Raw genomic sequence first — 64,379 nt, forward strand, 5'->3', positions numbered from 1 at the left:
AAAAAAAAACTCGAAGTAGGGAAGACAGACAACGCAGCTGCGCCTGTTGATGAACAATTTAACAATCTTTTGGTTACTTTCCAGTCTTTGTTGCTGCGCAGTTTGGGAATCTGAAAAAAAACAAAATAAAAAGCTTGCCAGCTGGCTTGGGCCTTCGCATTTGATGAGCTTTGTGAGTGAGCGGAACTAATTTCCATTGTATCGAAAGACGAGGGAAATGGATCGCACCATTCCCTTCTTTTCTAAATATCTCACAGCACTCCCTTCCATTTGGCCTATCTGAAAAAACTATCTTAATCTCAGCATAAACACTGATACATAATCATCAAGGCATAAACTTCAATTCGAGTTCGCTGCCTAAGTCTTTCGATTGGGAGCTCTCAGCATAAATTATGTTTATTTTGGGAGTCCAAAACGAAAAAATAAAAACGGAGGATTACACACGCTTTTAAAGACTCCCACAAGCAGGAGAATACTGTTGGCTACCATTTGCCACTTGGCATAAAATTAACTGTTCATTCAAATAAAAAATTAAACTATTAAATGCGATTGGAGAGCGGAGAAATGAGCTTCGGAGGGCATAAACGATTAACATACACAAGGGGCACACACAACAACAAGTAACACACACGACGGCCCCAACAGAAAAAAAAAACCAAAGCGTTTCAATATATGTATAAAGCTGATCAATAAAATATAACAATCATGCGATCAAAAATCTTTCACAAAATACTCGGGACCGAACCCCCATTCACCTGTAAAAGTGTGGGAAACCATAGAAAATAAGAGAGCGCGCCAAAAGCCAAAGAAAAAAAAAAAAAAGAAAACGTTGAAAATTCAAATTAGCCCGAGCCTCGTAAATAAAAGATATTATAGCCAATCGGGCAATAAAACCAGTTAATCTCTAAATGTGCCGAGCTCTGTCTCTTTTCTCGACTCTATCTCATGGGCAGTTTCGATCTGAGGAAGCCACTCCATCCGAGCTCATCAAAGTGGTTCGGCCTACATCTGGGACTCTTGGGGTCCGAGGTTTAACGATCTGCAACCTGCCTGGCCATGGGCAAAATCGGTTAGACTTCGAGGCGGGTGTAGGATACCCCCTTCAGCTCCTCCAGCTCCTCCAGCCCCTCTAACCCCAACCCCTACAAGATTCTTCAGCTCCTGCTCTTCTGCCTGATCATCTTCTTGGCAATCAAATCAATTTTATGCCGCTGTTGCATTTTTTATGGCATTTCTAACACAAAAACCACACGATAGCCCCATTCACTCATTCATTCACTCGCTCACTCACTCACTCACTCATCCATTGATGACCAGAGGACCGCAGACCGGAAGCGAGTTACTACCCCAAGGGGGAGGGGGTGATGTCCAGAAGAAGCTGGGGGGAGCTGAGGGGGAGGGGGCCAGCGATTACCAACAACTTAAAGCTCGGCCACAAAATGTTGCATTCGGATTGGGTTATTAAGCCATTTAAGCGACGTGAGAAAATGCTGACAACGATTGAAAAATCGTATTCGAAGTACACTTGGATTTGTAATTTTCACCGCAGCTACATCTCAATTTGTACATTTATAGGTAGTGAAGGAATTTTTTAAATTACCAAGAAATACTTTGGAAATTATAAGCTAAGTTTATATATAAAGGAAAAGCACAATACAATGTAAGCGCATTTGATTACCATTATTAAATAAATTATACTCCGCATTGTTATTAAATCATTTATTTTAGTTTGTTTCCTACATTACTTTTATTAAAATAAGTAAATATATACTTTTAATCGTTTTTTTGGACAGTCTTAAGGTTTCTAGGAGTCTAATATGGATTAAAGTTATAAGCCCAAGTCGAATTATAAAAAATCCCTTACTTATTTAATTTTCTTAAAGGAAAACAGTTTTTGTTGCCGTAGAACAATAAGTTCTCAGGCTACTCTGAAAAATGTATAATGAAATGAAAACATACTCATTTCAACAAAGGGGTTACAAACCAATTTCAAATTTCAAAAAAAAATTTGAAAAATTATTGATGGCCTGCTAGATATTAACCCTTAACAAAATTGATTATAAATATATGTTAATGCGCTGAATATTAAATTCTTCTATTTTTAGTGAGAAAACTGAGTTCTTGGCCAAAATAAGAAAAAAAATATTAGGAATTTTTTTATCACACATTAATTTTCCCTGTGTGTAACTGTGGGCTTCTAGAAGAGAAATGAAGCAACACTGGTAAAATCACTTGGATTTAATGACTACACTTAACATTTATCGGTGCCAGCCTAACTAACAACAAAATCAATTAAACAAACGCATACAAGGGAGCTCGAGGGCTGCGTATGTTTAAAGAACACAAAATTGGCTTCTGTCTACGCCTTCCAGCCAAGTCGTTAAACTTTGTTTAAACTTTTTTTGTTTTAGGAGGAATCCCAGGCGACCTTCCCACTTCCACAGCAACTCAAGAGATTTTCATTAAGACAAAACTTTTGTGAATGAAATGGAGTCGCACCCGCAAGCCGCCAACTTCCCTCACCTCATCAGTAAAGTAAAGGTTAGCTCATCTCAGCGCTGTAGGTAAATCATTCGAAATTTGTCTTCCAGCGAGATCTTGGCCAAGATTTCGGGGCGTGCGCGTGATTTAAGCTCATGTTGGTAGCAAAAGACAAAAAACAGAAAAACATCCAAAACAACTCGTGTGTTGGAGGAAGTGCAAAGTGTCGTGATAAAATCTCCAAGTTGTGCCAAAAAAAAATCTTTAGAAAAATGAGCAGCCAGAAAGGCTTAATTGCTTAAAAAAGCCGAACAGACGGGACAGGTTATGATAGATCTCAAAACATGCTTATACAGAGGGGCAGCTTCTGAGGAAGTTGGAGAAAAATTTATATGCTCTAGAGCATATATTTTTGGATAAAAATCAAAGCTGCTTTTTTATTGATTTTTTCGAGGGTTAATGATGCCTCAGTAAATAGTAAATCATCCATTGAATCCATAATCGTTTGATTGAGTTTAATTTGCCATCATCAGTGGCATCATCAATCAAACCATGTGGGGCAAAGCCAACTTTCCCAGTAAGCTTATTATTTCGAGTAAAACAATAACTTTAAATGTATATATTTGTCTTAAGCAGATTTATTCCACTTTTAAGTGGGGAAAAGTAACAGAATTCTGGGAACTATTTGAAGACTGGAAATGATAAGATTCCATAAAAGAGCATACAAAACCCGGTATGCAAATACATTAAATTAACTTACATTTTTTTTCGAACGTAAATGTTTTGTATCTATTGTGTTGTGATATTTATTATATTTTATTAATTATTTTTAAGACGAGCTTACATTTTCCGTTTCTCTTAACCGTTTTGTTCCGTTTTTCGGTAGAGTTATTACACATTTTGCTGATTAAAATCCAAACAGCTGTTCGGCCTAAATCATGTTGTCCACCAAAAGAGATTTTCCTGAAAGCGCTTATCCGTGGGAATCTCAGAGGCGAGAAACCGCGGATTCGCATGCAAATTAGATTTTTTAATTGGCGCATAAGCGGCGACATCTCCGCCTGACCCCCAGAATAACGCCCAGCGAGAATATCTGGCCCGATCTGGGCTTTTTCCTTTGGATTTGGGATCTCCTCTGATCTCCTGCCGTTGGCGTCACCTCAAGGTGCTGAAATGTCATTCGCTTTTATGGTTATTGCGCCGGCAGTTGCTGCAGTTGTGTTGCTGTTGTTGTTGCTGTTGCTGCTGCTGTTGCCACTATGATGTTGCTGCTGTCGCACTGCGAGTGGCTGCTGCAAATGCAAATTGCGACTGGCATTGGTCGCTCTGCTTGGGATGTTGGCGTTTTTGCGTGCTTAATTGAAAATTGTGTTTCGGCGCTTCTAATGAATGGGAAAGTCAACGACGACAACGCACTGGCTGTTGCACAGGGAAAAATAAATCTAATCAAAATTGTCACAGAAATATCATAGGTTGATGTTGGGTTAAAATTTGTATGTACATAATATGTTCATTTCACACGAATTTAAACCGAGGAGATTTCTATGTTACCACTGTTTACGGAGGTAATTTTAGACATTACACTCTCAATAATTTGCAAATTTATAAAATATTTATAAATCATACGTGAATGCTTAAGAAAGCTGTGTATTAATATTTATAAGAACACTGAACAGGCTTGATTTAATGAGTTCCATTTAAAATTGAAAAGAAATAGTCAATGTGAATGAATATGAATCCCATTTATAAATATGCATAAAGAGCACAAATAGGTTTACAAAGAATAAATAATCATCATGTCTGATAAGTGTTTTTTAGTGCAAATTTACTGTCATTTTTGAGAAACCTATTTTTTTAGGATTGCATTTACATAAATTTGGAACTACTGTTTTCGCTCTGTGTGCCCTCCCATCGCGATCTGCGACTCATTAATGCCGATTAAAAGGCTGAGTCTCGGGGGAGGGGCGCGGTGGGCGTGGCAGGATCTGCCAAAGAGCAAAAAGGAGCAGCAGGAGTCCAAAGAAAACTTTCGCCCCGAGGGATGGTTCGAGTTCCTTGGATGGATAGGGACTCGAGTCCTGTATTTTCTATGCCGCAGGCCACAAAAAACACAAAATCTCGCCGAGATCTTGGCTGGGTTGCCTTTTGTGCGCGAAGACGTTCGTCGGAGATTTCCCGCCAAAAAGTTACGGGGGTTGCACAACGGGATTTGAGATCCCGGATGGTCGGCGGTGGTGGTGGGTTGCGATCGGGTGGGTTGGTGGTGGGTCGGTGGTGGCGGCGGTGCTGCTGGGGTGGCGCAAGGACAACAATAAGGAGTCTGAGAGGGCGAAAATAACGACGATGACTGGGCCAAACCGTGGGAAGATTTCTAGTACAAAAGCGAAGGAATCTTGCTGCGAAATTCCCTTGCAGCTGCACTCAAATCGCATTGAAATCACAACACATCTGAGGCGACAACTTTTACCATGATTGCCAATTCGAGGGGTTTTTATTTATTTTATTTCATTTTCAGGCGTAGGCATCGGCGACACTGAAATGTACTTAGCTTACCTATATTTGCTGTACAGCCAAAAACTCTTATTAATGTTTTAGAGAAGTGTGTTCGACTTTTGGATACCAGTTAGAGGCATTTTTTTGAAATCAAATGATATTAAAATATTTATTTTTTGCAATATGTACATTTTTAGGAACATCAACAGTTTAGCTGAGCTTTATATATAATTTAAGAAAGCTTAAGCTTATTTAAAAGCAAATAATTTATATAGTAAGTCTTGTTTTAATTATTGACTTTTATAAAAATATTTATTTATTTTGTGAAGTAATTTGGCTTAGCAATTTTAGAGGATAAAACCGCACTTTAGTTTAGTTTTACAAACGTTCGTATAATTCCACTTATAAGATTTTTAAAATTCAAGATTATTATAAGCTTTATTAATTTACTTTACTCTGCAGGATTTCCTTTATTTTTTCCTGCCAAATATTATGTTCAATTTATAGTTCAACTATTTTATTTGAATATAAAAAAGGTTATTCAACAATTAACTGACGTTTAAAATATTCATATATTGACATATATACGGATTTATGTGTTTATAAATAGCTAACTTAAGCACAATAGTTTTATGAGATCAATTTGTTAATATAAGCGTAAAATCTTTCCCCAAGCAAAGGCTTACATCAGCTTGAAAAATAATACGCCCTGTTGGCCCTCTTAATACCGGGGGTATAAAAAAGTCGCCAACTCGATGGACGACTTAATCAACAAATCAGCGGAGACAATCTTCGGATTGTGTTGGCTGCTGACTTCCCATATCCCCCCTTCCAGTCCACTCCCCCCTGACAACACCTTTGCCATCGCTATGGATATATCTGTCTGATCGCCGATCTCCGTGATTTCCGATCACTTGGCCTACACCATTTTGGTTTCGTTTCTTTTGTCGCTGCCTCATTTCAATAACTCATTGTTGTTGCTGCTGCCCCACACAGACACATCTGCACATGGCATATGTATATATGATATAGCATATGGCATATAACTTATAGCCGAACACCTACGTTCGGTGGCTTTTGGCTCTTTGCAGTGCTTCTCTTTCAAAAGACCCACGAATTTTGTACGAATCGCGTAAACGCGTTTATTTTCCCTGCCCACAATCACACACACAGATACACACAGACGCGGAGTTCCTGGTGTGGGTTGGCTATCTGTGTGTGTGTGTGAGTGCGCCACTATTCGTTCATTCACAAATTGTGTTGTTGCTGCCTTGGCATGCTTTTGCCGTTTTTTTTTCTCAATTCGGATTTGTTTTGTAAACACACACGCACACACCTGGACAGCGGCCGCACACAGATACACTTACACCTCGGCAGCTGCGTCGCAATCTCACCCACACACACCCATATATGCTGAGCACAGAGAGAGCGTTCTCTCTCGCGGTAACTGCATCGGCATTTCAAGTTCATATCTGTGAAGTTGTTTTGCCGGCATTTCTCACGAGAGCGAAGAGGGAGTTTCAATAAGAGAGAAAGAAATTGTATCTGTGTGCGTGGTAAGAGAGTTTATCCGTCGATTTTATCCGGAACTTTGCTGCGGCTTAAAATCTGTCGACTGAGATTTTCTTATAATGCAATTTGATTTAAAAGTATCCTTCAATATGAATCATATTAGGAAAATTAGTGTATCTTTAAAATACAACATGTTCTAAAAAAATTTCAAGGTCGAAACTCATCGATACATTTGCACCCTTTAAATTCTCTTCTAACTGCCTAATATTTTGGCAAAATTATAACGTAACTACTTAAATATTTAATAATAACAATTAAGCAATAAATACAATTTATGGAATACCTGATATCAAATTAAATTTTATACTATACCCTTTTAAAGATTCCTTAACTTCAATAATATACTTTTGGATACTCTAACGAAGATATTATATGATGCTGAAAATGAAATACAAAATAATAAAATACCCCAACTTATAAAATTGTCATTGAAAGGTTTTTGTAAGCCGTATTGTGCATTTAAGGAAACCAATAGTTGTTTGCTTAGATTGGTAAAAAACTATGCATTATTAAAAGAATAAGATATAAATAAATTTATATTTATTTATATCTTATTCTTTTAAGCAAATGATAAGAAACCATGCTTAACATATTAAACTAAATTATACTCTAAAATTTGACCCAAATATTTACCTAAAAATAAAAGATTCTTAGTTGTTGAATCAAATTTGAGGTATCTTTTATATTTGGCTGGAATCTTAAAGGCCACCTCATGGCGAATGTTTGTATTTCAAGATTGTGACCTGAAAGGCAGCCAAGAAAACAGGCCAACTCCCCTTATTATTTAACCCGTGACTTTCATTTACTTTTGCCTGCATCAAACGGGGCAAAAGACACCCGCTTGGATTTCCGCTGGCTTATCTCCGCTCGGCGGCATTATATAACGCCAGTCGGTGGAAGTGGGAGGCGCCTATTCGGAGCTCAACTCGCAACTGGCGACCCAAAAGCGCCAAATGCAGCCGAGTGCCCCCATTGGCATAGAGTTTTGAGCAATTAGAAGCCCACGCAGCCATAAACAACAACTACCAAGGGGGCGGGGGAGTGGGCGGCGGTGGGGGGAGAGGCTTTGGGAGCAGCTCTGACGGAGAGAAAAAAGAAAAACTCGAGAAATCTCCAATGCACGTGCTGCTCTTTCTCGCTCTCCCTCGACTTTATCCGGCGAATGAGAGGCCAACACATTCGGCACGCACACTTATGAGCCCTACGTATGTGTGGGTGTCTCCCCGGTGAGATGGTGTGTGTGTGTTGGGTCTCACTGGCGAACGAGTGGCGATACGATTCTACTCAGAAGTCAGTTTCTTGCTGGGCAGTGTCGGTTCAGGTTCATCGACGCTCCGCTCCGCACGCGCTGCCTCGAATTCTTCAGTGCTGAAAAGCAAGACGCGTCTTTTTCGGCCCAAAATCGAATTGAATCCTCGCAGTGCGTTCGCAGACTCCCCCTCCTCGCACTCTCGCACTCTCTCTCTCACCTCTCCTCTCCTCGCCCCACTCTCTCTCTCTCCCCGAAGAGAGTTTCAGTGGTTGGTCTTCGATTTGGTGGCTCGGTTCGCTGCTGCCGAAGCTCTGCCGACGCTGACGACGACGCCACGTCGGGAAAACCAACCTCTTGCAGTGAAAATCTTTTCGTACGTTTTCGTTATTTGTTATTCGCACGTTGACGCGACGAGACCGCGAAACACGACAAACTGCAACAGCAATTGCAATTGCAACTGTATCGGCAACAACACCAGCAACAGCAATAATGATCGCGCGTGCAACAGCAACACATTAAGTGGCAAGCTATTCAAATTCTTCAAGTATATATACAACCCAAAAATCCAAAACTAATCTTGCCAAAATCAGTTTAAGCCCAAGTGAAAAGTGTGTGTCTTACAACCCATTAAGTAATATAAATCAATTAAAGCCGAGCAAAACAACACACAATAAGCCAAACACGCGAACGCAGCATAAGCACAAATAATACATAGAAAAAAAAGTGTGATATTTTGATATTAGCAATTAGAGTTTACACAACGCAGCCTAAAAAATATTTGTTAAATGTGTGTTTGCCCCCCGCAAGGCAAAAGCTAAAAATTGGATAATGCTTGGATAATTCCCCTCCTACGGAAAACCATAAACAAAAAAAAAAGGTGAGTTTGCGAGATCGCTCAATTTGCCGACGGCTTAGTCATGCGACCAGCTAAAAAAAAATATATATGCTTATACATATAGAAGAAAGCTAGCTCAGCTGTTTGACCAAAATGTGTCAAATGTATAGCTCCAGTTACAAATAGATCGGTTTACCATTATCGCCTCAGCGTAATATCAGATCGGGCTATATGTGCAATCGATTGCAGCCATGAATGATGGACTGACTGCCCGATGATTTCATATCAGCAGCAGCACAGGCCCCCACCAGAGGCATCATCTCATCTCATTCCCACTCCTATTACCATTCGGAATCCGAATCTGAATCCGATTCCCTATCTATATTGACGTCAATCGCCGCAGCGACTTGACATCGACGATCTGCAGATCGTGTGCCTGTGGCAAATTGACGCACATGAAAGCCAGTGATAGAGCCCGCCAGATAGAATAGACCCTTAGCCCCAGTTCCAGTTTCAGCACCAGCACCAGCTTCAGCTCCAGTTTTAGCCGATCGGGAATTTTAATTGCCCATCCTGACCAAAGACCCACTCTCTCTCTCTCTCTTTCTATGTGAACTATGCCAATTGTCGTCTACACCTGAGCCGCAGAACTGGCCGGCTAGCTGACAAATTTGTATGCACGCGCTTCAAAAGTGCAATATTAATTAATTCCAGCAACTCGAGACACGGCAGCAACATCAACTGATCTGTATGCAGCAGAAGTTGCTAGTTGCTAGTTACTGGTTGCTGGTTGCAACGTAGTTGCTACTTAGTTGAGGCAATTAAATCGTATGTCATTCATTGGTAATTTATACCATTTAAAGGCATGTCAGTGGTGAGGATGGGCGAAGAAGGATCGTTTTTAGCCGATATTTGCAAGATGTTTTACACTCATTGGCCATTAGCATAGGCTGGTCATTCTAATAGTCTCACATTATTGAAATCGAAAATTCGTTATTTTGCTTTTCGACCTGTCTCCGAAAACGAAAAACGAAAAATGAAAAACGCCAAACGCACTTGATCGATCGGTCTAAACCGATTCCGATTCCGATCCGATCGGCGATAAATGCAACTTGCCATGAAAAGTGCTGCCTTAAATGGGCATTAGGCTATTGCACATTTCTCAATATGTCGAGTGATTTTTTCTCTGCTCCTCCAACGCGGCTGACTTATACGCACCGCACCTTATATGACGAACGGCGACGTCTGCCGCTGTCCCACTGCATTTGGCATATAAAACAGTGGTTCCATCGGTGGTTCACTGCTGCTCAAGGTGGGTAAAGGTGGGTGAAGGTGGGTGAAGGTGGGTGAAGGTGGCGAAGGTCTCTCAGGTGGTTAGCTGGCTCCAGTCTCACCCGCACGACGCCATTTTCAGACCCCAAAGTCAACTGCAATTTGCATTTTCCACACAAAAGCACACTTGGAGCCTTGCTCCCTAGTGAAAAACCTCCCCACACCTCCGCCCCCACTCTTTTTTCTTTCGATTTTAAGGTCCCTGGTTCAGTGGTTAATTTATTTCTGACACAGCCTTAAATTAACAATTTTAATACAAGCAACAAAAGAGCGCGCATTGAAATTGAGACGTTGAGCGAAATACAAAAAAACAAAAAAAAAAAAAAATGCACACAATACAGAAAACAAAAAGCTAAAAAGGAAAAAACATAAAATAAATTTACAGCAAAACAAAAGCGTGTAACAGAACAAAGGAAACGGGCTGAGGAGCAGTGAAAGAGGAATGTGTAAAGTGAAATAAAATTCTGGCGCGTTAATTAACTTTAAACGATTGAAAACGAATTGATTTGGAGAAGCCATTTGATTTGGATTAGTCGTGCCCGGTTCAGAAAAAACGACCAAAAAAAAAAGAGGGGGGAAAAAAACCTGGAGGTTGTGGAGGTGGAGCCACGGCTCAAAGGGTTAAGGCTTTTGGCCCAGAGTTGCCAAGCCGGGCCAAAATTAAAATTCAATCATCACGTGTGCGTTAAAAGAGACACACAATCAGACAGATCATTGAAGATGTTAATTGGAATGCGTTAAACAATAAAACAAAGACTGCGATGTCCGCCGCAGTTGCCAACAGACTTAACACCTTTTGGATCTGCGGTTTAAGCCGAAAGCCGAAAGCCAAAAGCCAAGAGCCGTCATCTTCGACATCTGATAGGGCCCACAACATCGGCCCTGGACATGCGTCGTTATCATGCATTTGATAAACGTTTTGTTTTTCATTAGAGCTTTGGGGCGGAGGAGCAGAAATACATATACATCAGATATCAAAGCAATCGCAGGCGGATCACGCCCCTTCAATTAGCAGGAAATTAATCTCAAATTCCTTGGAATTTTCAATGGCCATTTTGTTCTACATTGAATTTGTGTTAAAAAGAGGTCTCGAACTTTTTTTATCGATATGTTAAATGTAAAATTCCATTAATACTTGAAATTTATTTCCATTCATAAATTTATTTTGAGATGATGCGACTCCACAAATAAATTTTGATAAAATGTAGAATTACTTTAAATAAAAAAAAAGGACTTTAGTTTAAACTGAGAGCATTAGTAAATTAATATTTATTTCCAATTTTTTTTTGCTGCCCTACATCAACAAATTTTCTTTAAATACAAATTTGAAAATATTTAAAAGTCAAATTAAAAATGTAGCTTGTTTTGGCAACAGTAAACGTAAATATGCATACAACCCAATCATCTTAGCTAAAATATTATTAAAATAAAAGTGTAGCTCGGAAACTGTGAGTACGATAAAAAGAAATTCTTCGAATTTCCAAAACATCCAACATCCTACAATTTAAGTTCATGGAAATTCCCTAAAAGCGAGTCAAACTTAAAATTAAAATCAAATTGTTATCTTCCATGCCTTTAAATACTCCTAGACTAACCCCAAATTTTATCTGTCGATTTTGCAGTCTGGGGTTTGCTTTAGATAGTCGAGTTCCCACCGCGGGCATTGTTTTATTTTATATAAATAATATGGTTTTTTTTTTGGCATATCAGGCAACCACACGCAGTTCTCAATGAAGTGAATTATTTTTCGGTGGGGCCACCGCCGCAGCACGTACTTGAAAACAACTTTTAATCTCGAGTAGTTTCAATTAACGTCATTGGACTACATAGATCGCTGATTACGGATTGAATGAGCATTAAAAGTATATGCGAATAAGTGCGGAGGGTGTTGGGCATGAGTATTGAAAATAGAAAATATAAACGAAAACAAAGTTAAAATCGTGAGCGGAGATTGCTCGATTGCTCGAATGCGATTGCGGCCACCCACCGCTCACACGGTCGGTCGGCTGTTTGTTATCGCCTATATACGCACATATAGCCCCCCGATCCGGTGGGCTATCTGTCCTTCGATTTACGTCACAGCTCGAGTCACAATTCATGGTTTTCTCGCCTCCAAATAAAAAACAATAAAACAATAACAAAGCACAATTCTATTTACCGGACGCCCACTTTTGAGTGGGTGGCTGGTTGGGTTAGCTGATAAGAATGGGTTGATAAGCAATTGGAGTGGTCAGTGGGTGTGTGGATCGAGTTAGGCAATTTACGGCCGGGCATTGCATAAAGCCACCTGATTATTTGTGACTCAGCCAAAGAAACTCACATCGTGCAGATCTTTTGATTGTTGTCGCAGCGCTTTTGATTAGGCCAACTCATAAATGGGGAAAACCTGTTGCTGTTGCCGTTGCTCGCCAAACAGGCTAGTTTTCCACATGAAAATTTGCAACTCGCTTCGGTCCAGTCCACCAGTCCAATATTTTCGCTGAGTTTATAAGCTCAAATGCCTGTCGCATAAAACTTAATTGTAATGTTTGTTTACGAGCTCCACTTGCCGGATTTGTATTTATCCAGACCAAAAGCGAAACAGAAACAGAAACCGAAACCGAAACCACCACCCCCAAACTAATGGCGGCCATAAATCCACCGAGTATCTCAAATATGAATTGCACTTTAATTTCGGAACTCGGCGAGTGCCTAATTTATGTAATACCCCCTGCTGTTTGTCATTTCACTTGGCCGGAGAGGAAAGTTCCTTCAAATTGTTTTAAGTAAGCGACAGCGAAAAAACCGAATAATAATAATAAAGAAATATCTTCATGCCAACAAATCCATTACAGTCAAGTGCGCGACAACAGCAACAGCAAATAAATAAAAATATACGAGTGTGGAGTATGGACAGACAGACAGACAGACAGAGAGACAGACAGACGGACGGACACACCGCCGAGTGTGTGTGCGTGTCGAGTTAAAAAAATTAACCGAAATTTTATTAGTATTTGCGCAAGCGCAAGCCAAAGTCAACCTCAAATATTTGACGACCAGAGTTGACCAAAAGAGCCCGACTTTTCAGGGGCAGGGATGGGGGTGGTAGAGATGGTAGGGGGTAAGGCATCTGCATTCTCCCAGCTCCGCAGACTCTCTTCTGGCGGGAAGAAATGGACCTGGTCCAGAGAACCCAAACGCACAAGCCAAGCAAAAGGCAATTAGAGTTGACACTTTTGGATTTTCGGCTTATTTCTTTTCTTCTTTCTTATACCTGGGGATTAAGGGTATATTTTAATGATAAAAACATATGGAAAACTTTATTTAGAAATAAAATTATGATAACATTAGTGTTATAATTTAAATCTAAAAGTTGCAAACCAAAACCATAACTTCATCTGCAAGATGGCTTGCGTACTTTTGTGAGACTGATGTATAAACCAGTTTGCTTTTTATAAGTTCTTCTTACTCCCCCACAAGCTAAATTTGTTTTGAAATAAAGATTTCGTATTTGGCATTCACACTTATAAACACAAATATTTATCGACTTGTCAGAACTTAAAACAATAGAATAATCGTTATTGACTTCTTAAAGAAATTTAGATTTATGGATGTGTTTTTTATATTCTTAATAATCACCAGTTAGAATCAATTAAGCGCCATTTTGAAGTGAATAACTTTTAGCAAAAACATATATATATATCTTTAAAGGCTGTTTGCTTTACTTGATTAACTATAAATTAAGTAATATAAACTAAAAATGTACTGCAAAAAGTTTTAAAAATTTTGAATGTACTCTCATAATTCACACTAAAGGGTACCAAATTGTTGTTACTTCTTTAAAATTGGTTTTTTTCAACCCTTCCCCTTTTCTCCACCTTTGTTTTAGCGGCTTCTCGTGATCCCTGGATCCAAGGGTCTAAAGAAGATGTCCGCTGGTGCAGCTCATCTCTGTCCATGTCATCGCCGGTCAGTTTTTGGACGGGGCTTAGTTGGGATGATGGCGTTGACGTGCCCAGGGGACAGTTTAATTTTCACTAGACATTGCCCACTTAAAAACCATTTTCACTTGAGACGTGACCGCTCGGCCAGATCTTCCACTTGTTTTCGGCCGTCTAACGTTCGAGTTTGAGTTGGAGTTGGTTTTAGTTTTGGTTTTTCGGTCTTGCGTACCGCAGTTTAAAGCCTTGGTCCGGGGGATCTGTTATTTATGGATCAATATTGACGCAGCAGCCGGGCGGGGAGGGAAATATCTGTAAAATAGCCAGGCAACATTGTAAACAAAGTGTAAGCCGCTTTGTTGTTGTCTCTGGCAACGACGACACCTCCCAAAACCCCCTTTCCCCCCATCAACAATCGCTGGAGGAGAGAAAAAACAAAGTGTCACTAAGGCATTTTTCAAATCCGATTTTTCTCCCTCAGAAACAATGGCAACCGATCGATGACAATCACAATGGAGCAGGTGGAAAAAATGCAGGGGGAGTGTCATGGGTATAACACTCATTTAATCATAAATTTGTGCCGCGATTCTTTTTACAGTTTTCGCCTTTCTACAAATATTAAGTATCTGGCGAATGATTCCAATAAGTTTAGGTCTCAATGGCTGACTTATGGTTTTAGGCTTCAATCCGATGTTGGATGAATATGTAAATGACTTGTTATTATTATGTTTATGCATATTTCCAGCGGCTTTCGTCTAACAAATGTGTTTCTTGTTTGTTTATTTGTTTTCTATTTGACTATCGGTGTTTGTTTTTGTTTTTTATTTTGTTTTTTTTTTTTTGCTGGCACGTGTGTGCTTAAGTTGAACTAGTATATTCCCCCTTCTTGAATTTTTAAGTGACTTTAGTTGACCACAGGAAAAGGGAAGCCCATGTAGTTCTTTGAGCTGATTTCCGCTTGCAATTTATTCGACAGTCCAGAAAAAAAACAGAGCCAAACACCGAAGAACGCAAAAGGGCTGAAGTTTCGAAATTCCAAGACGTTTTACCTTCAACTTGTTCGGTTTTTTTTTTCGCTGAATTCACTTGGAGAATTTGTGGCAGCAGCAACAAGAGAAATGCATTGCCACAGAAACCACAAGGAGTCGGAGGGCAGATTGTTTCTCACGCTCGCCCAAAAGAACGAGAAAGGATCTTACAGAGAAACGACACCCACGACAGGCGACAGGAGGAGATTCAGATTCAGATTCAGATGGAGATGGAGATGGTGAATCGCCAGCGACATCCCATACCCATTGCCATTGCCATTGCCATTCCCATTCCACTTGACTGAAAGAAATTCCTGAAAGCCGCTTTTCGACCAATAAAGTCTTATTATATACTCATCAATTCAGCAGCAGATAAAAGTCAAAAACTTTGAGATACGCTCACGCTGGATGTCGTCGATGCCGACTAAGGCACAAGTCAGATAAATTATAATTAAAGCAGACGAAGAAAAGGAGAAGACACACGGGATGGTTGTGCTGGGGCTCTGATGTCAGAGCGTATTTAAAATACGAGTAGAACCGCTTGCATTCAAAACGCCGACGCCGACGCCGCCACACGACCCGAAAGCCAGCCAAAAGCTAAAGAAAAAAAACGAAAACCAAAACCAAAACGATAACTCCAGGCCGCAGTCAAAACCGAAAGCCAGGCCAAAACCGACGGTTAAACAAAACAAATAAACACACAGCCAAAGAGGCGCAGACGTCGCATAGAATCGGGCTTCAGTCAGCGGCAAGAAAACACCTGTCAAACTGGTCCAAAAAGAATAAACTGCGAGTGCGAGTGCGAGGGGCGAGGTCGAAAGACAAAAACCAAGGAAGACTTGGGATAATGACTTGGCAAAGGATGGATCCCGAGCCCTATATGATGACAATGATGATGATCGTGATCGTGATTTCAACCCAAAACGGATATGCAGCATGAAAGGAGGCCCCCGAATCGAAAATGACTGAACTGATTAGCCAGTTATTGAATTAATTGAAGGCAGAACAGCACAAAACACAAAACGGAAGTTATTACGCAAGCTGCAAGCAGTTCCCTTTGATTAGATTAGATGATGCTGCAGATTTTCCCTTTCTTCCAGTCGACTAATTGCACCCGAAGCGCTTTTCCCAGGCCCTGGGAAAACTAAGCAGGAAATGAGCGGATAAGTCAGTTTGGGGGAGCTACTACAGCTAAGTATTTCCCACAAATCCTTTCAATTAGCAGGCACGCAAAGGCAAGTCGAGTGCAAGGACAAAGTTTAACAACTTAACTGGCATTCCAAAGATACAGATACAGATACACACTGGCGCAATCAAATTACCAAACTAATCGCATGCTAAGCGAACAAGTTAAATGTGTCTATGTGGGGATTACTTTTGTGGGAGTTTCAGTGGCGTTTCAGCGGTGGCAAAGTGAAATGGAAACTGGCGGGGAAAACTTGGCGCAGTTAAAGGCGTTATGCAAAACAACTGCAATGCGTGCGTGTGGCAAAAAGTTTTTGCAAAAGTGGGGGAGCTAACTGACTGACATGGGCTCCATATGTAGCTGAAAAGGCAAAGGATGTGAAGGGAACTTGGGTCGACAGGCGACAGGAAGTGCGCAAAATGCCACAACTTACGACCGCATTGTGCTGCCAATGTGCTAAGCAGTTCAGTTCAGACCTCTTAAGCTATCTCTTTTACTCTTTTGATTTCGATTTCCTTGGCCAGGCACTATTAAAGTTGTTGCATGTTTGGAGCTTGTAAACAAGCCTGTCGCTTCGGCCTATAAAGTAACAAAATATTATTAAATTAAAACCGAAAGAAGGGGAGTGTGTGTAACTCCACCCACCAGAAACACCATTGCAGCTCTCTTTGTTTTGGTATATATATATTTATATATATGTATATATACAAATATGTATATGTACGGGCGTAATTATGGATTGGCCAGAGTATGGCGACTGGTCATTAAGTGCCTGATGAGCCAAGAAAAAAGGGGCTGGGGCGTGCCACAGTAGCCAATGCCAGTCTTCTTCTCTAGGCAACCAGCAAGCTGCCCCCGGGCCGCATAAATAATTATTAGCAATTGTCTGCAGGTGCAACAGCAGCAGCAACTTGCAGTAGCAACCTGCTTGGGCCACTCGAATTGCACACACTGCAATTTGAGTATTTTTCGCATTTCCCCGCTGCGGCCGCCAAAAACAAAAGACTCAAGCAACGAACTCGACAGGATATCCCAGTCTCTCTTTCGATCTCTTTCTCTCTCTCTCTCTCTATCTCGTTTTTCGTTACTGTGTTAATGCCCCAAATAAGGTCAAGGGGTCGGGGGTGGTGGGCCACCCACGGACACCAACTTCACTCCACCAGGTAGCCAAGAAAAACATCAGAAAACCCTTTCGAATGCCGTAAACCACTCAAAAAAAAAACTAAAGAGGAACTCGGGGGGTGGGGGGTTTTGAGGTAGGTAGAAATTATTAACTGACATTTTAATGATGATAATGATGAGGCCCCGTTGACGTTGCCCCTGCAACTGCGTCGGTGGCTAGACATAAAACCCCTCCACATCCCCCACATCTCCGATCTCCTCAAAAAAATGTAAACAGGTAAGGCCGGGAGAAAATCTTGTCCAGGTTTGTTGATGCTCCATCGGCGTGATTTTTATCAGCTCAACTCGACTGGCGCCAGCTTCATTTTCAGCCAGCTGCTGTCCCTTCTTTTTGGGCAGAAGCAACTTCGCCCCCCGCCCACCAAACAAAAAGAAAAAAAAGAATAAATAAATAACAGAATTCGGAATGGACGAGTGCATAAAAGCTATGAATTTTAATTGATTTTTTTTCGCTCTAAACAAAGCCCGGGAATGCCGTAGAAGTTGTAATTCATTTCAGCTTTCGTTGCGCTTGTAAAGATTCCTTTTTTTGCTTTTAACTTATTTTGCCTCTCCCCATCAACTAAAGCAGATGAAGCATGAAAATAAGTTTCGAGATGCAGGGAGAGAAAATTGTGGGGGTTTTCGAGTTTTACTAAACAGGGATTTTATTTGTTTTAAATAAATGATATTTTTCGTATCTAAGCATTTAACGAAAATGAAGTTTTAAAGCGGTTCCTGGTTTTTAAAACCTAATTTAAGGCATGAAAATTATAATGGTAATATTTAAAAAATACGTACTAGTTTTTTGTAATCAATATTTTAAATTAATAAAGTTTTAATTCACTAAATCATATAAAATCATATCAAGTTACATAATTTTTGGTTAAGTTAAATCAAATCAAATTAAATCTCAATTGGCTTTTATGTTGGGACTTTTAAAACATTTTTACATTTTTTTTTTCAAGTGTATTTTTCCTTCTTTGTGGCTAATTTCCGAGGCACCCACAATTCGCTGCAGCAGGACTCATTGTCAGTTTGGCGAGGCAGCGTCTGTTTGCAACATGCTTAATGTCATGCAACAACAGCAGACGCAGCAGCAACATCAGCAGCAGCCGCAACAGCAGCAACATCAGCCGCAACAGCAACAACAACGCACTGTCACTGTCATGCATCATCATCTTGGTGGCGGAGAGTTACTCGGAGTCTGCTGTTTGAAAATTATTGCATGTCTCCGGGGCCCGCAACTGCAGAGCGAACCGCCTGCAACCTGCCAGAGGAGCTGGCTGCAAAGGAGACGACTCCCAGTGAGTGATGCGATTATCTGCAAGATTCGCTTATCTACGGTGATCCATCAGTCGCAGTCTGCCTTCTGCCTTCTGCGTCTGCAATCCCGTCCAGCCTCTTGGCTTTCGTGCAGAAATGCAGATCCACTGGAAAGCAGAGCCAAAGAAATGCGTAGTCTGCGCGGGCGTCCGCCTTATAAATTAGAATGTGAGCTGCGTATGCTCAGGTATCTCGGTATCCGAGTAACTGAGTATCTGAGGGATACCACTCAGTATTACTACATGTGTGTGTTTTTAATTTACTCTTTATGGCCAGGCTCCCACGGTTGGGCGGAGAGCAGAACTTGACCACCTGAGATGGCTTTGACCAGCAACAGTACCAGCACCAGCACCCGCTAGCCAGAAGTTGTTTTTTGCGGTTACTGCCAGGAAGCTGACTTGGGCTTGGTTAAAGTAAACCACAGTGGGTTGCCTTCTCCTTTTTTTAATTTCTTTTTTTTTTTTGTTGACTTTTGATTGAAAGTTGACACAGCCAAGCGTTGAAAACCACATCCGTGGAGGGGCCTACGCAGCAGCAACAGCAACTCTTGCATCTCTATGCAAATGCAATTAGTTTTTGATTAAGTTGTAGGCTGCCGAAAAAAATGTAAAAAAAAGAAGCATCAGATTCGTCAGAGACACTGCACCCGAAGTACACTTAAGTGCTGAGCCAAGCGACAGACCGTTAAATTGTTGCAATTACCATTGCTAGTTGCTGCTGTGCCGCCGCCATATTGCTGGTAAAACAATATGCAAACTCGCCGTGTTAGAGTGGGTGTGTGTTGTTGTTGTTGTTGTTGTTGTGTGTGGCAGCTACTGTTGCTTGAGGCAATTGTTTAGCACGCGCTGCTAATTTTGTGCCGCTGCTGTGTTGCTGTGTTGCCGTGTTGCTGCTGTAGCTGTAGCTGTAGCTGATGTTGCTGCTAGGCAGCAATTTCTACGTTGCATGCACGCCTCGTTGATTGTAGTAGGTGGTCACCCTCACATCGCAATCATTTTAATAGCAGCTCTTTCGGTGGTCAGTCCGAGGTTCTATGTAATTTATGCCCACAGCTAATTGCATTTGAAAGTTTAACTGCAAAAGTCAAACGGTTTTTCAGATATGTGCATGCCATAACCCAAAAAGCTAGGTAGCAAACGGTTTGGGCTAAAATACAAAATAAATTCCCACCACAGCTCTTAAGAAAAATATTTAGAAAAAAAAACTGAAATAGATTTTCCCTGTTGCGTGGCTCATTTGAAATTCGAATTTCAATAACGCACACAAAACGATGTTTATCTGTGGGGTTCGGTTCGGTTCGGTTTGGTTTGGCTTGGTTTTGTTTTTTGAGTAGGCGTTGTCGAATAGTTTCGAGTGCCTTGGTCCAGTTCACGCACAAAGATTCAGATTTAAGATTGAAGAGGCCAGGGTTCGTGAGATAAGAGTGGCTTCTGGCTGTTGTTGTGGGTGCGATAAGCCGGAGCCAGAGTTTATCAGCGGCCCCAAGTTGCGCAGCTGTGTGCCACAGATACAAATACAGCTACAGATACAGCCACAGATACAGATACAGATACAGATACTCACCAACAAGTTTTGGTTTTGGTTTTTGGGGCGCATATTTGTTAAGGTCGCACAGCTGGTGGAAGCTAGAAACTGGTCACATTGCTGCTGGTCATATGCCACATGCAACCGCAACATGCCATGTTGCATGCCTAATTGCAACAGGTGGCAATCGATTCGTAGCTGCACCCGCCAGCAACATGTCGCAGCTACGCCAGCAACATGCCAATTAGCGGCCAAAACAATGCACCCGCACTATTTTTCGAAAGCCCCCCTCGACCCCTCCCCTCCCCTTCCCATTTAATGCAAATCATGTTGACAATTCTTGTTATAAATTGCTTAAATAATTAGCAAATAAAAGCCGCAATTGTCAGGTCCAAAAAAGGCAACAGCCGCAATTGCAGTCTGACATTTGTTTGTTTTTATCGCCGTTGTTGCGGCTACTGTATTAATGAGCAAAAAAAAAAGTATAATTTATTGAAGGCAATTCTAAACGCTTCCCCCATCAATCAGCTGCCGTGGATATTGCCTTCGATTGCCAATCAGACGGCGGCTTTTACCTTATTCTTTTTTGATATCTCTTTTTTTTCGGTGGCCGACACGCCCACTTAATTTGACCAGTTTTGTGGGTGGTAACCGCTCTTTTTCGGGGGTCTAATTTTGTAACTAATATAAAAACACTTCAATCAATCAATGTCTTTTGGGCGGGATGGCGAGAAGGGGGGGAAACCCCCACTAAAAGTTGGCTAAAATTTTCATTAAATCGCCAAGCAGTCTGAGAACCAAGCGATCGTTATTTGCCTAGACCATTAAATATTTATGAGCTCTCGGCCCGAGAGTTTTGTCCAACCTGCCAACTATTTCCAGCTTGATTAATGATCTGCAAGCTCGGCTGTGTTCTGCTTTAATTACCGCAGCAATTAGCAGCTGAAAAATCCGCTCCGCCAGTGAGCTGCCACAATTTGTCATAGCACATCGCACATCGCACATAGCACATAGCGCATAGCGCATAGCAGCATCATCGCCAAAATCTTCAATCTCTAACCGCTTTCCTCACCGCTCTTTTCCTCGTTTTTTTTTTATTGCAGACTATGCCAGATCTGCAGCGATTGGACTTGGCCACCATCTAAATCAAAGAGGTAAGTTTAACGCACCAGCTGCGGCTTGAGCCTCATTTTGCTTTTTGGCTCCGAATGACAACCCTGGCCTGGCTGGCGGCTTTATTTCGCGATCGCAGCTCCACCTGGCCAAGGCAACCTTCACAAAAAGCTGAAACGCATTTTGAATTTAATGCGTGCGACGAGGACAGCTCATGGGCGGGGGTGTGCAAGGGGGTGGGAGAGGGGTTTCGGGGGGTTGGATCCCCTTCGGATCGATCATGTGCGTCTGGTGGCTGTCCAACATTGCCACAAGCCAGTGTCGTCTCTTGTCCAACTTGCATTTCGCCCAAATCAGAGGTGCGTTGGGAAAAGGCTATCCGATATTTTAAATAAATTATTTAACCATAAAATTCCGATTTTTAAATGCAAAATGCCGAAATAAACTAAATAAAAATATTAGATTAATTCAAGCAATTTAAAAAGGCTGAAATAATTGTTTAGAAATAAATATTACAAAGAAGATAAAGATAAAGATAAAAGCCAAAGATTCATGTTTTAAAAAATTTAACTTTCCTAAATATTTTTTCTATTATTTAAACAACATTTATATTATATCTCTGCAAAGAAATCAAAGCAAATAAAATACAATACATAGAGTGAAGTTTAATATGTTCTTTCATTTATAATATTATATATTTTATCTGCAAAGCCTCACAAATAAAATATAAGCGTTGGCTAAACTTTGTAATATTTTTTAGCTTGGTATTAACTTGCTTTACTTTTAAAATTTTTTTTTAATATTATATGATTAACGGGGCCTTATCTTTGGCATCGAATGTCCGCTAAACTATCGACTCCTTCGTGAGTTTGGCAGGTGCACCTCTGGCGGGGGCGTCGTTTTAGCGACCTTCCCGCCAAAGGAGTCGCCGATCGCCATTGAAGGCGACTGAAGCTGAGCACTCTAGACAGATTGCCAAGTCTCGTCTCGTATGCGAGTTCGACTAAAACAAAAAACCTAAAAATTAAATAAAGCGATTCGAGCCAGTGCAGCTGGACCTGACCACTTTTGAAGATTAATTGCTCGCGACAGTCGCAAGTCGCAAGTCGCAAGTCGCGAGTTTGCGAGGCTGCCCCCTGAAGCTGCTGCTGCTGCCGATTTTGATGCTGCCTCCAAAAAGCTGGCAACCTGACCATATAAATCGGCATTTGTTGGCAACACACAGAAAAAATTAACATGACGTCAACGACAAGCGCACAACAACAGCATACAACAAACAGCAAACAGCTCAATTGGCCGAACGCGACCTTTGCGATTTGGCCTGGCCAGTGGCGATTAAGGCCAGAAAAGCGTTCCACATGTCCGAATGTTCCGATGTCTCGATGCTGGCTAAGAAATCCATCGAGCAGCCAGAGATTTCTTTCGACACGCCCTGCGTTTTGCTGGATTTTTGAGTGTCATCACATTCGCTTTACGCTTCTTTTTTTTTCGTATATGCGTTCAACTTTTTCCACATTTTTTGCTGGCTTTTCTCAATTTTTTTTGGCGCGTTTTCGGTTTTGATTTTTAAGTCTCGTCGGTGGTGGCGCTTTATTCATAAATCCGTCAGCTGTATGAAATACAGCTTAATTAACAAAAAGCCGAGAGAAAAGCCGCAGCAGCACGCAGCGGAGGCGCAGTTCCATTCATCCAAGCGCCCATTGAACAACGCCGGAGTTTTTGGTTTTTGGTTTTTGGTCTTATTTGTGCGCCCGAAATTTGTCACCACAATATCTCCATAATTGAGTTGAGATTTGGATTCGAATTCAGTGCTGCGCTTTCGAGAAAACGGTACGCAAACGGTAAATACGCGGTGCCATAAACAAACGAGTCAAATTACAAGCGAACGAAATCAATTAACACCTGCCGGTGATGAGTTCCACCATCGATCAATCGATATATCTTTCACACGAGCTGCATAAATTAGCTGTCCCCACAGCATAATTGTGTGTTCTTTCAAGCGATCCAACGAAATTAACATATCAAACACAGCATAATTGCGCTTTAATCGCGCCACGTTCCCCTCCCCAAAATAATAAAACCAGTAAGGAAATCAAAGCCCGAAACTGTGATCGGACACACACAATTAATGGCTTTCAAGGGCTCCCCGTGGAGATGGCTAAAAAGAAAAATACTCAAGGAAGCTTAAGGTCATTGCTTGTCGCTGCCCAGAGTTTTCTTCAGTTCGAAATTTTCTGTGACAACAAAGATTATTTTAAATGGTATTCGAAAGCCTGCACATTTTAAGGGAACTATTTCTTTGGAGTATAAGAATCATTTTAAAGGCTTTTTTGTTAGATTTTTAATATAATAATGATATGACAAAGTGCCTGTAAAATGTGATTTGCCAAAGTTTGTTTAGAATCAAATGTCTAGAACCTGTTTTTGTATATAATCCGATTTCTAGTTTTAAAGATGTTTCTCTAATTGTTTAGTCTTATAATGTTTTACAAAGATTTTATTTAAATTTTCAATTCTTTATCAAAACGTAAAAATTATTTATATTACACCAATGCCAATGTTGACATTTGTAATCCAATAGATTTCTTTAATTTTGTTCTTAACCATTTCTTTAATTTGAAATATTTAAATGTGTTTCGCAAGGGTCTTGCGCGCAAAAGGGCTTGCAACCCTCAAGCCCCCTCAAACCCCCTTGAGACCCCTTGAGACCTCCGGAAAACCCCCCGAAACCTTCAATTAAAAACCTCCTTTCTGGACTCTTGGACTCGTATAATGCAAAGTGACAGCAACGGCTTGTAGGCAATCAAAATGCGAACCAAAACACGCGCAAGTTTGCAATTGTGGATGGTTGTTGTTGTTGCTGGTTGTTGTTATTGTTGCTGGTTGTTGTTGTTGCCGTTCCTTGTAGTGTTGTTATTATTATTTAAGTTGTTGTTGCCGACTCCACCTGGCAACGCAAATTGAAAGAACTTGTTGCAGTCAACGGGGCAAAAATTGAATGCTTTGCACTTGGCTTTGCGGTCACAAAACAGCACTCAGAAAAGTCAGAAAACTCCGATATTGGTGGTGGTGCTGCTCGTGGCGGTGTTGGTGGTGGTGGTGGTGCACTTTTGGTGGTTACAACTATTGATTACATGCTAAGGAACGGCTCACATTACCAGAGCAGCGGACCCCAGATGCGGGTGTTGCTGGCGTGCCAGCAACATGGCGATATGTTGCTCCCGTGCCCGCCGCCGCCGAACTGCAATGTCCCAGTGTCCCAGTGTCCCAGCAGCAACATCGAACGGAGTCTGTAATTAATGCGGGAGCCTGCGCTGACATTTTGAGAAATTTATTGCTCCAAGTGGATTTATAGTCTGCGACATTTTATAGTTTTGGCCCCAGAGTGCCTGCGGTTAACCTGGCAGGAGAAAAAACAGAAGAAACCAAGCTAAAATAAAGATCGGAGATCCCTTCGAGGATCGTGGATCGAGGAGATCGTTGTGGGAACTGGAAATTGGTAACCCTTTAATGCGCATCATGTGCGCGCGCGCATATATAATTTGGCTACCCGATAATGATCGGCCTTTGGCATAATAAATTTTACACAAAGCGAAAAAGAAACGGGAAAATTTGTGCCGCAAAACGCTAAGAAACTTTCAACTTGTTGCTGTTGCTGTTGCTGTTGCGATTGCCGTTGCCGCTGCCGCTGCGTATCCCACTTGCAATCTATATTAATTTTTATACGAAACCAAACCGAACTGAACCGAGTCACGCTGCTGCACTTTCATAAATGCCAAAAATTTCACCTGCTTTCACAAAGATGATTAAAAATAAATATGCAGGCGCTGCAGTTCTCGACGGCCGAAGGTTGATATACGATAAATTCGCTCTGATAATGTGACGGACGGAGGATGAGACAGGCTGGGATCTGTGACCCAATTGAGGGCTCTTTCGGTATTTCGGTTTTTCGGTTTTTCGAGGTTCGAGGTTCGATGTTCTTGGGGGCTTCGTGTTGAGCCAAAAAGCGTTTAAGGCTAATTGCAAAGATCACTTTTGACTGATAAACGAAGTGGAGAGGGCCGAACGGATATGGAGAAGGTGGAGTGGGCGGACTTGGAGGTTTGCCCTCTTGGCGCTGACCCAAAACCTTTTGCCCGAAAACCCCTACGTTAAAACGTACAAAGAGGAGAAAAAATAAAACAAATACGCGGCATTCGAAGCTCGTGCTTAATGATGATTGCTGGCCCCCAGAGGTTAAAATTAAATAATTTCCGACTCCAAATGAAGTCGAAGCGCGCTTCTCTAGTCTAGGCTAAAATGGCGGGCGTTCCAGCCATTCATTTCAGCCCGGCCACATATATAATTAGCATGAAATGAGCCAGGGATTTTTAGTTTGGTCAAAGAAACCATTTTTCTGAAGACTTTTTGCTTGTGGCGATTTTTAGGTTTTATTTTTTTAGCTTGCGAGTTCCTACGTTTCATTTCGTTTTTAGCTCTTTTCTGCTATTTATGTTAATGCAGCGATTAAGCAGCAAATCGTGTGCCTAATTATGATAAACACTTGCCAAAGCCAAGAATAGAAAACAGAAAGAGGAAGTGCCATTTTACAGAGTGTGACCAGGCTGAGGAAATAAATTTCTTTTATTTCGTACAAGTATTTTTTTTTAATAAGAGTGACCAATCTGCAATAAAAAACAATTAGTTGGGATAACCAGACTGCTTATTTATTATATCTTCTTTAAACCCTTTTTATAATTTAATGAAATTATATGCCTAATTAGAATTAACGTGAATTTTAAGGCCATAAGTATAAAGCCCAGGGAGTTTCATTTTAAAGAGTGTGACCAACCTGCTGCAATTTCGTGTGAAAACCTGTTTGCATTTATTTTTATTTCACCGCAACCCCTTCTCAGCTTTTGTGGCCCTTTTAGGCGCCTCAGTTGGCCGGCAACGATAAGGCGGCAATGGTTTAATTTAGCTGCACCAGCGGCAGCAGCAGATGACGACAGGATCGTTGGGCCGGCCTACGTGCAACTGAAGTTGCTGCGCCAGCAGCACCAGCAGCAGCAGCAGCAACAGCAAAACAAATGTGTCTGTATATCGCAGCTAAATTGACTTTGATCACGCGATCCCCCTCTTGGCCCGAGTTGTATAGCCAAGTTCAGAGACGATTCCAGGTTGCAGGCTCCAGGTTCTCGGGCGCGGCCTTTTGTGGCTCAAACGGAAGTATGCTAAGCAACTTGTTGCTGCCGCAGCAAATGCAGCAAAGGCAGCAAGAGCAGCTGAAGGTGTATATTGCAAAAATAATTACATTTGATTGTAAAAGGCCAGCGTCTCTAGGCTGGGGACTCGAGATCGGACCTCGGCCTGCCACAGAAAAATGTGCAACATGATTGCAGTTTACAGCCCCAGCAGCAGCAGCAGCAGCAGCAGCAGCAGCAGCGGCAGCAGCAAAACCAACAGATAAAATGCATTTACAATTGAATTTGAATGTAATTTTATTTAAGCTGCGGTCAGCCAGGGGCAGCATGTTGCTCGGGTGCTGCTGTTGCTGTTGCTTTTGGTGTTGGTGTTGGTGTTGCTCCTTGGCACGGCAGCAATAGCAACAGTAACAATTGGCCTGGTGGCAGGAAATCGCCATTATCTGGCATTATCCACTTGGCCAACGGTAGCGTAGGCTGCAACCTGCAAACTGCAACCTGCAACCTGCAGCCACGTCAATCCCCAGATCAGAGCCCCTCTTAATTAATGATCGCAGTCCATGACTCGGTAGCAGTGGCAACTAATTAGCATATCGTTAGCTCACATATTGACGTCAAATTTGGTCCGGGCCAATTCGCAGTCGTTTTTAAATTACAGTGATCATTTTAATTGCAGTGCGCCAAGCTCGGATTCAGATTCACATTCAAACTCAGACTGAGACTGAGGCTGAGGCTCCTCCAATTGAAAGCAAACGAGCTACAGTAGCCAAGCAGCCAAGCTAGTTATAATAAATGAGTTCGCCTCATAGGCAATGATCACGCGGGGGAGCCAGGCGATAATGAAATAGGGAGAAATATATAATGGAAGATATCGGAGATCAGAGTTCAATAGCAGAGTGGAATTACAGAAATACTATGGAAGAGCATATGGCAAAATAGAGATCAAAGATTTGCTGGCCATTAGAGTGGCGACTCAAATAAAAATCAAACTTTTTCTTACTTGATTAAATTATTTGCAATTAATTATTGCAATTTTCTGCTGTCTGAATGGTTGTAAAGAGTAATTTATACTTTGTTTGTTAAAGACTAGTTTGTAATTAAATAAATAGATTAATAGATTTATTTGTCTATACTTGTGGTTCTCAAAAGTAATCAATTGCTAAGGAAATGTAGCAAATATTAATTAACTTACATACTAGATTTAATTACAGCCATTACATACTGCCCCTTTTCGACATACGCTCCTTGGCTTTCCCAGTGTGTTTTCCCAAACGAAAACGATTTAAACAGAGCTTTTCCAGCCAGTTGCAAGCTCGTGTTGCTGCGGGGGGCGGTCTCAGCAACATGTTGCTGCTGTCATTGGCTACCAGCAACTGCGGCGATTGTTGTAGGCGTACAAAGAGTTTTCCCCACTTTTTTGCTTATGTTTTTTTTTTTTTATTATTTCTCGTTTGATGAGCAGTTGAGCTCGTTGTTGTTGCCATTGCTGTTGTCGTTGTGTCGTGGCTAAGCAAATGGCGTTTTATTTTATTAGCCATATTTCTGCCCCGTCATGCTTTGTTTGCCTTCGGGCAGCGAGTTGGTGCTGTGTTGCTGTATTGCTGGTGTTGTCTTTGCACTTGTGATTGAAGTTGAGGCTCCGCACAAACCCTCTCCCCCCTTGAGTTTTCCCCAACCAACACTCTGTCCATTATCAATGCATATCACGTTGAATGCTGATGTTTATGATGTCGTTTATTACGACCAAAGACAAGTGAAGTAAACTCCAGTGGAGTACGGCTTAAATGGCGTCAGAGACATTTGCCAGATTAATGGCCACAGTCCACCGAAGTGCGAGGGGCGGGGTAGCCCGACAGGGGCGTGGCAAACAGCAGCAACACCAACCAAATTGTTTACATTTTAATTTCTGCAATTTTATTTGCTTAGCTCTGCGAACTGTCGCCGCTTTGAAAAGGGGTTTCCAAATGGTGGGGTTTTCAAAGGGGGGGAAAGGGGTCTAAAAAGGAGGCACATGGCACGAGGCTTATCGCAGTGGCGTCTGTGGGTCCCATACAAATGTATTTGACGGGTGCTACTGCAAAACTTCATCAAGTTTCGCTGTGTGTAATAAGCGTGACAAATGCCAGGCAAACACAGTGGTCACTCAGCGGGGATTACCTCTGGCAATTGTTGAAAAAATAAATAAATCAAAAAGGATTGCTCTGACTTAATCAGACAATCAAATTTTTATGAAATGTAATTTGAAATATGGAGTGTGAAAAAAGCCCAACTGATAATACTTAAATAATGCAAATATTTATACCCTTGCAGAGGGTATTATAATTTCAGTCAGAAGTTTGCAACGCAGTGAAGGAGACATCTCCGACCCTATAAAGTATATATATTCTTGATCAGCATGACTAGGCGAGTCGATCTAGCCATGTCCGTCTGTCCGTCTGTCCGTCTGTCCGTCTGTCCGTCTGTCCGTCCGTTTATATGCAAACTAGTCTCTCAGTTTTAAAGCTATCTGCATGAAACTTTCCCAAAAGTTGTCTTTCTATTGCAGGTAGTATATAAGTCGGAACGAGCCGGATCGGACGACTATAGCATATAGCTCCCATAGGAACAATCGGAAAAATAAATGAAAAAAATTATAACTTTGCTGTTTTTTAATTTTTTGTTTAGTTCTTCGACATATAGCAATGGTTAAATAATTCAGAATTATGGTTTAAATTTCATCAAAATCGGACGACTATAGCATATAGCTCCCATAGGAACAATCGGAAAAATAATTGAAAAAAAATTATAACTTTGCTGTTTTTAAATTTTTTGTTTTGTTCTTCGACATAAAGCAATGGTTAAATATTTCAGAATTATGGTAAAAATTTCATCAAAATCGGACGACTATAGCATATAGCTCCCATAGGAACAATCGGAAAAATAAATGAAAAAAAATTATAACTTTTCTGTTTTTTAATTTTTTGTTTAGTTCTTCGACATTTAGTAATGGTTAAATATTTCCAATTTACGGTTTAAGTTTCATCAAAGTCGGACGACTATATCATATAGCTCCCATAGGAACAATCGGAGAAATAAATGAAAAAAAATTATAACTTTTCTGTTTTTTAATTTTTTGTTTAGTTCTTCGACATTTAGTAATGGTTAAATATTTCCAATTTACGGTTTAAGTTTCATCAAAGTCGGACGACTATATCATATAGCTCCCATAGGAACAATAAAAATATATAAAATAACTATCAAATAATTGAGCTGCAAATCATCATAGCTTCAATGTTTTTAAACATATACGCAGTAAATCATAATTTTAATGTTTTCAAAAATGTTTAATTATTGCAATAGCTGCAAGGGTATATGAACTTCGGCTTGCCGAAGTTTACTTTCTTTCTTGTTTTATATTTATCTTATTCAAATATTATATAAAATTTACATTCTATACCAAATAACTATAAATGTTAAATAGACTTATATTTGATTGATAACCATCATTTTTAAGATGGCATTCCCATAATTTAAATAATAATACCATGTTTTATATATTGGTTTACGTTTAACAATTTTAGAAAAAACAAACAACCAATATTTTTCGGTTCTGTTTTTCAATAAATGAGCCATTAAAATTTGCCAACCCCATTTCAACCCCATTTGAAAGTTCACCCCCTTTTCTTTGGCAAAGTGCGTCGCGTAATTATAATAATTTTTATGGTCACCTCTATGGTTGTTGGACTGCCTCAAAAACTGGCCGTGAATCATATTTCCATGGCATTGCACATTTTCTGTTCGCAGCTTTGCAGAGCGAAATAACAAAGCCGAGTTGGCAAATCTGGGTTCTCGTTTTTGCCATTGTTGACAACAAATGAGCGCCATTTAATGCGCTTCCTAGTTGTTTGCCCCTGTTGTTGCTGTCGTTGTTCGCCGGTTGTTCGTCGTTCATTGTTCGTTGTTTGGCGTAATTAAGCAGCGCTTTTCCGTCTTCAGTCGCACCACCACTTAGCACTTGGCTTGCACTTTTCCAGCTTTCGGTTTTCAGCGTTCAGCGTTCAGTGTTCAGTGTTCAGTTTTCAGATCATTTACGAGCACTTGGCATTTGCCGTTCCACTTTGCCAAACATTTGCTTACAAGCATGTTTCGCTGTCCGCTCTTTTTGGTCTTTGGCTGGCGACTTGTTAGCGCCATGTTTACACTCTAGAAAATGCTTAATTAAATCTGTGATTGCTGCGAGCTTTCCACCATTTTATTTTGGCCACTGGCCGAGTTATTCCACCCGTGGCCAAAAATTAACACTTCATTTAGCATCATTTCACACCATCTCTTTTATCGCCTGACAAGTCCGTTCTGTCTTTTCCATTCTCCCATTAAGTTATCTCTCGCCAAAAAAAAAAAAATCCCATAAGCGAAAGGAGAAATTAGGTAAATTTTTGGGGTATTTCAAAGCGACGTTTGGGTTACCCTTTTATAAACAATTATAATATATAAAATCACAAAATTTATGTTTCTGTATTAAAAGCCCAAAAATATATCTTATTGCCAAATGAAGCCCTGAGAAACGATTGGTAAGCCGCTTTCCGTTCACAACTTCATCGAATTAAAGTGCCAACTTCTTTTGCGAGTTAATTAACACTTGGCAAGGGTATGAACACTTATACGAATATATATGTATATTTGTGTTTATCCAAACTCTGCCGGCCATAAATCAAAAATCCCGACACTCTCCCTGCAGCACCTCCTCCACGAATCCGATCCCCGATTTCGCGTGCTAACAAGGCCCCAAAGCGGCGGAACCTTGGAGAACCCAGAAGAGAACTTCCAACGCGCGGCGCTCGACTGGCGTGAAAATTTATGTTTTTTTTTTCAGCTTTTTGTTCACTTCATATTATGAATATATGTATATTCTGGTATAAGGGGGGACACAACGAAAGAGGTGGGAAAAAGTTCGGCTGAGTGGAAAAGCAGGAAAAGCAAGAGCCAATGCCGTTGGCCACATTTGCTGGTGTAAAGTTTTTCGCATAGTTGTCAGCATTGCGCTGTTTAATTACCCTAATTAAGAATATTAATTGCCCTTCGGGTGGATAATAAAAAAGCGAGAGGGGGAGGGACGTGTATTGTGGTGGTGACCCTATTCCCGGAAATAGAACATGAATTATGATATGCAAAAAGAAAAAAACTTTCAGTTCGTTTTCCATTTAAGTTGCGAAATCGAAAAAGTTGAGACAACTTTAAAGGGGGTCAGGCAAGGACAAACGAGGATAGGGGGTCTTGGCCCAGGACAAAGGACACGCACTCCATTAAAACCAAAAGGGGCAGACATACATATGCGACAACAATAACAACAGCAATAGCAAGCCACTAACTGCCACGAGGTGAAAGGTGAAAGGGGGGTTGTTGGGGATGTAGAGCTGAAGGCCGAAGGATGAGCAGATGGACACAGGTGTCCTGTCGCTGGCCCATCAACACCTCTCCTCGGCTCGCCAAAAAAACAAAGAACACCAACACCACACTCACACTCACAGTCACACTCGGAAACAGACGGGTCCGGCTCTTTTCATTTTCTCAACACGTAAAGCAAACACGTGACCGTTAAGGACATGGACTCCTGCTGCCCCTTGCTCTTAACCCCTGACCGCCCGATCCCGACCCACTCAGTTGTAGGCGCAAATTGCCAACAGAAGGACAACGACAACGAGTGCACTGGAAAAAAAACACAGAGGCAGCCAGGGAAAAAAAAGAATGTTATGTTACAATTTCAAAACAGGCAATATATTTAAAGCATTTATAAATTTTCATCTTAAAGTCTCCTTAATTTCAGGTTGAAAAGCTAATTTAGATCTGAATCCATCTAAAAAAATTTGTATCAAAAATGTTAATTTAAAATACGTTAAAAACTTTTTTTAAGTTTTTATTGTATACAGAATAAATTATGAAATGTAATATTTTAGGATTACGTTTCTTGGTTAAAATGTTTTTTCTTTTTAATTTTAGCATTTTTTCTCCATTATTTTTACTGCAAATATAATTGATATTAATTCTAGTTTCTATTTTTCCAAGATTCCGTTTTCTGAATTGAAGGTGTTTTTCTTAGTGCACTACAGGAGAGACCCCCCATAAACTGACGGCTTATGGCAGACACAGCACAAAGCTTCGCTTCGCTGCTGCACCACCAGCACCACCACCCCCCTTTTGGCACCACCCCTGCCTTACACCACTCCATATCGCAGCTACGTGCGTGTGTGCACAATATTCATATATCACAAGGATAAGCGCAATGCAGCAAACGTCCTTCCAGACGTGCCGTTCGTTGTTGTTGTTGTTGTTGTCGTTTGTGGTGCCTTGTCCTTTTCCCGAGCCAACTGCTTTCGTTTTGGTAGCAGCAGCAGTAGCAGTAGCACCCCCTTTTTGCGCCCCTGCTTTTGGTGTCTGTGTGGTAACTTTTAATTATTTGCGAATGTTGGCGCCAGACGGCGAGATGCGAACCGATGCGATCCTGTCCAGGACTGTCGCCCATTTCATCCTGTCTCCTTTCCTTCATTGATTTCGCTGACCATAAGCTTAGGTTCAGGGGGGGAGGCGGCGGGTGACCAAAAAGGGGGGTGGTCCGCCGGTCAAGGCGAAGGCAGCGCCAAAATCCAAAGGCCCCATAAACTTTGAGCGCCATAAAATCTGCTGGCAGCACCATAAAAATTCCCACAGCGGGAGTTTGAGACTGGAGACTGTACCAGGAATCTTTCTCCAAAAAAAAAAAAACCCCTTTTCGCCCCACTGTAGTACGCCCCTCCCATCGCTGCATCCCTTTCCCACCCGTACAGACAAACGCATAAAACTAACGCAGCGTAAATGCCGCCGTTGTTGTCATCTGTCTTCTCGTTACGTTATTTCTTTTTGGCAGCTTCAGCACAAAATTTATCTTATTTATTTGTTTGACTGAAAGCCAACACACAAACGGATACCGGGGAAATTGCAGCATTTTGATGCTTGACTGATTGCAACACACAATATTTGTGTCTTAAATTTTATTCCCCAAATCGCTTGATTTTAACCTAATTCTACATAACCCAAAATTGCCCAGAGTTCAATTCTGCGTAAGCTAGCGTAGGAGTTGCGGCAGTCTGGCAACGCTGTGGGCGAAAAAGAGATGCCTAGATGGTACTTAAATGCATAGGCGGGCGAAAGCGAGATAGCAGGTCATTCTTTGACCAGAAAATTTTCAACTTCCTTGCTAAAGCGTGCAAAAATTTAACCTCCAGAAATCTTAAATTTTAACAAGCATCTTCCATGCTAAATAACTTTTGTGATTGTCTATAGTTAACTAAAGTGATCTGTGTCCTTTTAATTACCATATAGGCTGTGCGAAAGCTTAAAAAAAGAAATGGTGGTGGGTGTTTTATTTAGAGAAAATTGTGACATCGAAAGAAGGGGCTATTTGATGATTTTAAGTGATAACATGTTGATTGATTTTAAGGTTTTATATCAACTGTTGGTAAGCTGGTAGGTTTGAAAAGGTCTTTGTAAACTGCAAGTCATTGAAGGAAAATTCTTTTTAGGTTAGGTCAAGCTGAAAAAAAAAATGTTTTTGTGTGAGTTTTTCTGCGTTTTAAATTAATCCTCTGATATTCCAAAACTAATTTGTAATTATTCGAAAACTAATTTGAAACCTTTTCATACATATCTATGTGTAGTGTCTAACAGAATTTATAATAAACATTCATTAATCTATATATGTAATTTATTAATAAATTTATTATTTAATTTATTTTAAATGTTTTTTGTTTCTATAATAATGTATATGTATTTTTCTGTATTTATAGGCCACTCGGTCTCGTCAGTTAGCCCGCAAGAATCCCCGGCCACGCAGGCTGGAATACTTTGGGCGGAATCTGTCAAGGTCACCGCAAACCGCCACCCCATCCCAGCCAGAAGCCTCCCACCCGCAGGAGACGCCGCCGCTGAAGCCGCAAAAAGTTGACCTCATGACGATGGCAGAAGGCACCGACCCCATGGGGCATGGTCACCACACGAATCCGCACAATCCGCCGCCCCAGCCGCCGCAGCACCACCCGCACCACCTGCCCCTGCCCCACCCGCCGCCGGCCCCGCCTCCACAGCTCCTCAACTTCAATCACCACCAGCAGCAGTATCTTCCGCACATGTATCCTGCGCCCGCGGCAGCGGCCCAATCTCACTCCCACTACGGCGGCATGCAGTATCCGCATCCACACCCCCTGCAGCAGCATCATCACCAGCAGCAGCAGCAACAGCATCATCAGCACCACCACCACCACAATCATCATCCGCAACAGCACCACCTGCCACTGGCACTGAGCCTCCACCAACAGGCGGCGGCTGCGGCGGCGGTGGCTGCAGCGGTGGCCACCAACAACCACGCCAACAACAACAACAACAACAACCAGGCCAGTGTGGCCAACAACAACATAGTGGTACCATGGAAGCAGCGCAAGCGCAAGAGACTCTCGGCGGTGCTGGACAAGCTGCACCATCATAACAACAACAATAACAACGAAACGCACTCCAATGGTCTGGCCTGTAAGGCGGAACCCATGGAAATGGAGGAGGACTTGGCCGAAGATGCCGAGCAGGATGAGGAGGAGCATGACGAGTCCATACCCGACGAGGAGGATCTCGAGGATCCGGAAGAGGAGGCCTCTCCTGGCAAGTACATCAAGAGCGAGCAGCCCGTCAGCGAGGACGAGGAGAACGAACCGGAAATGGACAACGAGATCGAGAACGAGAATGAGGACATTTCCGGCGAGGATCTGGAGCTGTCGCACAGCGACGACAACGATCAGGATAGTCCCAGGATCAGCATGAGTCCGCTGCAACTGCAGGCCGTCCAGAGCAATCTGACCCCGGATCAGAGTCAGCCGCTCAACAAGGAGAATCCGCTGCATGTGGACATCAAGACTGAGATCCCCAACCCCTACGATAGGTACTTCCCGATACCATCGCCGCTCTTTGGCTACTACCTGCACACCAAGTATCTGAACGAGGTGTTCCGTCGGCGTCACGATCTCTATCCCTCGCCCCTGCAGCACACCCCATCCTCGATAGCCTCCGAGACGGAGACCTCGCCCACTTCTCAGGAGCGCAAGAGCAACTGCAACCCGAACTCCGTGTCCAATCATATGTTGCCCCATGCCCTGCTGGCCAATAACTCGCCGCCGCCATCGCTGCCCTCGCCGCCGCGCAGCGAATCCTCGGTGACGAACAATGTGGCCACCACCACCACCATCAACACCACGAGCACCACCAAGAAGCGCACCAGTCCCAAGCCCAGGGGCAAGAAGGGCGAGAAGAAGCCCATGCCGCCGCCGCAGGAGCGTCCGCTGGATCTGTGCATGCGCAGCGAGGTGGAGCCCAAGAAGTACAAAAGGTCCGGCTCGAAATCCTCTCAAGAATCCCGCTCGGCGGCCATGATGCCGCCACCGCCGGCCCTGAGTGCGGCCAGTAGCATGGAGAGCATGAGTGCCCTGTCGCCGGCATCGAGCAGCCACTCGGGTCACATGCCCATCACGACCGCTGCCACGCCCAACCACCAGCCACCGCCCAATTCGCCGTATGCCAATGCCATGAACGCTGCCCATGCAGCGGCTGCGGCAGCGGCGGCAGCGATGATCAAGATGGAGATGCCATTGCATCCGCTGCATCACCAGCAGATGCATCACTCGCAAGTGCCCACCACCACGGTGGGTGTGCCGGTGATCAAGGGTGACGTGGCCTCGCCCACCACCAAGGAGACTGTGGCCTGGCGGTACAACCTGGACGTTTCGCCCGTGGTCGAGGAGATGCCACCGGGCTCGGATGTGGCGTATGTGTGCCCCACCTGCGGACAGATGTTCTCGCTGCACGATCGCCTGGCCAAGCACATGGCCTCGCGCCACAAGTCGCGCAATCCCGCCAACGACATTGCCAAAGCCTACTCCTGCGACGTCTGCCGGCGATCCTTTGCCCGCTCAGACATGCTCACCCGCCACATGCGCCTGCACACGGGCGTCAAGCCGTACACGTGCAAGGTGTGCGGCCAGGTGTTCTCCCGCTCGGACCACCTGTCCACCCACCAGCGGACCCACACCGGCGAGAAGCCCTACAAGTGTCCGCAGTGTCCGTATGCGGCCTGTCGCCGCGACATGATCACCCGGCACATGCGCACCCACACGCGGTACGACTCCAGGGCCGGATCGCGGGAGGGCAGGGAAGGACGCGAGAGTCGCGAGGGCCGCGAGGGCAGGGACAGCCAGAGCCGCGAGTCCCGCCGCAGTGGCGAGCGAATGGAGGAGCCCAAGTCACCGGGCTCGGCGCATCCGCTGCTCGACATGAAGATGAACATGAACATGGGCATGGGCATGGGCATGGGTCTCAACATGGGTCTGCCCATGAATCCGATGAGCCTGTTGCAGGAGGAGCTGCTGCAGAAGTCGCAGCCGGGACTGACCCTCGGTGGACCCATGCCGCTGGTGGTCAAGACGGAGAGCGCCTAACGCTATCGGTATCTATATGCAGCAGCATCCAGGCGATTTATGACCTGTTAATGGGCATCGTCAATTGAAAGATGGGCCCAGCTTAGTGCTACAGAAAAATGGAAAGAAAAAAAAAGAATTCTACAACAAACAAAACATATTAACTAGAGCAGTTTGTACTTGTACCGGAAATCTCTGCGAAGACTGAGGAACCTTAATACTACCTACAGTTTAACTAGGCTAAAGAAGCATCAACTAATTTTGTAAAAGCGAGTTAGAGGGCAGCACTCAAGACCACCCAACGTATTAGCACTTAAACTAGTTCTAGTTGCTAGATCCTTTCGCGTTAAATGAACCCCCAGGAGTTTAGATAGCCGGGATCTTCGATACAGCTAGCAATTCCATGTTCCACACTTAGGCTATACTATACACATATATAGATATAGTGATAGACATAGGCATAGGCATAGGCATAGATATAGGCGGTCAGATCCAACCGATGGTCTGATCTCTCAGCATTTTGAGCAACGTTGAAATTATTAATTTAATTATTACTCGCGACATAGGCTAATAGGCTTGTCACATCGGCAGACGGCATTAGTTTCGTACGCCTACTTTTAATTTATTTGTAACATTACTCAGCAGTTTGTAAACTTATACCACAACAATTTGTATTAATTTAATTTTACTCTATTTAATTTAATTTAATTTAATTTAATTGTAGCCTACATAAAGACACAAACAAAAGACAAAGAATTCTCCCTAGGGCTCAAACAAAAAAAAAAAAAAAAAACAACAAACTCATTTCTATGAAAATCTTAAAAGAAAAGCAAACGCTAAACAAACAAAAAAAAACAATTCCTTTTTTTTGTACAACAAAAAACACTGTTAAATTTAAATTATCTTTGTAATTGATTTTATGCTCGCTCTTCTTCTATTTTACTACTTTTTGTTTTCATGAAATGAAATAAAAACCTTTAAGTTTTCTTTAGTTCATAAACCATCTTTGGATTGGACACACCTCACCCCTCTCCGAAACCCCGAGTGCGGACAGGTTAACCCGTTTGTCCCCTCGGGGGTCGGAAACACCTTCGGGGTCGTCTCCATGTTTCAAGTTGAAGTTTTTCGTTATTTATTATAAAAAAAAGAAACAAAGCCCCGACACCCGCTTATTGATTATTAGTTCTTAGCTAAACGTTTAAATAAATTATTAACTTATGTTATTCTAGTTGGTTATGATTAGCTCTTAGTTAAAAACGTTTTTCACAAAATAAAACAAAACAAAGTCTACACACAGATGGACAATGTCATACAAAACAGAATTTAAAGACGATGCATTTTGTTATTTCTATTGGTTGTTATTATTTTCAGATTTCCTTACTTTTGGTCTGCAGATTTATTTGCTTTTCAGATTTCTATAATTTTAAGAACACAATTTTTTGGACAAATTTGGCATTTGTTGATGGAATTATGATTGTGGATGGAATCATGTTTTTAGTAAACAAGAATATGATTTGAATTTCGTATTTATTTAAAATTAAAAAAAAACTTAAAAAAGGTACATTAATTTATTTGTATAGAACCTTTAAGACATTTAAGCATATAATTTGGTAATTATTTCAATGATTAGCAGTCTTGGTTTTGCAGACATTTTTTTCGCTAACTAAAACGTATACTTTTGCCATAGTTTTTGTGTTTTAGCCGGAGACGATGTCGTAGCTTTAGCCGTAGTCGCAGCCGGAGCCGGAGCCGGAAACTGGCTTACAAGCTTTTAGGCAATGGGAATCGCTTACAAGGCGCAGGCAGCTCCTTTCGCCGGTCACGAAACTGCATTTTGGCACGCAGCCCCCGCTTTTCCCACCCACTCCTCGTTTTTCGGCTGGTTTTTCCCACGCTGAGGATGCGGGGGTGTTTGGCTGGAGGAGGTGCACACCAATTCAAGTCCTTGTTCTTCGCATGGAAATTTTCTTGGGGCCTAATGGCCTCGAAACACGAAGAAGGCCGTCCAGGCGTGGGAGTTCCATGGGTGGTGGTGGGTGGAGGTCGGAGCGAAGGGGGTTGTGGATACTCTGTGGTGGGACTTGCTGCATTGCAGTTTGCGGCTAATGTCTGACCTTGTTTTGCAATGACTAAATTAATTCCTTAATAAGTGCGGTTGCAAAACAAACACGAAACTGCAGACGTGGCACAGTTGGCGACTTGGCCGGGCACACCCACCCACGCCCCTTGCAACTGCCACCGCCCCCATTGGTTGTGTAATTAAGCAGTGAAAATGCCCCAATTGACAGACATTGTGTTGGCTGCGGAAAATGGAGGAGTCTCGCATCTCTGGGGCAATAAATCAGGGCGAGGGGCAGCCGCAACTACGGCTAAGTAGCCATCGTGTTGCAGCTAGCATGTTGCACTCTATCACTTTTCACGGGCGGCGTAGGCAAACAGGGGGCTCCGTGGAGGGTGACTTATGGCCCAAACTGTATTAGCCGGCCCGAGATGTGATGATGCCGCATTGCATAATCCGCTCGGGTCGTGCATCATTTTGGTCAACATCGCCATCGCCTGACATTATTTGCAGTTTGCAGCGGATTTTTTTTCTTTTTAAAATACCCTCAGTTTAGTATTAAGGGGGTATATTGGTTATGAGAATTTCTTAAAGGGCTATAAGTTCCTGAATATCTAATTATCTGCTTCCTAATATGACTAATTGAGTTTGAGTCTTGCTATTTGCTATTAAAAAATTTATTGTTATTGTTATTAATATTTTTTTTAGTTAAGTAGTCAAGTTTTTGTTAGATTACAAAATTGTAGGCTAAAGTTATTTATTTTAAATTCGTGTCTGTTTTCCATATTAAATAATTTTTAAAAGAGTTTTATTTAATGAGTAAATCTTGTGAGCCTATATTTTTGTTAGCCAATTGAAGTGGTCATCTAGTGGTCGGATATCGCGGTTATACTATTTTTACGCGTTCTCCTCTATTTTCACTCGGCTCTATTCTGTGGCACGCATAAATCTCTAAACAAGGCGCGCGTGTCGTGCGTTTATTATCACTTCCTCTCCACAAATCCTGGGGCGGGGTGGTGGGGGGGTGGTGCAGGGATTCAGATTTAGGGGAATGGCTGGCATCCAACTTTCCTTTTGTCTCCACTCGCGAAATTTATCGCCGTCATTTGTAATTGTAGCGCGAAAATTGAGTTTGAGTTTGAAGTTTGGACACGGTGGTAGGGTGGTCAGGGGTGCTCAGGAAAAAACAGGGGAGGAGACAGGGTTGTCGCCGTTCGCCAGTTTATGCATTGTTTCCATCAACATAATTCAGTTTGGCTTTGGATCAGCTCCAAGTGATTGTTTCGCCTGGCGGAGATTTACGGGCACTAAGCTGGGACTGCTCACAAAAAAAACAGCAATGATATTGTATATACACATCCATAAATAGAGAATAGATCCAGATTTATAACTAGATATATAGTGCTATATATTTCCGTCACACGGAAGTGCCTTAACAACAACAACAACAACACATTTTTGATACTCAACAAGAATAAAAACTAAGCAACAATTAAAATTGAGATATTGTAAGATAGAACTTTTGCCTTGTACATTGAGCGACTTTTGCCAGGCCTAATCAACTTTTTGACTAATGATAAACAATAAATGATAAAGGTTAGCCCGTGCGTGGGCATATATATATATATAAAGTATATTTACCAGAAATACGTAAAATATTTTTAACAAAAAGAAAACTTAGTATTAAGATTTTTCAACTTAACGCTTCTGAGAAGTTAAAAATTTTAAGCATTAAATGCTAAACGCATCCAGTCAAGTATTTTTTACTAAAACTCCATTTACTAGACTCGAAGAAAACGCCTAAAAATACAAAAAAAAAAAATACTTTTAAAATTACAGAAAAAATTATTCATTCAACTTAACTCAAAATAAATTTTACGAATCGCTTTCAGAACTATTTTTATAGCGCTTTTCGACTTTTAAATCCGAAATCAAAAGATCTAAACTATGTAAATTAAAGCAATAACTATGATAGCTAATCGATCAAAAGACTTTTCAACTCTTAGCTTACATTTGCCTTCTAGTCCTAAGAATTTCAAAATCAAAGATAAGCTATGATATAAAACAAACCAATTTTATCGAAATTGCATTGAAGTGGTGAGGAGAGAAGAGAGAATCAGCGAGCAACATTGTGATATTAGTTGAGAACAAAATCGAATCACTTCCAACTGCTAGTTATGCTATCATTTTGGGATCTTGTGGATGCCCAAAATATCCAAGCCCCCAAATCCCGACCCAATCCGATCTTCCAATTTGATTAAGGTGCTATTAAGTTCGGTCTCATCTTACGGTGCTGTGTACAGTGAAATACGCTTGGTTAGCCTAAGTTACCCTTAACTCCCCAATACCCTCCCCCCAAAAAAACACTCTGACAATCCTTAGCTGCCCAAAAAACATTACCCATTATTGTACTAAAGTCTCTAGGAACTCTCTCGGCAGTTCCGCCATTGTACGCTAACGTTTAACTAAATTATGAATAACTACGAGTATTTCCATTAAGTCTACTCTAATTAGTTTCTCTTCCATCGCAAAAATACGAAAATAAATAAACGAAACGAAACGAAAATGAAAACTGAAAGCTGAAAGCTGGACAGGAACGGATTTTTGGAATGCGCAGCTAATGTAAAATGTCTTCTGCCCTGCAGTCTTAACTGAATGCAATCAGGAGGGGATGGCATGGGGATTGGGATGGGGATGGGGATGGGGATGGGTATGGGGTCCACGGATCGGGATGCATTGGGACACCGAAGGGCTGCGGCAGAAATAATGCGCGTAATAACAAACTGCAGGCGTAACTGAAATGCCAGGCTACTGCGCATTTGTCCAGCTATCCACTGAGAAAAATGTGAGTATAGAATTAAGAATATTGAATATCGAAGTGGTAAAACTCAAATCTCAGACTATTCCGATTATTTAATTCTGGAAACAATTTACAACAACTTTTGTTACTTATGCTAAACCTTTTTAAAATATTTTAAAAAGGGTTTGTCCAAAGGTGGCTTACACCTTCACTTTTAAGCCACGAAATGACTAAAATTGTACAGGTTGTGATGTGCAATGTGAAGAAAGGGTTAAATTCATGGAAATTTAGCTTTTAATAATAGTTAAAACCTAAATATCTTGTCTTTAAGTTTTTTTTTCACATTTTTGTATAGTTTAATTCTCTGAATAATTATGTAATAAATTGATTTACTTTTGACTCATTGTCCATACCAATGAGATCTCTATTCTTGTTTGGAAAAGTATTCATGAAATTTTGATCATTGCAAATATAGTTAGTATTGTACACCTTTGTTTTTATAATGAATATAGAGTCCAAATTTGTATTCCATAAGATTTTGTTAGTTTTGTTCAGTGTAGAATTGGCGAAGGCGTTGGCCCCGACGGACGGGAGGCGCAACTGCGGTAATTACAATTGCCGCCGGACATGGACGGCTGAAGCGGCACCACCAAACCACCGAACCACCGCACCACCGAATGCGAGTTGCACAGTGGCAGGCACCGGCACAGGCACAGCTGTGTGGCTCCGTCAGTGGATCCTCGCTTTTCGAGTCCCTGCCCAAGAGACAATTATATGCTGCCAGAGACGCATGCGCAGCTTCCTGGGTTGCTGCATTTCGTTTTTACGTTTTTATTTGAGCAAATTGCTGGCAACTTTGCGCTGACTGACTGACTGACTGAATGATAGACTCACTGACTGCTCCGGACTCCGGCTTTTTGAGTCCGATCCTCAGTGACTGACAGTTGCCAAGGCTAAGAGATGGGAGATGGGAGCTGGAACACCAACTCCGCAGTCTTCCCCGACTCCAACAACTCCGCCTCAGCTCTTCTCCCCAAAATGTCTACGTGCGGGCGTTTTGCTCAAGAATGCTCTCGGTTCGCTGGTCTCGAACGATAATGATGATTGCAGTCTAAATTATGATGCCGGGCTGCTGTACAGAGAGAAAGTGTAGCATCAGCAGCAGCATCAACTCAGCAGCAGCAGCAGCAGCAACAGAAGCTGCCTTCAACATCATCGACCTGGCAAGCGGCTACTCCTCCTCTTCCTTGAAGGATCAGGGCTGGAATGCAATGTGTCCATCACATATTTTGGGGTTCCACAGCATTTATAAAAAGTATGAAAAGACTGCGAAAATAAGTTTCAACTTAAAGCCTTATATAAAAACTACCTTGCTTAAAATCCAGAAATTTCTCTTAATGGATACTTCATTATAAATAATATCCATTTTTTTTTTAGTAATTTTTAGTTAAAATGCTCCTTTTAAAATATTTTGCGACCTTTTAATTGTACACATTTAATTGAAGTTCAAGCTCAAGGTAGTTTTTAGCGTTCGTTATCTTTAATTTTAATATTTTTATTGTTTCGCTACAAACTATTTATTTTGTTTTTTTATTTTATATAAAATAAAAGTCAAGATAAATATACATGTTTTAACCAAATCTTGTACATCATTGCTTTGAAATTCACCAATTTATTATTTATTATAAAGAATAAGAAGTGCTATAGGGAAATGTATTTCACCAAATATTTGAAAAGCCAGTGATCAGGAATGAATATATTGCACAAAATCTTTTACATTATTGCTTTGCCATTTAGCTATATATTATTTATTAAATATTTTGTATATTTTACAATTGTATTATATATATCTTTATATTTTTTTTGAGTCGATTTCCCTTCAGTCCGCTCCTGGTTTGTTTAGCATAGCTCCTCGCCGCTGGCCTCGCAGCGAAGGAGAGGAAGCGCAAAAAATCTCATAATTGCAAAGCAGTTTGCCGCAGGTGCGCCACCCGCCCTGGATGTGGATGTATAGTATATAGTGTATAGGATGTGGATGTGGCAGGGGATTGGGTATTGGGCACTGGGTACTGGGACCCTGGACAGAGGACGCCAGATGAGCAACCCCGATAAAGCGGCGAACTGCACGTAAGTAGATGTGTTGTTGCTGTTGGCGTTGCCTTGATGTTGCTGATGTTGCTGATGTTACTGCAGCAACATCCGATGGCAGCGACTTGGTCTCGTTCTCGTATTTAATGCATTTGATCCTTGATGCTGTTGAAAATGAACTGAGCCCGAACATGCAATCAAGTTGAGTTGCTCCCCCCGCTCCCCTTCCTCAATCCATTGGCAATCTTGGCAATTTCATGAATGAAAACTTGGCTCGTTTGTGGAGTTTGCATGTTTCGGCTTTCCGATACACACGCACACCCACACGCCTCAAAAATAACAAAAAAAAAATGGAAAGGGAATGGGAATGGGGGAAAAAAAAGGGGACCGAATGGGATTTGTGAACTAGCAGCAACATTCTGCGTCTGTTGCAGCTGCAGCGCATTAACCTCGTTCGTTCGTCTCGAGTCTTGAGTCTTCCAATCCGAGTCCAAAAACTCCTTCTCCGACTCTGGCAAAATATTTACCAAAGTGATTAAGATGCCTGAGTAATTTTTAACACAATTACGCTGCCAAACAGACGACGCTGGACGCTGGAGTTGGAGTTGCTGCTGCGTTTGCTACCTCACTTACACCGCAGCAACATCGCAGCAACGTTGCAGCTGCAATGCTGCTAATGACCAGGCACAGGCTGCAATATAAACTGTGGCATTGTCTGGAGTGAGACCCCCTACCCCCTGTCCCCTTCGGCCCCCCTCGTGTTACCCCTTTTGCGAACACCCAGCGACTTGTGTGTCTTTGCCATTAGCGCTGCCACACTAGGCTGGCTTTAATCGTAGCAAGGCGACCACTTCGCGGCTCAAAATCAACAGCAAAACCAAACCAAAAACCACTGCCAGGCGGGTGTTCACGCATCACTGTTTTTTGACAGCTTTTTTTTCGCCCACAAAGAGGTTTTAGCTTCCACGATTCCCTGTGATTTATCGAATTTATGAAGCTTTGGCAGGTGTTGAGCTCTCGCTGTTGCAAGACGCATCATCATCATAGTCGTCGTCAGCGTCGTCGTCGTCCCATGGCGCAAAATGTTGCCCCATTCAACGCACGACATGCCGCAAAAAGAGTCGTGCCGCATTTGGTTCAGTTTTGGGGGCTTCGTGTGGCACGACTTTTTGCTTCTGCCTCAGAGAGTCCATTCAGATTGCCATTGCCGTGAATATGTGCACAAATGCACTAAGAGCCGGGCCATTTGTACAAAATATTTGTCAACGCGGCACTGAGAGAACAAATTGCTGCTAAACTTCAAGTGCAACTTGTAACGTTTTTGTGTAGGCACCAAAGTAGCCAGTTTTTTAGTTAACTTCTCGTTCAAGAGGAAAATAAACTAATAAAGGCATTTGTTCAATGCATTACTTTGTAGTAAATTCACATCAGAATATTACAAAATATTTTGAAACTTAAGAAAGTTGTTTTGAATATATTTTTTAAATTAATGATGGTGTTTTGGGAACATATTACAAATTATATTTCCATTAATCCTAACTAGTAATACATAAAAGTAGATAGAATAAAAATATAATATAAATTTATAAGTCTACCAATATTGGCAAACATATAAAATGTAATTTTGGTTGATATTATTTAATTATTTGTTTGTTGAACAATAAAGAGTTTTTTGACAAAAGTTTTATATTTGCTGCTTTGATGTGTTGTTATACAAATTTTAAATTCATCTTCAAAAAAATCCTAAATAGCATATAAATAAAGCCATCAACTGAAAGTTTCGCTATCTGTTTCGGAAAATCTATCTGGGGATGGGGCTGGAGTAAAAGGGGAAAAGGCCAGAAAAGCTCAACTTGTGGCTAAGAGGCTAATTTCCTCATAGTCGAGTACCTCCTTCTCCTCCTTCTCCGGCGGCTCAATGAAAATGAAAATGAGCTCGGCACGCGTTGCCATGGCGCACGACTGGAAAATTGCAGAAGCCGCTTGGCTGCACTTGCGAAAAAGGGGAAGCTTTTGGGTCGGAGGGTTCCGTTTGGCGTGCCCCCTTCCTTTGCTCTTTTGGCCACTTTACAGTGGTGTTTCGGCCACGTGTTGCGCATGCGCTTTACTTGGCCACGGGGTCCAAGGCGAGAGCTCTGGACATGAGCACGACGCCCTCAGCGTTTGTTTGTCAGGGTCGACTGCGTCGCAAGTTGCCAGTTGCAAGTTGCGAGTTGCCGGTTGCAAGTTGCTGGCCTGGCCTGGCCTGGCTTTGCCAGTTGCAACTCGAAACTGCCGCATCGTGCAGCGGCCGTTGCAATTGTTCTTCCCCCAGCGAGTGGATGGCGTGAGGCAGGCACGGCAGCAACACCACCGACACCGCAGCAACACTAGCCGCACCGCACCAGCAACACCTTCACTCTCTTTAGCAGCGATATCGCGATGATGTATGGTCATGGCTGCCCCGGATCCCCTTCCCCCCCAAGGCCCTCTTTTTAAAACCCCTCTTCTCGGATTGTAGGCGTCAACTCACGTTTATGCTTTGTAGACATTATCGCGCCTGTTTATCTTTAAATTGCAAGTAAATTACTTTCGGCTCGCACAGCGGATGATAAATTGTTTGGGCCGCGTTGAAGGCTCTGACGGATGCAATGCATCCAAATCGAAGGTGGGGTGAGCGGGGGAAAATGGGAAAGTATCAAGCTCTTCCAATTACTCGCTGGCTGAACTCACAGATTCTCACCCGTTTATCCGAACATTTCGTGAGCAAGCTTAACGCTTAATAAATTCAATTTTATATTTGAAAATCTTGAAAGGGGATGACTAACCAATGGTTGGTATTACTCAGTTATGAGATGTTGGTGAGAGAAAACCATTTACTTGTTGTTCAATAAATATTTATAACATTTAAGTGATCAATAAAATGGAATGCATTTATCTTTTCTAATTAAACTTTATAGATTTTTAAAACCAACTGTGATTTGGCTTTTATTTATTTAATTTATTGTTGGTATTGCGGATATATATAAATATATATATATATCCAAAATATGATAACACAACCATAAATCAAAATTTACTTAATATTTATTGCATTAAAAATCCTGAGTTTATCTTTTCAAATGGTCACTCGTTTATTCTAGTTTTTTTCGTAAAATTAACTTAGTGCTTAATAAATTACGATAAAAGAGCGTTTTGGCTAGTCAGAAGTTTAATGGACAATGGATGGTTTTGGAATCTCTCAATAATGGGTTTCGGTGATCCTGACCTTTCCGTACTTTCCGTGCAGGGCATGTTTGGCAAAGGACAGAAGGTTCGAATGGGTGTGGGTGTCGAAGTGGGCGGGAACCACGTTGTGATGCACCACGGCGGCATGGGTGTCATGGTGGTGATGATGGACCACCGGAGCGGCATGCAGACGGGCGTAGTGGTAGTGGTGCGGCTCATGGTGGTACACTGTGGTTGGCAACGACTCCACCAAATGATGATCCAAATGGTGATCCAGGTGGTGGTTCAGATGGTGGTCATCGTGCACAATTGCCGCACTGTGTCCCAGATGGATGCCATCCGAATGGTGGATCTCGGCGTCCAGCAGATGAGGCAGTTCCTCATGGTGGTAGCCATGATGGTTGTCCAAATGAGGCAGAAGAGAAGCTGAAGCCACGCCCACCAAAGCCAAGATGCACACGAAGAACTGTATTTATAAAGGTTTATATTAGCTTAGACTTAAGTATGGGTTATGCATTTTGAGACAAATAAAATGACCGAAATTGGGAACGATTAAAAAATAGTTACTTTACTGTCGCATTTTGTTTTCATTTGTATCCAAACTAGCTTTCAATTTCGTAACTTCTTCAGCCCAAAATCCTTTGAGGCCTCAACTCATGAGCTTACCTTCATTTTGGGAGATTCCTTGCTTAAGTTAAGGGGTTATCCAATTGCTGAGCTTGCTGTTTGTCGACTGAACTGTTGTCGTTTGACTGTGCCTGAATCGAATCGAACCCTATCATTTTATAGGAGGCTCGGCCCAAAGAAAATTCAAACGAAATCGAAATTGTCGCCCGAACGTGATACGAATTAATGGCAGTTCAAGTGAATCAAGTGTCTTCGTCTTCCCTCATTATGTAAAGGGAGTGCGGGGGCAGTGAGTGTCAACAAACCTTAAGTAGGTGCCGCCCGTTCGTGTCATAATTTAATGGCCCAAAGCCCCAGTGCAATTGTTAATGAGTAGTAGCTCCCACCTCTGCAATTTGGCAATCCGCACAGTGAAAGCCCCGCTGTGAGTGACCAACATTTTGCCGGGCTTCAATCAACCGGGACGTGAGCAGTCCCAATATTTGGCAAACATCTCGGCTAGAGGTGCGAAAATGTGATCGACGCAAGTCGCAGCTTGAAAATCGCGATGTGTGGGTGCTGGTGGTGCCGATCGCAAATAGAAGAGGTGCCAGAAATACCTGGAACCGCTTTGTAGGAGGATCAACAGACGCGTTGAGGTGGGCGACGCGTAAAGAATCAATTGGACGCTAATTGAATAGATCACTCCCACAAGATGCCAATTAGAGAGTTCGTAACCTAGAGCCAAAGTGGTGCAAACTTGTAAAGTAAATACAAAACAACAAACTGAGCTCATTAAAATAAGTTGGCCAGTATATTATATGCATTATTCATAAGGGACTAATCGAAAATGGCATATTGAGCTCTTTAGAGAACGGTGATAGACAAACAAGGGAATACAATTAATTTATTAAATTAGTTTACAAATCTTTACAAATCTCTAACTCAGTTCTAAAACAGGCAAGCAAATTATTACAGAAGAAAAATATTCAGAAACATTTATAGCTAACAAAACTTAAGTGTTAAAGAAAATTACGTTTTAAATAAATACTTATAAATACTTATTATAAATAATAAAATTTCAATTGTTAGTAACTAAACAATATATAATTTTCTAACGCAGTAAGAATTGAATTACAAACATTGCATATTTACAAGCCAATCAGACTTCTTTTTTTAATTATAATTTTTTAATTATTCTAATGAAGTGTATAATAAAAAAATTTAAATAAAGCTTAACAGAGACCATAAAACCTCAATTAAAATTGAATTATCTTGATCTACCAACATGCAATCTGTAATAAAAAACATGTGAGTATAAAACTTTATTAATCTGCTAATAAATCGCTGAAGTTTATTGGCCTGAACAAATACGCACAGCTATTACACTTGTGTGTTTTAATCGCGCAAATATGGAGTTGGTATTGCCAGACAATCCCCCGCCGGAATAATTCAGTTTTAGTGTATAGATTTCCCAACTTAACGCCAGCGAATTTCCCAATCCCGAGTCCCTGGACTGCTGACTTCCTGCCACCGACGTGCCGACAAAAAACACGTTCCATAAGTCAGCCCCAAGAAACATGAATAAATCAGACTGATAACAGCCAGCACCACCGAACCACCGAGCCACCAAGCCACCGCACCACCTGCTGAGAGATGTGGGTCAGTCTGCAGCTAATTACATAATAATTTGGTCAATCAAACGAAGCCGTGTTAATCAGCCGCACTGTATGCAGGTGACAAGCCAACTCCATCGAACTTGGCCAACAGGTGGCAAAGGGGGTGGTGTTTTTCAAGGGGGGAGGTGGTTTCAAGGGGAGGCGGCATACTGAACCCACGTGCTACGTGCCAACAACTTGAAATGCCAGACAGGTGTCGTTCCCCAATAAGTCGGCGGTGCGAATTTGTTTAGGGAGTTCAAAAGCGCGATCGCAATTTGTGCACGACTGACAAATGGTCAAAATAAAAGTGAAACATTCTACCCAGAACGTAGGTTTTTATAACTGGGCAATGAGTTTGCAAATATATTTGGTTTGGGTGTATAAATGTCAGCAGAAAAAAAAAGAAGGGGTGTAAATAAAAATATTAAATACTTATTTATTACTTGCAAGTGCCCCACAAAATAACAAACGAATATTTAAAATTAAAATACGTAGTATTCATTTGCCCATCATTGAAGGTTTGGTGAAATATATAAACATTATGAACATATTTTTCTATAATGTAATATCAATTCAAATGTTAATAATAAAAGCGTAATTGTACTACCATAAAATATTTTAGATGCTGAAATTGTTTTTGCTCTACTTTGAAAAATTACTTATTTAATATTTCAATTATTAGTTTGAATTTATTTAACCTGTAACCATTTTTTTTTGTCTCAGCTTTTTAGCTATTCAATAATTAATTATTTAATTATTAATTTATTTAATACCAAAACAAAAAGAATTTGGAATTTTTAAACGAAACAAAATTGAGAAAATAATGAATAAATGCGAAAATTCTAGTGGGCAATAAAATTTTTTTCTAAATTTGAGAACAATCCAAATAATATCGAAATGGAACTTAAAATTCACAAATTTTAATTGAATATTTAATATGAAATGAAGAGTTTTAGCGGCAAAAATTTGGGTAATCATTATGTTATTATATATATCGCTGCGCTGTTGGCAATCGAGCGGGAGACATAACAAAAGCAGAGCAGTGCCGCGGCGAAATTAAAAATGAAAATAAAAATAAATAAACTATAATTTATGCGACGTCACCGCACTGGTCGCTGTAATTGAGTGCATCGTTAGTCGGTTGATGGAGCGCATAGTGGGTCGAGGGGGAGGAATAGGGGGGTGGAATGTACACCCAGGGGGCGGTGGTTTGCATTAGCTGCCACCACCGATACCGATGCCGATGCCAACAACTAATTTAATGCCAGCGGCAGCAACATCAGCAACAACAAGCGACAGCAGCATGTCAACACAGCAACGCCTGACCAAGGACGAGTGGGAAGAGTTGAAAGAAAGGGGTGAAATATATATAAATCGGGGGAAAATGGGGGCCATACACTCTGCATACCTAATGTCTGGCCACCACCACGGCCCACCCCATTGTGGGCAGATATTTTATGAATCTGCGGCTGAAATCATTTTTGCCACACATTTGCCTCGCCTCGACCACAAATCAGCGGGATGAGAAATTTGATGGTAATTAATATTGTAAGCGAAATTAATGGCAATGCGACACTACATCTACATATAGTCTGTGCATATATGCAGAAAAACTGCATGAGAGTGTTTTAGACAATTGGAGCACTTCAGCTGGGGATGGCAATCAAAATAACAGAGATCGAGGGAAGAGATCAAAGGGGATTTCCATCATTCTGCACATATTTGTCTGCTGACTAACCGGGAATATGAATATATTTATGGGAAATAGAGCAATTGGTAGTGTTTTTAGGGAAGATTGCTGAAGGAAATGCTCTTTTTATATTATACGCATATATAGAATCATTTGCTATTAAGCAATATAAGTGTTACAAATTTTTTACACATTTACTACACCCATAATTATGGATTACAATTATATGTTACTTTTTATTATTTTTATTTCTATATCCAAAAATCAGAAGCTCTCATCGCTCATATATATTTTTTCTCATTTATCATTAATACATATGCCTCAAATGAAGTTCCCACACTCCCCACAGAATTAATATCGCAATCATCAATGGCGATATGGGGAAGACAACAATATGGGTAATCGCCTCATTGGCTGCTGCCTTGATTGCCCTTCCTGGGAAGCTTCATCAAGAGTAGGTTCGGTAGCTGGCCAACTTCCTCTTCAGCGCTGCCTTTGCAGGTGTTTCACGTGGCACTGTTCCAATTTGTAAGCGAATATTGTTTTCGATTGGGTCCAGTGCACGATTTTTAATCATTACGGAGGCGATCTTCATATGAGGCCGTGCCTGTGCCTCTGCCCCCGATTGCCGATACAAATTGGCTAGCCGAGAGCTGGTAGCCCATTCCATTGCCCCACGGCACCGATCTGCCATTAGCTCCTAGCTCCCCCTCTCGATTATTGCATTTTCGCCAGGTAATGAAGTTCAACAAAAAGTTAATCGGAAAAGCACAGGCCCCGCAACTAAATAGACAAATGATACGGAACGGAAGCTGCTCCAGACAGCCTCTCTCCTCGTTTTTTCCATCTGATCTCCTCGCTTTTACCATCCACCTCCACGGGCAACACTGGGGAAAATAATCAGAAATAATATCATAACCCGATAGTTTTATAATATAAGAATATAAGAATTTTAAAATGAATATAAGATATTTTCGGGTTGGACATACTATTTACTAACGAATAGTAACAAGAGAACGGCAAACATATCAGTAGATGGGATATACTCTATATTCCGACATTTATTTAAGTTTCAATAACTTTTTAATATAAGAATTATATATTTAAGTGCTCATAAAACATGTTGTGTTTAACTTACTAAAAATATGTGATTCTGCGTAAAAGTGTGATTCGTATATGTATTTTCCTGTCTGCATTTACCCTTCTGGCCAATTGTGCGGTGGGTTTTGCTTGGCACATTAGCGGCTATAAATTGTCTTAATGCCCGCACACAAATGCAGATCTTCGGAGGCAGGAATCTGGGCTCCAGAGGGGCTCAAAAGATCGAAGGAGATCGAGGAGGAGCAGACACCTTGAATGGCGGCAAAGATCAGACTCGAGATTCAGGCGAGAGTTGCGAACTTTAGCCAGACTGCGATTGTCTCAGTCTCAGTTGCAGTCTCCGTTGCAGTCTGCACTTCGATTCAGATCTTCATACATGATCATATAACAAGAAGACATGGAGAGCTTCGATGGGCGAAGTCCGGAATACCCTATAAAAATATCAATATTAGTCTTAGGTAATTAATAATATTCAGTCTTCTAAAAACAACCTTCGAGGATGAGTAATGATGTGTATGGCAGTCAAGAAACAACCATTAGTCGCAGATAATTTGAACTTTTGAGTTTTCTTAACAACGTTAAGCCAAGTTTGTTTATGAATTTCAAAGCCATCAATTAAAAGTATAGTTGAAATAGAAGCATTTAATATGAATATTTAAAGTTTTTTACATTTAATTAGGGAGGTATATAACTTGTTAATTTCAAACTAATATAATTATGCAAACACCACACATTTGTCAAATAATTTAAACTGTGTTAGCTATGGAAATAAGGTTTTGTTACCAGAAGTTAAGTTTTAATATTTAATTTAAATTTTCAAATAAAAATTCAATTGCAGGAAAATATGAAAAATATTTGATACCCTTATAAAGGGTATTCGTGTTAAGAAGGATTTGAGGAGGAGGTGGGATGGCGGGTCTCTCGGCCCGAACTGAGCCAAGTTGGCCTCTAGCTTATGCAACTCCTTGGCCCCACTTGCATGTCCAATCGCAGTGAGATTGTGAAAATTGTAACGCTCGATTGAGAGCTCAAAGTTGCTGCTGTTGCTGTTGCCGCCGTGCTGCCGATGTTGCTGCTGTTGCTGATGTTGCTGCTGTTGCTGCTGTTAATAATATTGCAACAAAGGCAGCGTTTGCGAAAGTTCGTCAGTTCGGTGAGAGACTGCAGAACAATGGCCCAGGCGCACTCAATTGAAGTGTTTGCCATGGATGAGGTTTGAAAACGGAGGTCTCCAGATTCCCGATTCCATGATTCCTCGATTTCTCGACTTCTCAACTTCACTGCTGCTCGATTCTCGATTCTCGCAGAACGCTGGCCCATTGTCAGTTGATTTCATCTGAAATAGAAAGCATGCAATTTTCATGCCATGACCGTGGCGTCGATAGGCGGCAGCAATTGATCTGGCAGCGATCGCCGGCGATCGATCGAAGGAGTTATTACACGCGAACAATGAGGCAGTGTTCAGTGGAGTGGCCGAGGATCAGCTATTGCTCTATTAGCGTTTTCGGAATCAGCCCCACCAGCCCCCATCGAATTCAATCTGGCGGGGCATAATGATTTTGCGGAATTCCAAATGGATTGGACCACAGTCGCAGTGCAGCGGAGAGACAGGTGCTAATTTCATAGAACGGCCAATTGAAATGCCACGAAAAGAGAGAGAAGCCGATCTTTAGAAGCAGCCGCCAAGTGCGTGGCTAAAATCAACTCCCAATTACACTGGCCATCGTGGTTGATTGATTGCTGCAGGGACCATAAGTCAATTTGAAAGGAAGTAAAACAAATACAGTTTCAGTGAAATTAAAAATAATATAGTAATTGCTAAATAGCTAGCTATAAACAAATTAAAGTTGTATATGAATAAAATAATAATAATAAATATCAAATTTCCTTTGAAGTTGTATTTTTTATACAACAGCTTGTATACTGTTTTAATGAATAAAAACTTACGTATGAGTTAAAAAATTTATGGGAGGACGCATTATTATCTTTTAAAAATTTTCTTATGAATTAAATACCATTTTAAGCGGTTTTTCATAGTTATATGGAATGCTCATTTTTAAGGCCATTATTCCTTAAATAAGTAACTTTTTCCTAAAGTCAAGGAATTGTTTTTTCTAAGAGTAAATCATTTATTATGAATTTAATTATACTACCATACTAATTATATATATACTTAATAATTAAATCCCTTAGTTATTGGCGCTATTTTTTATGTATTATTTGCGACGCCTATTGAAGTTCGGCTTTTTGAAAAAATATATTATGTAATTGTACTTTTGAAAGCATTAACACACAATTTTTGAATAAATTTGAGAATTTAATAAATTTTCATTTACCTGTGGACCAGTGTGGTGCAATCGGGCAATTGGCCAATTGACTTTGGCTAACAGTTAGCGGTTCCAAGTTCCAGGTCGCAGTGGCATCCGCATTGAGTGAAAGAGATGCGATCTGATCCACGGTCCGTTTAATTGACCCTGTCTCAATGAGCGGCAGCTGGCTGGGGTGACCTCATCCTGGTGACCCCTATACCCGTGTAATTGCCATTCCCACGCACAGCGGGTGACAACAGGTAGCATTTACAGAGGCCACACACACAGGAAGCCTTTAAGGACCTTTAATTTCCATCGATAAGGACGCACTTGTCCCTTCCTCTCAAAAAAGTAGTCAAAAAACATACACAGTGCATCCCTAGGCGAACCTCTTTTATGTCCGCTCATAAATTTCGAGTCGTTGAATGAAATCGATTGAAAATTGATTGAGTTTAACTGTAAATGCATTTTTAAGCGTATGTTTTGCTGTGTTTTGTTCGGTTTACTCCCTCCAGTTTAGGCCCTCTTATCGCGGCCCAAACATCTAAGTGGCCGAGACACCGACTCGGTTTCGGATTCGGATTCAGATTCAGATTCAGATTCGGCCAGCTCTTTCAAGCCTCCGCTCACTGCCCTCCGGTCTCTCCAGACTGCACTCCAGTCTCGAATCTCCCATCTCCGGACTCCGGTCTTTGGTCTTCGGACCTGCTCCAATCGCCACTCACTCCGTTCCATGCATTTATGCATATCGATTCCGGGGCCTTGTAAATCTGTGCGTAAGCCATTAATTCTTTTTATTTATACCCTTTCAGCAGGTACTTTCAATTTGTCATGGCATGAAATATTTCTTTCTGGCTGCATTTTGATTTAATTTCTAGATTGTGCAAAATTATGACCCCGATAAAAAATTATATTTAAAGATTGCTTCTGCGCGTAACAATTACCATAGAAGTAATCTCAATTTTGTTATGAACCCTAATTGGCCTTGTAAATAGTAAGAGCAGCGTTTGGTGAGAAAACCCAAAATATAAATCTTTTAAAAAAAGGTTATTAGTAGAAAATTAACTAGAGCTTTAAGTAATTTGATTTAAAAATATTAAAAATAAAGCACTTCCTAAAAAAGTGTCATAAAAATTGAGCAAACAAATAATTTTTGTCAATCAAAAGCGTGTAAAGACTTCGTTAAAACTCCAAATGAAATTCCCATAAGCTGTTTCCATTTCATATATATATAGTATTTTGGCTCCGTTTCGCTTCGTTTCTCCTCTGCGCGGCTTTCAATGCTGTGGGGCTTGTAAAACTGTAATTTTAAATTAATAGCCGCGTATTACAAGCAGTTTATATGCGCAGGCGTAGGAGTTTGACGACGCGGGGGAGATGGTATGATGGTGATGGTGGTGGCGATGGTGACACGTGGAGTGTAGTGAAGAGGAGTGGAGTGGAGTGTTTTGATGGTTAAGAGGCGCTCCACCGCTGGACGCTTATCTCAGGTGTTGAAATCAACAGCTAGTCCAAACTGAATAAGAATTTATAGCGGAATTATGTGACAGCTGCTGCCGGGGCTCAAACAATGGAGCTCGGAGTTTCGGGGCCCCGAGTTTTGTTGGGGAGCATACATATTTCTTACGGCATTTGATTTCGACGCATTTCATTTGAGTGGATTCCGAACCATTCCATTCCATTTCATTCTATTCGATTTGATTTCTTTTCTTTGGGGCTGGCTAGTTTGCTGGCTGCTCTTTAATTTTCACCTTTTCGACCTGGAAGCACGAAGAATACTTTGGCTAATTTATGCAAATGTATATTTAATCGTCGTTGACAGTTAAGGCGGGCAGCAGTCAAGTCTTCGAAGATTCTCTTCCCCCCTCCCCCCTTACCCCTTTCCTCTTTCCCCATTCTTCAGGTCTTTGTGCGATGATAGATGTTTATGCGGCGGCAACACCCACCGTAGATGGCGTTGATGTTGCTGCAAATTTGTTGACTGCGCATGTTGTGCATCTCAAGAGGTCTCCTTCTCGGTTGAGTTCCTCGGAAATGCCGTAGATGACACGAGATCGTGTGTTCCTCCCGATATGGCACTAGAAAACCTGCAGCCATGGCTCAAAGGAAGTCTTTGGCTCTATGTTTGGCTGAGCCTTGAAAGCTCCGCGGGCAGGCAAATTAATTGCCTAAGTCGGGCTTACATTTAAGATTAGATAGCTCCAAGATTGAGATGTTCAGTGCAGTTCGGTTAAAGATTTTAAGAATATGTTTTGTATTTTATAGAATTCAAGAGATTTTAGTTGTACAATTAAGTAGTTATAACTTGGATTTAAATATTTCTAAATATAGAACAAGTTGAGATACTTGTAGTTCATTTGATTGATATTATATAATAAAATAGATTTATTTAGAATTGTGATCTTTTCAAGACATTGATTTGTGTTTTGTATTTTCTATTTTACAGATATAACTATTGAAATTACAGTAAAATAGTTTGGAGAATATTTTGCTTAACTAATGGTAAATGTTTTTCTTTTTCCTTTGAAGCAAATTGATATAATTGCTTGAGGGCTGAAAATGCTTTTAGGTCCTGTCATTTATGGCAAACTATTAAATATAATTTAACATGTTTAATTTAAAAGCGTTGTAAATCGGAGAGCATTAGCTTGAAGTAAATGACCCATTTAACGATATGGGTTACTAACAACTGGAAAGTATCACAAAAGCTTAGAGTACTTTCACTGCGTATTTTTAATGAAGCCATAATTGACCCAAAATCGCCACTAAATGTGGCTATTAAATCGGTTTGCTCACTTTCGGCATCCTGCAATTCTCCGTGAGGCAGGAATTGATTGTGCTCGAGCCGTGTATAAATATTTTGTTAGGCCCACTGTGGCGAGAGGGGTGCATTAAAATGGGAATTACTACCTGAATTCCGCAAGCGCATAAAAATGGAAAGCCGAAAACAAAGCGGCGGCATACGCTTGCAGTCGTGTTTATCTAGCAAATCATGGACAAAAAGGCGGCCCCAGCAATGGGCGCCATAAAAAAAAAAGAAATTCAGAAAAAATACAGAGGGGACCATCGATGGCTGCAGGATGCAATAGCACGCGTTGCGGCGGGAATTGGTTGGAGGGGGAGGGGGTTTGTGGGGCCAAGGGGACCCAGCAGACCACTCGCTAAATATCAATAACATTTTTATTTATTTTGTTTGCGGGCATTTGGGCATTTTTGAGTGCATTTATTTGAACGTTCTCAAAGCGAACGTTTTGTAAAACGTTTTGTCTGATCTCCCCCCTTTGGTTACGCCCCCCCTTTTCCACTCCTTGGTCCCCTTCTCTGGCGTTACGATCCACTGCACGCCGAGATTTTAGCTGGCTTCTTTCGCTTGGCTTCTGTTTTTCTTCGAGCTTTGTGCACTCCGAAAAATTATGGATTAAAATAATAATAAATAAGGGGTAGGTCTAAAAGATAATATTAAACTGTCCCGTTATTTATAATAAAAGATATAACGTAAAAAATAGGTATTTAAATAATTATATGTCTTTGAAATTTACTCCGTGTTATTAATATGCCATAAATTGCTATTATTATTCAAATATTTATATACCTCACATTACTTTAATTTATTGTCATAGTTGTAAATTTAAAGTAACTTTTATATTAAGTTATAATTTACTGATAGCACTAGAATGAATAATATATTTTTATAACAATATAAATATTATAAAAAAGCAATATATTAACATATTTTTATTACATTATGTATTAAGTTGGTCTTAAACTAACAAATATTATCTAAACCTCCGTCTTAAATCTTAATACGAATTCTTATAAAAGAAGTATTTTTTTCTTTACTAATTCGAAATGGAAGGGAATTATTATTTTAGCAAATGAGGGTAAAAGTTATCGTTTTCTGGTTAGGTTAAAATAAAGTTCAAATAATTTATTCACCAATTCTTCCTTAATGATCTTTAGATTCTAAACAATTTTCTTTCGGTGCGTAGCTTCCAGTAGCCATGGCTCGTGGTGCAATCGGCAACTGGCGACGTGCAACTTGCAACTTGCGAGTTGCAACTTGCAGCTGCAGCATGGACTGCACTTGTCGATCCCTCCTCTTTGGCCAGCCTCCTGCTTCCTTGCCCCTTGCCCCTCACCCTGGTCTCCTCTTCTGGGCCAACAATAAATAATAAACCTTTTGTGGATTTTGGTCTTGATGGCGGCGGTGGTGCCGGTGGTGCTGCTGCTGTTACTGTTGCTGGTGGTGCTGGCTACCGATCAGGCCTGGCACGAAGATCAAAGCCTCGGACCGCCATTGTTCCGAAGGTGGGGGATTAGGGGCAAAAGGCAGGGGCGGCGTAGAAGGAGGAGGTGAGGAGGTGGAGGTGGAGGACCTCAAGGAGGCGACTGGGAGCCGCGGGCACTTGGAAAGTCCAGCGCTTAGACAAGTGCTAAGTGCGAGGCATTTTTATGAAATTTTAATTAAAAGCGGGGCAGCGAAAACAAAAAGGGAAAATCGAGCGGAAGCAACTACAGGCAATATCAGTTAAAATCGGTCACAAGTAGGCATAAAAATCTCTCCAAAAAAACAAAAAAAACCGGTGGCAATCTGGCCAGTTTTCGGTTTCACTCAAAACCAAAAAAAAAAATAAAGAAAAGGTAAAGGTAAAGTACAAGAAGCACACACAAGACGATGGCGGCATCGTAAAATTCTTAAAACATAAGTATTTTATGGGCCAGCAACAACAGCCGCAGTGGCAGGGGGTCAACTAAAAAGCAGCGAAGAAATATACTAACTACAAGTTGACAAATTTGAGGCCCAAAAGAGGTCGAGCCTCATCAGGCAGCGGCTGAGGCGCCCAAAAGGAAAACCAGCCTCATAAACGACTGCGATTTAATTTAACGATTCCCATACGCCAAATGGGGAGGGGGAACAAGGGGTTTCGAACGTCGGCAGTTAACTGGAAAACCGACAGAGAGCGGAAGAGATGTACCGCCAGACAGACAGACAGAAGCCACCCACATAAAGCAGCCGAATTCGAACAATACCGCTGCCATTGTCTCTCGCATCAGGCGCTGAATTTCACTTGAAAAAAGCTCGTAAATGCCGAAATAAACAGAACACAACTGGGAATTTCATTGAGATGAGTGGTCGAATGAGAAATGCTCTGTTGGGAATAAGGCGTAAAAGTAATTATTCTATAAAGATTATGGTCATGATAGTGTGAACGAGAATTCATAGATTTAGCTTGTGTGGTTAGTTTAGAATTTAATTGTTTAGTTAATATCAAAAATTGATGATTTTCCAGGTAGTATATAATATATAAATTATGTACTTACAAGAACTAACCAAATTTCATTTCCTATTTCCACAGTTCAGATATAAAACTTGAACTACTTTAAGGTTACAGAAAATAGTTGAGGAATCTTACTTTACTATATGGTTTTTTTCCAGTAGGTTGAAATTCCATCAGCCCAGTAAACAAGCAAAACTTTCGACAGAAGAATCAAGCGGAGCCCACCCACCTATTATCTACGAAGGGTATTATTGACAAGAGTCAACAAAGAGATCCATAAAAATGTATTGAAAAGCCCTAAAACGAAAGCGACCTGGAGCTCTGTGCACCCAAAATCCAAAATCGACATGCCACGAATCATGGGCGGCGGGGAAAGGAGACAGGGGTAGGGGGATCCCAATAAAGGGGGGCGGGATACAGGTAGAGATCAACAACGTTGATCACGCGCATGCGACGACATTCGATGTGATTTCGTTTGAAGAGCACCGCGCGCATGCGCGGGAGCAAAACAATCGCTGACAGTCAACGGAGTCAGCGGCGACTCTCTGGCGGACTAGGCTGGGTACACTTAGAAAAATACCAAATATTTTGCAAAAAGAGTTGAGATCTATCTAAAGTTAGGTCCACTTTGGATCAATTATTAAAACTAGAAGTTACAGTTCGAGAAATGGATAAGCCCCTAATTGTGAATGGTTTTTCTTAAACATAAGTTATTTATAACATTCTTCTTTTTCACACAAATATAAAAATCTTCATTGTTTTTTTAATAAATGGCCAACCTAGACGTTCTTAATATAATAAACAACTGACTAAGAACATACTTCCAATTTAATCATGATAGTTATTGAGCTTTGATTCAAGTAAAATTATATTTGTATTTGGTTTAGTTAAAATTACTAATTATTTAAAAATTATCTATCTATTATAATCAAATTTCTTAATTTCTTAAACACCGAAAAATCTCTTACTTACTTAATTAAATGTTATTTTACGTATCCCAGTTTCCCATGAAGAACCATATTTGCAGACAATTTCTCTCACTGTGAGCCGTGGACATGGGCGTCATCCTCCGGCTGAACTGGGTCAGATTGGCAGATCCCTTCAGGGCGACGCCACTGGACTGGCAGAGCTCCTCCTAGACCGCCGCTGCTCCGCTGCTCCACTGCTCGAAAGTCAAAAGTGAGCCAGTGCAATCTGATAATAATCTGACAAACTGTCGCCGGCGTTTGATGGCGCACAAAAGCGCGCACAAAGGAGCAGGAAGAAATCAAATTTAGGCAGGGAGCGGTGGCTCATCGGTGGTTTGGTGGTTCGACGGTTCGGTGGTTCGCTGGTTCAGCGGCTGTTCAGTGGCGGTGGCTCAGAGCGGTAGCGATTGCCTTTTCCTAATGATGACAATTTGAGCTGTAGCTCGTAGTTTAGTTGGCTAAGAGCGGCTACTGCTACTGCCACTGCCACTGCCACTGCTACTGATTCAGAGTCGGGGCCTGTGTTGAATTTTGAATGATTAGTTTGATTCGCCATCGATCGGCAGCAGATTGAGCCCGACTTTTAAATGTCGGGTGCCTGCATTTGAGCCGCGGCTGAGTTGCAGCGACATCTCGGCTGCTTATTAGCCGCACTAAATTGCACTAGGGACCCAATTCCGAGTCCAATTCCACGACGATCGCCAGTCAGGCTCGAATGTAACGTGTGTCAGTTTTAAGGCAAGCGTCAACTCTAATGAACTCTTGTGTGAATTTAGCTGAATTCGATTCGACGACAAGGTGCACAGCGAAAAACTAAATTATTCTTAATTTTTCTCATAAATTATGGATTTGCTAAATAGCTATAATTTAAAATCAAATTGAGGCGTTGCACTTCAATATGAGTTTTTTATCTCTGATTTAAGAGTCGCCATATTCGAAAAGTGAATCGAAATTTAAATGCCATTAAAAATACTTGACATAAATATGATATTAAAATTGTTCATCATCTGTTGACCTTACATTTATTATTTATTTTTTTTCCTCTCAGTAATCAAATGTCAAATGTCAAAAAAGTACTTACTTTAAAATTGCAGAGCATTAGAAATATTATTGTATTAAATTATTCGCTTCAATATATTCAACATTTATTTAATGAAACCAATTTGTATTGCCTTGTATTAAAAGTATAATAAATAAGCACCTTTAAGAATCCTAATAAAAATATATATTCTTGAACTTAATATTTAATTTCAATATGTATACACTAAGAAAAAATAAATTTTTGTGTTTACATGATAAAATAATATCAAACCACATTTCAAATGTCAAATTAATAAGGGAGATAAGCGATTTATTTTATAAATTCGCATTAAATTTTTCTCTCTGATGGAAAATGGGACTTTGAAAGTAAAGGGTGAATAGATCAGGTACTGTATATCAATTAAACGGACCGACAAGATCGGCCCCTTCTCCTCCCCGCTTTTTGTGAGCGACGCCCACTTGGGCTGGATCTGGATGATCAATGATCAATGGAGGAAAACACATTGAGGCACGTTCGATTCTGTGCAACATGCGAGCTGCTTGTCCCACGTCAAGTGCAACAATTGAATCGCATCGCAGCGGCAACATTGCGGCATTGCAGCAACATTGCCGCTGACCGCTGACCAGCAACTCCCCGATTCGAGTTGCTCCTCAATAAGAACATTATCGCAGGGGCCGTAATCAAGATCAATTGCAATTACAACTCACAATGAATGCATTTACCTCCATAGCTCCGCGACTATGACTGCGACTGCGACTTTGAGAACGAGCCCCTGACTGGCCATCGATCTAGTTGCTGCCCACCTTTGCGGAGCGACAGGCCAGCGATATGATTACCTTGTCCAAGGAATCTTGTGAGATTCGGGGGGAATCCAGGGGAATCCGGCAAGGAAGCGGGCAAAAGACCGGCTGCATTTGTCCTTCTGCGCGGATGATGCGACTAATGTGCTAAATTCACACAATTCATCATCATTGCAGTCAGCGCAGTCCGCTGCAAGACTCCGATCTCGGACACTAACAAGCCCAAATCATCTTTTACAGTGGCAGCGGATTAGATTGTCAAGAGATTAGTAGCAGAAAAAAAATATTTTAACTAAGCAGGGTTTACTCTGGAAGGCGTAACTTATTTGCTCAGATCATTTTAATTGAATCTTTTAAATTAACAAAGAAATACTGCTTAGAACAAGACCCAAAATAAAACAGTTTATTTAATAATGAAAATAATAATAATATGAATAATAAATACAAAATAAATTGAACTTTACCTCTACAGTAAGAGCTCTAAATGCTATTCAACTGTTTTGTGTTTTAAAAGACAAAAGATGAAAAAAATCGATTTCTTCTGTAAAATCTGTAAAATGAACTAAGATTTTAAAAAATATTTTTTTTATTTTTAAGACATCTCTTATATAACCATTAAAATCAGGTTACTTGATGTTTGAAGTCGAACCACTGTAAGCTTTTCAAACCCCGACTGATGTCCCATCAAATCGATCTGCTAGCGCTATAATTGGTTAACGAGCGTTCAAAAGGCCGCCAAGAAGGATAAAGAAAAGTGGGCGGCGAATCAGCCACTGGGCAGGCGCCTTAATATGGCAAATGATTGACAAGGAATCGCTTATGGATTCACAACATAATATATACACCATACCATACCATGCCCGCAACCTCAAATGCGTTGGCGTTATTCAAGGGAAACCAAAAAACGAAAACGAAAAGCGGGCGGTTTGAGGGGTACGAGTAGAATTTGTATCATTTTGTGATTTCCGCGGAATAGATACATCTACAAATGCGAGTCTATAAAGAGTTACGCCCGCCTGGCCGCCAAAGTCGAACTCTGAGTATGAGTATGAGTCTCGGGAAGGGAACTCTTGATGTGATTTCGTAGAAGCGGTGTTGTTTGGCTGGTGAGCGGTGGTAGGTCGGTAGGTAAAGCGGATTGCTCCGACGACCTCCGGCGGACAAGCTCTATTCCAAGTCCAAGTCCGATTCCGATTCCGAGCCGCGAGTCCCGTCATCATTTCATTGTGGCCATAAACTTGCATTTATGATGACTTACGGGTCAGTTTTTCCTTTTGTTTTTCAGCTCTCCACCGCCGACGTCGTCGTCAAAAAAACCAAAGCACTTAATGTCGCACATGAGTTACAAAATGCGATGGTTGCTTCTCCTCCACACACTTGAGATGTAGGAGGCGGGGTTTTTGGCGGCTTAAGGGGTCTTGGGGGAGGAGCAGCTGGAGTTGGAGGAGTTCCAGCTGGAGTGCGAGTCCGAGCAAAGTTGAGGCGATTTGAGCCGAGTTTTTTCCACTGTGAGCCTCCGCCCGGTGTCCATGTCATGGTGTTTAGCTTTTCGGTAGTTTTTTCTTTCGTCTTCTGTCTTTGTCTTGTAGATATACTCTGGAAAAGGGTACTGTAGTCATGGGACAAAAATTTTGATATAATAATATCTGTAATGCAGCACGAAACACGGGAAAATTCTCTTAAGCAGACACCTAACGGACAAGATTTTTTCACGAGCTCTGCTTTTGTTTCTTTTAGTTTTTGTAAGACTTGTATTTATTTTTGCAAAGCAAAATTTAATAATTTTAAATATTCAATAAAGGTGTATAAAATATTAAAATGCATATGCATATGTCCATTTGAGCGGGAGAATTCTAATTCTGGTATATTAAATTACAAAATTGTATCAAAAATAAAG

General features: G+C 41.3%; 2 protein-coding genes across 2 annotated transcripts; one reads left to right on the forward strand and one right to left on the reverse strand.

The window, feature by feature from the left end:
* Positions 1 to 7,855: 7,855 nt before the first annotated feature.
* On the forward strand, positions 7,856 to 38,194 carry LOC108150247 (zinc finger protein 1). Its single transcript, XM_017278309.2, has 3 exons — positions 7,856 to 8,675; positions 21,214 to 21,264; positions 34,206 to 38,194. The coding sequence occupies exon 3, from the start codon at positions 34,368 to 34,370 to the stop codon at positions 36,891 to 36,893; it is 2,526 nt and encodes an 841-aa protein (XP_017133798.1). The 5' UTR covers positions 7,856 to 8,675; positions 21,214 to 21,264; positions 34,206 to 34,367; the 3' UTR covers positions 36,894 to 38,194.
* An 8,713-nt stretch (positions 38,195 to 46,907) lies between these two features.
* Positions 46,908 to 47,780, reverse strand: LOC108150168 (histidine-rich glycoprotein). The gene is made up of 2 exons (XM_017278138.1): positions 47,693 to 47,780; positions 46,908 to 47,492 (listed from the first exon to the last, which is right to left on the reverse strand). Exons 1-2 carry the CDS (start codon positions 47,696 to 47,698, stop codon positions 47,040 to 47,042), a joined length of 459 nt encoding a protein of 152 aa, XP_017133627.1. The 5' UTR covers positions 47,699 to 47,780; the 3' UTR covers positions 46,908 to 47,039.
* Between the last annotated feature and the right edge of the window lie 16,599 nt (positions 47,781 to 64,379).

Source organism: Drosophila elegans, unplaced genomic scaffold (genome assembly GCF_018152505.1).
Source record: "Drosophila elegans isolate 14027-0461.03 unplaced genomic scaffold, ASM1815250v1 contig_208, whole genome shotgun sequence".
NCBI classification, from domain to species: domain Eukaryota; kingdom Metazoa; phylum Arthropoda; class Insecta; order Diptera; family Drosophilidae; genus Drosophila; species Drosophila elegans.

Coding starts and splice junctions, on each gene's coding strand:
- LOC108150247 (XM_017278309.2), top strand. CDS start 34,368: ATGACGATGGCAGAAGGCACCGACCCCATGGGGCATGGTCACCACACG.